This window comes from Equus przewalskii, chromosome 6, assembly GCF_037783145.1.
Source record: "Equus przewalskii isolate Varuska chromosome 6, EquPr2, whole genome shotgun sequence".
Lineage (NCBI taxonomy): Eukaryota > Metazoa > Chordata > Mammalia > Perissodactyla > Equidae > Equus > Equus przewalskii.
In genome coordinates, this window is record NC_091836.1 from 19,274,588 (window position 1) to 19,346,676 (window position 72,089).

The 72,089-nt window shown below is 39.7% G+C and overlaps 1 long non-coding RNA gene and 1 pseudogene across 2 annotated transcripts; one reads left to right on the forward strand and one right to left on the reverse strand.

Moving 5' to 3' along the window:
* Nucleotides 1-133, forward strand: part of LOC103556590 (elongation factor 1-alpha 1 pseudogene) — a 1,350-nt pseudogene extending 1,217 nt beyond the window's left edge.
* Nucleotides 134-17,852: 17,719 nt separating this feature from the next.
* On the reverse strand, nt 17,853-57,347 carry LOC139083845 (uncharacterized). 2 transcript variants are annotated; one of them, XR_011540838.1, is made up of 5 exons: nt 57,307-57,347; nt 41,141-41,256; nt 36,640-36,738; nt 25,535-25,601; nt 17,853-19,184 (listed from the first exon to the last, which is right to left on the reverse strand). It is a non-coding gene; the product is annotated as an uncharacterized lncRNA (long non-coding RNA). The 2 variants fall into 2 exon arrangements; XR_011540837.1 differs by lacking the exon at nt 17,853-19,184 and adding an exon at nt 24,209-24,450.
* Nucleotides 57,348-72,089: the final 14,742 nt, after the last annotated feature.

The window sequence follows — 72,089 nt, forward strand, 5'->3', positions numbered from 1 at the left end:
CTATCCTCCTCTGGGTCTTTTTTGCTGTTTGTGACATGAGACAGACGGTTGCTGTGGGTGTCATCAAAGCAGTGGACAAATGGTTGCTGGAGCTGGCAAGGTCACCCAGTGTGCTGGAGAGCTCAGAAGGTAAATGGATATTATCCCTAATACCAGCTCCTCCAGTCTTAATCAGTATTAGAAGAATAGTCTCAGAACTATTTCTCTATTGGCCATTTAAGTTTAACAGTAAAAGAGTCATTAATGATAATGCATCATAAAATCTTCAGAAGGAAAGGCAAAAGTTTTATGCACCACTTGTTTTTTTTCTGTGTGTGGCAGTTTTAAGTTATTCGTTTTTAAAATCAGTACTTTGTAATGGAAACAACTTGACCAAAAATCTGTCACAGAATTTCGACATCCATTAAAACAAAGTTTAATGAGAAAACAGTGTCTTCTTTTGATCAACACTGTAAATTCCTATAGTACTACTTGGGTAAAAAACTTAAGTAAGAGTTGCCCACAATCTATTTCTGGTGTTCCATCTGCTGAAACTTCAAAATTTGATAATTCTGGGCTAACCATTTTTTCTGGGTGGGAATTTTGAGTTTTTTCACTTTGTCTGAGAGGTAGAATCATCTATGTTTTTTAAGGACATAGTGAAACGCTATGGGAGTGGGTCTGTTGGTTGCAACACTTCATAGGTTAGGACAGGCAAACACAGAGTATCTTTGTCAATAGGTAAGCTACTTACATAGAGGCCAAATTCTGCGATATTAAAGTTCATGTGTTGCATGTAAATTTTTTTGTAGTTACATCAATATTAAGTAAATTTGTTGATACAATTTCAAATTTTAATTTCCCAGTTATTGTAATATGTGTTCTCACATTTACAAATACTGAAGTGGTTTAAGTAACTAAAGCGTTAAGCTTAAACAGCATTGACGACTGCCCTGCTTGAGTTCATTGTATCTAGATTCTAGGAAAAATAAAGACACTAGAAGTTGAAGAAAAAAAAAGAATTCCAACCAAGAACTTCTAATTCCCTCTCCGGGACTCTTTCCGTGATGCAGATGACTGTAACGTTCTTCTAAGTCCAGCATGTATCATTTTTTAATGTCATTCATAACCTTTGTTGAGCATATACTTCTTAATCTAGATGACATCCAAGGTCATTCTGCCTCTGAAAATCTAGACAATGCTACTTCTGCCTCCAACACACCTCATGTTGAAAGTCCAATTCCTTCTCCACGATTTCTGCGTATTCCTCAGGGGCTTATGTTCTCATGACCACCTCTTACTTCAGCTGACTTCTTGTTCTCCACTTGGCATCTTGCAACTTTTTCTTTATTGCCACCTGGGTTCTTGAACTACCTTCTCTAGTTTTACACACAGACAACAACAAAAAGTTATCCACACAAAGCCTTTGTGTAAGAGATTCTACAGAAAGTTTAGAGAAATTAAGAAATAGATGCAGTTTGTACTGCTGGCCCATAAGCAATTAGAATTGAGTAATAATCATCCTGTTTATAAAGTCTTTTGGCTGATTTCCCAGGTTGCTCATTCTCTCTGCTTTCCACCCCCTCCCACCACCACCGACATTTTTCTAAATGCAAAGTAATTCTACCTTCCATTTCTTCTGCCCCCGATTTCTGAATCCTATGGTGCGCCTATTTTTTCACACTCAAATCCTCCAAGGTATTTTCTCTTTTTAAAACCATTTATTCACAAGAGGAATTCTACTATCAACTATTAAAAAAAAGGAATTTTTTTTTTACCGCCTACTAACAATACCCACGTTCTGAGGAGTACACAAGAAGAAACTCCGCTCTGAAAGAGTAGCTAATCTAATAGGGGGAAAAAATGCACATAACTCAAATTTCTCTTGGGCCTCAGCACCCTATGAAGACAATGAGATCACACGATATTTAGCAGTTCAATCTCTATGATAGGCTCACCTGCCCCAAGGAGCCCCTGGTCTGATGTCCTGACAGATACGAAGAAGGCTGATACAACTATGAAAACGACATAACTTACAGTTAGAGGGGAAAGATCTCTGAAGGCTGAAGAAGGGAGAGTTACTAGGATGACCACGGGCAATGAATGGCCCACCTGAGCTTTAAGTCAGCTATTTAGGTTTCTGAGCTTGGGTCACCAGGCCCAATCGTAACATCTTCTAAATGTATGTTTGTTGAGTCTATTTTAGTTTCACTAACCCCCCCCCAAAAAAATCTAGGGTTATCTGGGGTTTCCATTTCTGACCAAATGGAAAGTATTAATACTCAGAAAGCAACTGACATGGAAATCCCTTAACTTCATGTTACTGTGTTTCTGTTATAAGCAATGAGAAAAACTAGTAAAGTGAGTGAAAAGGCAGTTTTGCAAAACATGTTTTATATAATGCTGCTACCCCAGGTCCTCAGTCCCTTCCACAATTCCAAAATCCACAGAGCTCTGAAATCCTAAAGGTTTTCATTCATAAAGTTTCTAGCAATGTCGTTTGGTGGTAAAACCTGAACCACTCAGATGTGAGGCTACTTACAGTCTTTATTCATCCCACTTCATGGGAGTAGCCATTTGTTTCCTGTAGAAATAATGCAAATGCTTAACTACAAGGTGCTTTTCCGGCCACACTGGGGGAGGTATGTCGTATATGGAATCTAGAATCGACCTTTCCAAAGTCTGAGGCATTCTGAATTCCAAAACACATTTGGCCCCAAGGGTTTCAGATAAAGCGTTGTGTACCCATCTTGGCATTTGCTAGAGGAAACTGAGGGCAAAGTGAGGGGAAGTAATAACAAATGAGGGAAACTGGTATGCTGCCAGGGGCCCTATTTTCAGAAGGTCTGATCGGAACATGCAGTCTGTCAAAGAGAGAGAATACATACTAGATACAGGACTGTGTGGTACACATGTAGAGTCATGGAGAAGTTGTGGCGAGTGAGAACATCTGGGAAACCCTCCTGAGTCCTCCAGCTGAAGCCAGGCTCATCTACTGAGGACCCTGCCCAGCCACTCATCACCACATACGAAGCAGGCTGATGAGGGCAGGACAACAAGATCATAAACATTCTGATGGAAGCTCTTCCGCTTTTCTTTTAAGAAATCTGATCGTTTGAGTTATTGTTTTTTCAATGTTCACTGAATTTTCAGAATGAGGATTATTTTAAAAATAAAAAAGACAGGAGATAAATAAAGATACCCAAGCAGTTCTCAAACTTGGTAGCAGATCAGAAATACTTGAGAGGCTTTTTAAACTACAGATCCCTCAGCCCATCCCAGACCCACTGAATAAGGAGCTCCTGATGTGCTACCAAGGCGCGTGGAGTTTTCAAAGTGCCCCCAGGTAACTTCGATGTGTAGACAAGGTTGAGAACTACCGCCTTAGAAATTAATTTTCTTTTTAATTTTTAAAGACAGAGAAAGAAAAAGACATTTTCCCTACTTCTACTTGAGGAATGAAAGTGCCTAAGATCCAGAAAAGCCCAAATAGGGTGGTGAGTACACTTTACAGTTCTTGTTTTAATCACATGTGCTAACCACACAAGGGAAGTTTCATTTCTGCAAAAGCTATCGGTTTCTCTTTCATACTTATTGTTTGTAATCCCAGACACATAAAACAATTCGACCAATGATTTCATCTTCCCCATTCCTGAGGTCGTAGATGTACCCTCCATTTATGTACCATCAAGAATTAAGGGAATGTCTGCCATATGCCTGAAGGAAAGCCAGCTTCCCAGAAATTCTCTGGTGTGTTGGATGGAATGTATCCACATCGGTGTCTTGACAGGGAGCCAAATTCTTTCCTCTTTCTTCTGGTGGCATAGCCACACAATAAATTTCACATTCCTTATTCCTCAAGCCATTTGGTTTTCTCTTTTTTCTCAACCACCTCAAAATGAGGAAAAGGTTGCAAGTTAGTCTCTCTCTTATCTTCTTGAGATACGGCTCCACAAATGCTCTCCCTTGGACTGTATCATGTTTATCAGCACGAGTGTTTGGTTTCTTTGTGATAGCTGACAATTCCTCCTCTTCCCCTGCTACTTGGAGAAATGATCTGCCAGACAGCATTCACAATCTTCAGACGTCGTCCAGTCAAACACATCTTCCCAGCTCTCATTTTTCTTTCTCCATTTGGACTTTTCTCCCTTGTCCTCCTCCAGGTCCCCTTCTCAGAGATGCTGCCTTGATGCCGGATTTAAACTGAGTTCCCTATTACTGCTTCTCAGAACACCACATGCTTTTGTTTCATAGCGCTCATCACAATTTAATTAGATGTTTATCTCTGTGCTTATTTATTTTACGTCTGTTTTCCTACTAGATGATAGGATATTTGAGGTCAGGAACCAAAGTCTCTTTTTTTTGTTGTTTAGTTTGGTTTGGTCTTTGTTATTAGTTTTTGTTTGGAGTTTTTGTTGGGTTTGGGGGTTTTTTTGGTATTGGGGTGGGTCCTTTCCTTTTTTTTTATTACGATGCACCAAATTGGTATCTAATGCTAACACATAGTGGATGACAAATAAATATTAATTCACTCAATAAATTAAATACCCCGAAGACTCAAGTAAGCTGAGGCCATCTCATATATTCACCAGAAAGTCACTGGAGACTTTATGAAAGGGTGTCAGTAAAATCATCCCTTTTACAACAACATAGATGGACCTTGAGGGTATGATGTTAAGTGAAATAAGCCAGACAGAGAAAGGCAAATACTGTATGGTTTCACTCATATGTGGAAGATAAAAAATTCATGCATAAAGAGAACATACTAGTGGTTACCAGAGCGGAAGGGGATTGGGGGGTGAGCCAAAGGGGTAAAGGGGCACATATGTATGGTGGTGGACAAAAGTTAGACTACTGGTGGTGAGCACAATGAAGTCTATTCAGAAATTGGTAAATAATAATTACACCTGAAGCTACACAATGTTATAAACCATTACGATCTCAACAAAATTAGTGGGGGGGAAAAGGTATTAGTAAAAGCAAAGAAGGGGCCAGTCCTGTGGCCTAGTGGTTAAGTTTGGCATGCTCCACTTTAGTGGCCTGTGTTTGGTTCCCAGGCGTAGACCTATACAACTCATCAGCGGTCGTGTTGTGGTGGCAAGCCACATATAAAATAGGGGAATATTGGCACAGATGTCAGCTCAGGGCAAATCTTCCTCAGCAAACAAAAAGAAGAAAAAAACCCAGAGATAAGTAGAAACCAGAAAGCAGCAGACTAAAGAAGGGCTGGGAGCCCAGGGAAAGGAGGAGGAGTACACTCACCTTTGCATAGCTGGACTTGCAATTATCATGGTAAAACAAAAGTGTTCAAACTGCAACTCTCTGATCAATGAGTCACACCTAATGTGAACATTTATTTCAGAGTTGCACATACCATATTTATATAATTGTGATTCAGAATGAATGCCTTGATGATGCTTTATGTGCTGTGGCAAATGCTTAATTGCAGCTTATTTTGTCGGCATTTATTTAAATGTCAGTAAAACTCTTTCCCACAGATATTAAATTTTATAATTAATCATTCATGAAGCCTTCTCTAATCAACTTTTCCTTAAGTATTTCAAATTCTTGTCAGGCCCATTCATTTCCCTTATGATGGTATGAGAATTGGTTTTAGGTGATAAATTGACTATTTTCTCCTAGAGTACATTTTTCTTTAGAGTTTGAAAACATTCATCTACCTTAATCTGAGTTATCATGCAGTGGGGCCTAAGCCATAGGAAACACAGTATAACGAGTAGCATCTGTCAACCCGAATGGCAAGTCATGTCAAGCATTCTCAAGTTCCTTGCATTTTTATGACCAGTAAAACAAATTGATCCATACCTCAGTGTGTCAGTCAACCAATACTTGTGCGAGTGCCAACCACAAGTCATATCTAGGAATAAAATGATATATAACACCATGATATATAATATGATATAATATATAACACTATATCTGCCCTCATGGAATTTATAGTCCAAGTGGAGAGACAGACATAAAGCAAATAGGAGCAATAAAGAGTTACAGCAGCTATGATGGAGACAAGTATAATATATAGAGGAAAAGGTTGGAGTTTGGGGTCATAGGGCGGTCAGGACATCTTCTTGGCTTGAGCTGTATCTCAAAAACTGAGTAAGTAAGGGGATGGGCGTGGGGGGAGTAATGGGAAGAAAGGGTGCTCCAGACATGATAAAGAAATGGATCATGAAACAACCATGACGCCTTGGACATGCTAGTCATTGGGCATCTTGCAGGTCATTAGGCACGGAGTGGGGCTCAGTGAGGAATGAGATTGGAGAAGCAAGCAGAGACCAGATCGCGGAGGGCCTTGTGTGCCGTGCTGAGCAGTTTGGATGACATTCTCTTGGCAATGTAGAGCCTCTGGGGTGCTTTAAGTAGGGAGTGGCTCGGTGAGATAAATACTTTAGAGAGTTCACTCTGGCAGTTGTTCAGAGATTGGATTAAAAAGTTTTGGGCCTGGAGACATTTTATTCATTCATTCAAACATTTTTTTAAGTACCTTTTACTTTAAAAATACTCTCCTGAGAGCCAGATACTCTCCTCAGCTCTAGGAATACAACAATGAACCAAAGAGACAAGATCTCACAGAGCATTCTAGCAGAGGCATGTAGACAATAACCAGCCAAGAGAACAGATAAACAAGAAAAATAGAAAGTAGTGTTAAACACTGTGCAAAAATGGAAATAGACTGACACAAGAGAGAGTGTCCAATTGCTACTTTAAATTGTGTGGCTAAGAAAGACCTCTCTGAGCAGAATCTGAACGACAAGAAAAAAGTCACTCTGTGATTGGAAGTAGAGCATTCCAGGCAAAGGGAACAGCTGGTGCAAAATCCCTAAAATGGGAAAAGCTTAGACAGTTCAAGAAACGGAAAGAAGGCCAGTGTGCCCAGCGAGTAGCCGCAAGGGGCTGAAGGGTGAGTGATTAGGGTTAATAGGTAGACCCAGACGAGAATTCAAAGGCCGTGTGACCCGGGACAATGTGTTTGGATTTTATTTTAAGGGCCATAGGACATCACTTCATGGTTACGTAGGCAAGTGGTATGATCAGGTGTATATATCTATTTTTTTTCTTAAAGATTGGCACCTGAGCTAACAACTGTGGCCAATCTTTTTTTTTCTGCTTTATCTCCCCAAACCCCCTGTACATAGTTGTATATCTTAGTTGTGGGTCCTTCTAGTTGTGGCATATGAGATGCCGCCTCAACGTGGCCTGACGAGTGGTGCCATGTCCGCGCCCAGGATCCAAACCCTGGGCTGCCGCAGCAGAGCACACAAACTTAACCACTCGGCCATGGGGCTGGCCCCGCCAGGTGTATATTTTTAAATGATCATTGGCTGCCTTGTGGAAAGTGGACAGGAGTAGAAGTAAAGAGAAGTCAGAAAGCTATTGTAGTTGTCCTCGTGGGAGAGATCAGGGTGGACTCAGGTGATGGCGGTGGGGACAGACTGAAGCAGATGGAATTGGTATATGTTTGTATGTGGAGTTGAAAAGGACTTAGTGGTGGGTCAAATTCCGGGAACAAGAGAAAAAGTGGAATCAAAGAACCCTGTGGAACGTTTGCCATGTGCGATGGGTGCATGGTGGGAGTGTTTATTGGACCACATGGAATTTGAGATAACTATTGCATCCGGGTAGAGATAACACATTGTCAAATGGGTATACATGTCTGGAGTTCCAAGGAGAGATCAGAACTGAAGATAATAAAGATTTGGAAGTCACCCCCATGTCGTGTTTCTAAAGCTCTGGGACAGGGTGGGACAGCAGGGACATGGTGTAACTGGAGGAGACGAGGGTACCTACGAACCAGCTCTGGGTGCTGAGATGGAGCTGTCAATACAGTAGTCCCCTATTATCCACAGAGGATACATTCCAAGACCCCCAGTGGATGCTGAAACCATGGATAGGACAAAATCCTATACATATATTATATTTTTTCCTATATATGCATATTTGAGATGCAACAGCAAAACTAGCTGAAATTTCTTTTTCCTTCTTCACAATTTCGTGGATAGAAGATTTGTTCTTATGATAGATCTTAGCAACCTCAGCATACTTTTTCTCTTTCCTTATTAAGTCAAGAACTTTCACCTTTTCACTTAAAGGAAGCACTTTTCACAGCTTCTCTTTGGCATATCCGAATTGCAAGCATCACTACTCTTGTGCTCTGGGATCACTTGAACACGAGTACTGCAACGTCATGACAGTCGACCTGATAACTGAGGGGGCTACTAAGTGACTAACGGCCGGTAGCGTATACAGTGTGGACACACTGGACAAAGGGATGATTCACGTCCCAGCAGCATAGAGCGGGACAGCACAAGATTTCATCACCTTACTCAAAATGTCACACAATTATAACTTATGAATTGTTTATTTCTGGAATTTTCCATTTAGTATTTTTGGAACATAATTGACTGTGGGTAACTGAAACCAAAGAAAGCAAAACTGTGGATAAGGGGGGGTCTACTGTGTGGTTAAAAAAAGATACTGTGGCATCACAGAAGCCAGGAAAAGAATGAACGGCCTTAGAATATGATTATAAGTAAGAAGTAAGATACCGTTATTATAGGCAGAGCTTCTTGCACAGGAACCTGGCTTGTCCAGGTCTCTCATTAATTCCTGAAAACTTAGTGCTATCAGAGTGTCTGGTAGAGAGTAGTAATAAAATAAATCTGGCTGGGCCTAAAGCTCAGGCCATAGGCCTGGGGTGGAGGTTTATATAGACATGGGAAACTTTCAAATTGAAGTCATGGAGTGGGTAAGTGAGATGATCCAAGCTTGCTGTAGCGTGGGATAGAAGCCAAGGGCAGACAGAACCCAGAAAATAACAACATGTAAAGAATGTTTCGCAACGGAACATTTAGCAATGGAAATGGAGAAGAAACATTCAGAGAGGCAGGAGTGAGCCAGGAGAGTGTTATTATGGGGAAGCAGTGTGAAATGCTATGAAGAAACAGAGTCCACTAGCAGACCTCGGAGAACAGTACAGTAATATAAACTAAGAGAATCCTGGTTGTAGTGTGTGAAGATGAGGTAAAAAAAAAGTGAATAGATTAAGTTTGGACTATTCTTTCCAGAAATGGAGAGTTATTGTTTAATGAGTATAGAATTTCAGTTTTGCAAGACGAAAAGAGTTCTGGAGACTGGTTGCTCAACAATGTGAATGTGCTTAACACTGCTGAGCTGGACACCTAAAAATGGTGAAGATGGTAAGTCTTAGGTTATGGGTATTTTACCACCATTAAAAGTTTTTTAAATGCAGGTGAACAGCAAAGGTAGAACATCAAGAGATTGACGAAAGAGACCCTCTTGTTCTGAAGCTGAAGAAAAGGAGAGGAAGCAGATGCCAATAGGGTAGGTTTGTAGACATCAGCACAGAAAACAGAGGCAAGGGAGTATAGTAACCTCTCTTTTCCCTGAAAGCATAAGGTGAGGGCATCCCTGTGAACAGGACCGCAGGCAGGAGTCACTGGAATCTCAGTTATCCATGATGTTCGAGAAGGAGCACAGTGAGATGGTTTCACAGGGGAGCCAAACCTTGTTTTTGCTCTCTCCTCTCCTAGACACTTTTTTCCCCATGCATAATGTGTTATTCTAGTCAGTTAATGAGAATAATGAGTCTCATTTCACAGATCAATACAAAAGCTTACATTTGAAAATATTCAGACATATCAAACTCAGCATCCAAATAGTTCTTTTGTTCTGGTTGTACAGGATCAATAAGATCATGACTTGCATAGACAAGTAGTTTTGAAAATTTATTTATTTGTTAACAGTTCACCTGGCAATCTCAGGATGATTTTAAACAAATCTAGAGACATAAAAGAAGAATAGAAGTAATTTTTATTTTAAATGTAAATCACTTAAAATATCTAAGAGTTGCTTGCATTAATTTTATAATGTCAGAAAAGACGGACTCATCATATTAAAAAAAACGCCACAAACACCTACAGTGAAATATCCTGGCACAATGTTACTCTGTGTTGCCCACCTGATTATTAATGCCAGTGAGAGCAGGAATAGAACAGATGTGCCTAAACCTTGTCTGGCATTTAATTTTATTAAATATTACCTGGTGGTAATATTTTATTTGCTGTCAAATTTTATGTGTATCTATATATATAGGCTTGAATTTTTAAAAGAGCAGTATATAGCTACAACTTTTTTTATCAAGGAAATGTTTACAAGCAATTTTTTTGTTTTATTTATAAATATTTCAGTATGTATTTCTAAAAGCTAGGAACTCATTTTTTTGAACATAGCAGTACCATTATCACACCTAAAAAATTAATAATTTCTTAATTTCATCCAATGTCCGCTCAGCACTTAAACTTCTCAAAATATTTTCCGGTAGTTTGAATGAGGACCCAAATAAGCTCCATTATGTTGCAATTGGTTGACGTGTCCTCTGAGTCTCCTTCAATCTATAAGTTCCCTTTTCATCTTTTGTTTTTTCCCCAGCCTCTTCCTTTTAAATTGAATTTGAACAATGGGTCAGAAACTATGCTAGCTGCCCGATGGATATTATCCTCTGTATTTATCACTAGAACTCCTTACAGGTAAATGCTATAATTACCTAGATACAAGATCAAGAAATGAAGGCTTAGAAAAGTGAATACACTAGCAGTGGCACAACTGAGTTTAAGTCTTCAGATCTGCCTGACTCCAAAGCTGTGTTCTTTCTGTTGACTATGGCCTCCCAAGTCACCAAGTCATCTGGGCCTCCAAAACCCAAGGGCACCTCTGTTGAATTTTGAAACGCTATCCAAGCAAATTTGAGCCCAGGCATCCCAGACATGTGGGTTTCTATAATGAATGCAGGAGAGAGCGTCAAACCCTCTAACAAGTTAGATATTTCCAAATTTTCAGGACCTTTATAATTCCCACAAAGTCAACAGCAATTACTGAAACAGCAGCTGAGAGACCATCCCCCAGCCTTCCACTTCTGGTATTAGTTTTTAACCTTTCAGGGGTGAGAAGGAAATGAAGAGATTGTTGTGGGCGATCACAGAGGGCCACAAGGAGACAGAGATCCAAATGGCATCTGTCATATTTGCCTCCTCGTCCTCAAGTTCCGCAGAGCTGATCACTACTGAATGATACCTCTAAACATAACAGAAGTCAGGCAGATTCCATTTTTCCCCAAAAAATGAGTGCTTTAAAAACCTTATAATGAAACAAAACAAGTTTAAAGCAGTTGCAGTCTCTCACACAGACAATATTTTGATCAGGGTTTGCATTCTTGATCAAACAATCATCTCAAAAGAAAAATGAAGACACATTCAACAACATGTCAAAAAAGCAAAAATACAACTAACAAATTTGCAATTACTTAAAATAATATTCCAAGTGAAATAAATGAGCGTTAATTTACTCCATATATTGATGCTTAAAGCAGTCCCAGTTTATTATAGTTGCATGTAGAGCTTATAAAAATATAATCTTACTGAATCTTCATATTTGCCATCATTACACTTGTATTCAGTCTCCCAGACTTGGGTCTATCATTTTCATGTTACTTTTTCAGATACATGGTGAATGCCAATTTTACGCTAAGTAAAAGTTTATTTTATTCCTGTATTCATTCAAAATACATTTAATAAGCCAATCTTAGGTGGCAGGTCCAGTGTGAGACACTAGATACTAGAGATCTAGTGATTAATCAGACAAGGTTACTGCCATCAAGTGGCTCAGCCCTATAGAGTGCTGACAGGAAAAGCAACAAAGACAATACAATGCTATGAGTTCTGGGTGTAAAAAATGCTACAGAGATGCCTGCAAAGGAACATCTAACGCTGCCCAGAGTCTAGAAAGGCCTCACAGAGGAGACCGTATATGAATTGATGGCTGAAGGATGTGATGGTGGTGGTGGTGGTGGTAGCAGCTATCACTACTGAGCACTAGCTAAGGACCTGTAACTGTGCCATGTTTACATATTATCTCACTAAATCCTTACGACGGTCCATAAAGATCAGTTTTATCCACATTTTACAAAGGAAATAACTGAGATCCAGGAAGTTAAGAATTTTACCTAATGTCACACAAGAGGTAGGTGGAATCAAAACCACCTACCAAAATTTCTGGGTAAACCAAAACTTTTGGTTCCAACAATAGCTTCTTATACTAACACTCTCAGCCTCCACGCCCAGGAGTTTGTCAGGTGGACAGTTGGAAGAGGGACATCCCAGGCGGGGGTGGGGGGTGGCAGTTTTACAAAAGTTTTGAAATGAGGCACAGCAGGACACATTCACATAAAGTAGAGCCTGGTGGAGTGTAGAAAATGATTATCATCTCTGCAAAAAGCTTTTCGTGTTATAGATAGATACACTAAACTAGACCTTACACCTTTGCAACCTGACTCAAATGGACAGTCATAGAAAAGAAGAGGCCCCCAAACACTAAACATACAAAAAAGGTAATTCTGGCAAAAGTGTTGGGGGTGGGATTGGAGTGGATGATCAATAGAGCTCATTTACAGTGAAGCTGAAAATTAACGTTATTACCTTTCTATCTTCTAAACTGCAAGCTACTTTCAGGCGGAAATTGATGACCAGGTTACACGGTTTATAATTACTTCATGTATTCATTCATCTGACAAATATTTCTTGGTTGCCTCTCTGTGGCGGACACTGTGCTGGGCACTGAGAGAAGGAGGTGAAGAAGGTGTGACGCCTCCCTGAACAAGGGCATCATCTGGAGGAGGAGATTGACAGCTCCCCATGTAGCGCCAATATGGCGTGCACAGCAAGCAGACAGCAAGTACAAGGTAAAGCGCGTATGACCGTGTCCTCACTTCCTGCAAATGATCCCCCAATGGGCACAAGGGTGTCACCTCCAGCAGCTACTTCGGCACAATGTGCAAAATGCACCATAGTTTGAACTTAGAAGCTACTAAATTAAAAGTTAGATTCATAAGGAAGTTGAGTCATCAGAATAACAGCGGACAAGAGGGAGTAAGAGATGATTTTTCAGAATCAAATATCCTTTCTCTTTCATTAAGCCTCAGACAAGTGTACTGTGGGGGCTATTGTGCCACAACTGGAATATTTATGTCGACTGGGAATCTACCTTTGATATTACAGCTAATACTGAAACAAATTTGTTCGCTTTGGAAAAGATAAAAGGAAAAAGAGAATTAAACCCTGTAATTCTTAGTGTTCAAAAGTTTCCACTTTTTACTTTTCTTAAGCTAAAAGCTACCTGGCAGGGCCTTGATTTCTAAGTGTAATAACAAGAGGATTTAAACAATTAACAATATAATAATTAGTTAAAGTAAATTAATGGATAATCTGACAGAAAAATTAGAAAATGGGTAAACATCAAGGGCACTAAATGCGAACGACTGTCGTGAAGACAGGGAGCTCTGGCGGCAGGCTCTGCAGTGGTGCTTTACACGGAAGACAGGACCGTGGTCTCTCCTAACGAAACGCCGTGTGCATATGTGCAAATCGGGGCAAGATAAATGCATACGAAGGTGGGCGACGCTGCCCATGTGCTGTGAGAAATGGAACCAAATATTCTCCAGGTCTTCAAATTCAATGATGACCCCCCCTCCTAGCCTCCTCTCCCTGTCTGGAGCCCTGGTAAGTGGCATTCTCAGAGTTCATTCTGTGAAGTCCCAGTACACAGTGGTTCTGCATCCATGTGAACACAAGACTAAGAGTGGAGATTCTTCTCTATGGTGGTTTATAAGGACACATAACTCTTAGAAGGACTTGCCCAGGATGACCAAGTATAAAAGTAGCCCAAAAGAAAGCAAGAGTGTGTTTGGGGGTGGGGGGTGGGGCCAGCAGGCTAGCCGGCCAGCCGGCCAGTGGCGCAGCGTTAAGTGCACACGTTCCGCTTCTCGGTGGCCTGGGGTTCGCCGGTTCCGATCCCGGTTAGAACATGGCACCGCCTGGCAAAAGCCATGCTGTGGTAGGCATCCCACATATAAAGTAGGGGAAGATAGGCATGGATGTTAGCTCAGGGCCAGTCTTCCTCAGAAAAAAGAGGAGGATTGGCAGTAGTTAGCTCAGCACTAACCTTCCTCAAAAAAAAAAAAAAAAAGTAAGAGTGGTGAATCACAATAGAATCAGAATTAGAATCAGAATAAATCTCTGTGGGTTAGAGCTCCTGGGTTGGATTCCCATTTGTAATTAAACAGCCTTCACCTATTCAAATGCATCACTCCAGGAATGTTCCCTTCTCTGTCCTACCCTATCAGTTTTTCCTTGTCTATTGGTTGGATTGTTTCTAGCACATATAAACATAGTTTTATCTTTATCACCTTAGGAAAATGTCCTCTCTGGACTCCACTTCCCCCTCCATCTACTGCCCGTTTCTCTGTTCCGCTCGCAGCAAAGCTTCTTGAAAGATTTGACCATTCACTACTCACTATTTCCTCCTCGAATGCTCCATTACCACATTCTAATTAGGTGTTTGCCACCAGCACGCCCCAAAACTGCTTTTCCAAGGTCGTTAATGATCTCCACATTGCTGAATCCAATGATCAATGCTCAGTTCTCATCCCACTTGATGATCAGCAATATTTGATACAATTGATCACATTCAACTTCTTGGAAACACTTTCTTTACTTGGAATTCATGGCAACACGTTGGCTGCTTCCTTTACTGTTTTATCCTCTTCTCTAAGGCCAGCGGTTGGTTTTTGGATCTCTCCTGTTTCTCCACACTCTCTCTTGAGATCTCACAGCTTTAAATACCATCTATGTGTTAACGACCCCCAGATTTATACTTCCACATTGGACCTCTTGGCTCACCCATCCAACCATCTACTGAGCAACTCCACTTGGATGTCTAAAAAGTATCTTAAAATTAATATACCCAAAACTGAACTCCTGATCCTCATGACACCCTCAGATTTGGATCACCCATAATCTTCCCCATATCAGTCAATAGCATCTACCCTTCCACTTGGTTAAGCCAAAAATCTCAGAATTAGTGTTTAATTCCCTCAAAGTCAGAGTGTTTTTTTCTTTTCCAAGGTTTAGAGGGACCCTAGTAAAATGCCATAAATCCCTTTGAGGAAGGACCCAACGCCACAAGTACCATAAACCTTCTTCCCAGTCTCCCCAGAGGGAATGTGGTCGTTCACCAGGGTGACTGTGCGCTACGGAAATGGAAATACCCGACATCTTCTGGGATTACTGAAGACTGGCTCTGAGGTGACACTCGTTCCTGAGAACCCAAAATGCCACTGTGGTCTACCAGCCCAAATGGGGACCTATGAAAGTCGAGTGATAAATGTAATTTTTGGCCTAAGCCTTTCATGGGTCCAGTGGTTTCAGAGACCCGTCTGTGATTATTTCTCTAGTGCCTTAAGGTTTAATTGGAATAGACATTCTCAGCAACTAGCAGAATTCCCACATGAAAGGCAGAATGATGATGGTTAAGATCATAAACTCTGGAGCTAGCTTGCATGGGTTCAAATCCTATCTATACGACTAGCTGTGTGACCTTGGGCAAATTTCTTTACTTCTTTGTGCTTCAGTTTCCTAATCTTAAAGATGAGATAATAATAATATCCTTTAAGGGTGGTATGAGGATTAAACAAGTTAGTATATGTCAAATGCTTACAACAATACTTGCACGTAGTAAATGCTACGTAAATGTTGCTTAAATAAATAAAATCTTTAATCCCTTCCCTTATCTCACACTATCCATTAAATCAGTCAGAAAGTCCTTTTGGCTTTAACTTAAAACCATATCTAAGATTTGATGACTTTACACTATACCACCCCTAACTGTTATCATCACAGAGCCAGCCGCCACCACCTCTTGCCCAGGTTACTGCGGTACCCTCTTAACTGATCAGACCCTCCGTTACCTCTCTAACCTGATCTCTTAATACTCTCCTCCTTATTCACTCCAGCCACACAGCCACTTGCTGCTCCTCAAATACTACAGACTTGCTCTCGCCTCAGTGCCTTTGCACTGGCTGTTCTCTCTGCCTAGGATGCTCTTGCCCAAGATAACCTCATGTCTCAACACTCTGATATTTTGCTGAAATGTCACCTTCCTAACAAAGCCCAGTCTTATCATTCCTATTTAAACCACAATTGTGCCCTCATACATAATCCAAATACATACCTACATACTCCTTATCCTGCTCTATTTTAATAGCACTCATCACCTTCTAAAAGGTGTATTACTATATTTACTAGATCCCACAGAAGATCATGAAAAGGTCCCAAAGGGTTAAAGATTCAGTAGATGGAAGGGACCTGGATCCCTGAGTCACTGCTTGGAACAGAGCTGTTCGGGAGAACCTCCTGACCAGCGACATATGCACTGAACTTGCCATGAGCAAGGATTGACTGCCTACCAGGTGGTACATCACCAGTTCAAAGGAGCACAGATTACTGCCTCCACCTGGCTTTGCCATCACTCAAGAGCATCCTCAGCTGCTCGTCTAATATCCCAAGGGTGAACAGAGCCATGCACAGCAAAAAGAAAATAACAACAGCACCTGCAGGCCCCAGAAACCGGGGGGGGGGGGGGGGCGGGGGGGAGGGGGATACGAGCAGAATGCCCCAAACTGGCAGCTCCTTGTAAACTAGAACCACTCGAGAAGAAAGATGACAGCTTTAATTTTTTGAATGAGATAAAAATATAATAATAACGATAGCACTCAAAGAAATTCAGTCCCAATATGAAAAAAAAAAAAAAAGCCCCTGGAATTCAAAGAGTTTTCTCTTGTTTTTTTTAACTTTACCACTTCCACAAATGAATTGAAGAAGCTGTTATGCTCTGTTGAGGATTGAATTTTGGCCTGTATGATCAAGCAAAAGATAGCTCGACAGAGAAAGTAAAAACACAAAGAGATGAAAGTCTTGATAAAAATTGTTAAAAAGGGGCTTGAAGGACAGATGCAGAGACCTAACATGTGAATAATAAGAATTCCAAGACAGGGAAAGGGAACAGATGTAGGAAGGCATTCATTAAGGAAACAATAGAAGACATTTTCTCTGATTGAAGAAAGATTCAAGTTCGCAGATTTAAAGTGTTTGTTGAGTTCTAGGCAGAATGGATGGGAGAAAATTAACAAAACAAAACAAAACACTTGGGCACATCCTACAGAGTTCTTAAATTCAAGCATAAAAAAAATTTACAGGCTAATAGACATAAAAGCTATGTTACGTATAAAGGAAAGAGCCAACACGAATTGAACTGATGGACTAGACAGAAAAGGACAGAAGGATGACACCCACAGAACGCTCGGGAAGAGGATTCCAGCCCCAAATCCTACCCCTGCTGAGAGAGCTGCCTGTAGAGATGAGAGAAGGGCGTGGGCAAATATGCGAGGACCCAGGGCTTCTGTCACCCACATATTCTAAGGAAACATTTTGGGAAGGACAGTAAGACAACAAAACCTGAGTCAAAACAGAATCCCCAGTAGGGCACACAGAGATGCGGAAACAGCATGACATGAGTCTCTGCCTCTCCACGTGTGTGTGTGTGTGTGTGTGTGTGTGTGTGTGTGAGAGAGAGAGAGTGTGTAATTTTCCACTTAGATATACATATATTTAAGTCTAAATTGGAAATAATAGAATGGCTGTGAATTTGTAATATAAGTGCTAAATAATGATCATACAAATAGAAGAAACATCCTAAAGGGAAAACCTAAAAATGTCTAAAAGTAAAATATCTCGTAAATCCTTGGGAGGGGAGGAAGGAGAGAGCAGAGAAGGGAAATAAAAGTTTCCTTAATGTTTCATCTGACATAAGAGCAGGGAAATTAAAGCATTAAAAGGTGGAAGAGGACAGTGAGAATATAAAACATCTTGATGGACAGATAGACTTGGCACCTTGTTTTCATAACAATAGCAGAGAAAGAAGTGGTTCGATAGAAGTGAGTGGAATGGGAGAGTAATTCCTAGAAGAGTGGGAAAATGTGATAGAACCTCTCAATTTAATAAAGAAAATGGAGAGAATTAATAGTACCTTAATCAACCCACCAGCATTAAGGAGGAAAAAGAAAAAACAAAGCAACATAAATGATATGTGTGATGTAAGATGAAAGAAAGAAAATCAAACATATCTGATAGTCAATTAATTGTGAACGGACTGGATTCATCTTTCAAAGACAAAGATTGTCAGATTGGACTTGAAAAGCAGGTGTATCTTATTTTCAAAACACACTTAATGTGATTTTTTAAATGTTGAAAAGAAAGAAAGAGGCAAACAGATATCGGGAAAATACATTTTTTAAAAAGGAAATAAAGGAAAGGAGGAAAAGCAGCAATACAATTATAATTAGCAAAGAGCATTTAAGATTAAAAGCACTAATCAGAACAAGAGGAAGGTTATAAACCACAAAGGAACCATTTATGAAAAGGATGTAAGTCATAAATCCATAGGTACCAAATATACGAAACAAACACCATTAGAAATCTTTTTAAAAAATAAGACATAAACCTTGATTTTAGAGTGGGTTATTATAACTGCTTTTGTGATATAACTTTTATATTTTTCTTTATGCCTATGTTCAGCATAATTGGCCATATTTACATTTTGATATAGACCCTTAGGAGTGGTTAATCTTAGGAGAAGGGCACCTGTAGGTATTAAGTTTAATTATAAAGATTCCAACCGGGTCTGCTCGTCTCGAAAGTTGGTGATCTCCTCACCACACTGCTGACTTCCTCGGGCCAAGCTGAACCCAGCAAGAGGATCACAGAGCCCACCGAGGCAGACAGTGGCGGGAGGGCACCTGGGGACCTCTCTGAGGGAACTTCAGTCACTGCTGACAAAGCAGGGCCTCAGGCTGGTCTTCCAACACGGACCTCCGGTAGAGCCCACTGGTTCCTGAGGAAAGGGCTTTCGACCCTCAGACTGCAGGCCCCGCCCCTAAAGCTTTCGACCAGTGGGATAAAGAGGTGTGGACGTCCTGAGGGGAGACCTAGAGGGACTCTCGGTCCCCTCTGCAGGCCACTCCCTGCATTCAGTCCTGGAACTTGGCAAACATTCATCTCTCTTCAGTTTCAACAACAAATGTTTTTTGAGCGCAAAATATATACAAGACCTGTTCTGGGCTTCTCTTTTCAGGGCATTTTCTTCCAAGAGTTCCCTCAGGTCTCGTGAGTGAGCCAAAGTTCTAAGACGCAAGTTTGGCTTCCAAAAGGCTTCACATTCAGAGACTGTCTGGCAATAGTTCACGGGCAGTGCTGATCCGTGACTTAGTTTCCGTCAGGCTGAGGCAAAAATTAGAGATAAACGCAATAGAGTGAGTTTTTACCGAAGCTAAATCTATTCCATTCAGAAGGTTGTTCTTTATCCTGATATTGTGTCCTTCCTCTTTTTAGCTTTAAAGTGACTTTTCTCTTATGAAATGGTAGTAGATGACAGAGTTTGGTTTTTTTTTTTTAATGTCCTTATTTGGAAAATAAAAGGTTGACAACCCTGTGACTCCCAGATAAATTAATGTATGTATCCATAAAAGATGTCTTACTCTGTGAATTCAAGTGTGTGGCGACCACCGTTCCTAGGGTTTTCTTTCTGTAGCTCTAAGGACGATTCATGCTAAAAGGATATAATATGATGTTTCTGCACTCACTTCTCACTCTTTGCAAATGCACCTTGCCCAGCAGTGGACATGGTCCCATCATTCAAGGAGCCAGATTTACTCTGAAGGGAGGAGGGCTACGTGTTATAGTCCTGCCCTGGGAGGCCGCAAGAACGCGCTGCATTTGAAAGTGTTGCTGAGCCTGAAGATTCCTAGCCCTTTTTAAATCCGGGATAGAGTCTGTCTCCCCATTGTCAAGTGATGTCATAAGCCTGAATACGTGGTCCCCCACATATTCTAATGGAGAAGCTCATCGTAATCCAATGTCATTTTAAAAGAAAAATTCTCAGATACACACGAAGCAGTCATCACAAATATGACAAAGTTGCCCTGAATCTGTCTTCAAAATTCAAAAGAAAAAAGAATGAAAATTGGAGGTTATAATTTTACCAGTATCAAACCAAAGATAGAAAAATATGGTCTTCGTTTACATCATGTTTTCATCCTCCAAAATTTCAGATTGATTTCTGATGTTATCTCCATCATTTAGTGATTAAAAATTTTAGGGAGTTAACTTTAAACCCAAGTTGAGTTTCGAAGTTTGGCTCACTTGACATGGCATTTCCCTTCTTTCCATCACAGGAGACAGTATGGTGTAGGGAGCCTTGGTCTGCCTGACAGCAAAAGACATGTCAGTCCATTTAAAAAAAATCTTAATTAGGCTTCAAATTTTAACTGCAAATGGACTTACACAGGACAGCTTTTTGTCTGTTTGTATTATTTAAAAAGAAAAAAAACTGGGAAGAAGAGTTTAAATTTGTTTCTCAAGTTTGTGAAGAATCACACAAATGAATCTGGGGTGAAAAGGGTCTTGTGCCAAATGTTTTGCCTACTCAGAATGCCAAATATCCACAAATAAGAAGCACAAGTGGTCTCAGCTTTAATTTCACACCGCTATCTCTTTAACCAAACAGCGTCCTTAGCACTGTGCCTCAATGCTGAATCACGCCTGACTCAGAGGTTTATAAATACTTCGACTTGAATCACTCGGAGTTTTCTTCGTGGTCCCCTACTTCCCTCTCTAAGTTTCAATTAGACCTGACCCTGCAAAGGGAGTGATATCTGACAAGTTTACTTCCCACATTAGTGGGGCTGCTAAGTCTCTATGACGTACATGATACATTTATGAGAAGGACATTCTAAAAATAAGCATAATGTATTCTCATTCAATTCACTAAATAACTGATGTAACTTGAAGACAGTAAGCTATGCTCATCGGTTTTCTCTAACAGCTTACTAAATGTCAGAAAGAAATGGAAATGTTCTAAATTAAGACACCCCTCTTAATTCCTGACAAGAGAAATTAGAATGCATATATTTTTATAGGAAAAAGTGCTTTAAAAAGAGCATGTAAATATATGACATTCAAAATCTAAAGCTCATTTGGGAGAAATGGTTGAAAGGTAACACTCAGAAAGATAGCTAAGGTCCCAGGCTGAAAGCAGCTGACATGTGACTGCTGGTTTGTGAAATCACTTCAGGAAGTGATTTACTTAAGGAACAAGGGCCGAGGACTTATAGACATAATGCGCAAGTCAACATTGTGAGCGTCAGCTCATCATCTATGCTAACAAGAATTTACAGCAGCAAAGATAATCCAAAAATCTTTTATGTTTGCTCTTGTATTATAACATACTATTATTTGCAGTGGATTTATCTTCCCAATTATATTTAAGACTTGTTTGCCTTTTTGGGTATTTATTACCTGGTGGATGGCACAAGATACCCAAAAGCACCCTCAAGGGCACAGGGAAGCCAGCGAGATAAAATTTTCCCAGAGATAATCTACAAAATAAGTTGTGTCTACAAGTGAGTGGGAGGTGTGGCCTGGAACACTGACAGCAGAAGTGAGGCCAATCATAACACTTGATGGCTCTGCAGGCCCTCAGCCACCCTACAGGGAGCCCAGGATAAGCATGGCTGTGAGCACACCTACTTACTGCAATCACTCTCCTTTACCTCAGGCACACACCCCACTCTCCAGAGCTGTTGTGCTTGGAGCACTGCAGATAACAGGCCTCAAAAAAAGGAGCACCCCTTCTGCCAGGCAAAGGTGAGAAAGGCCCACCTGAGTCCTGTGTGAGAGTGTCCTGGGCTTCTTTGGGGCCAGAAGAATCCTGAAACTATGTATCATCCATATATGCCTTGAGACATGATTTAGATATTTGCTTGTTTTTTACGGAAGCCCTTCAACTACCCTAAAAATTGAGTGTATTGTAGAACACACCTTTGGCCAATGGTGGCAGAGTCCACATACAACTCTGCCTCATGGTGTCTGGGAAAAACCTTTCACCTGTTGGCTGTCCTGTTCAGTGTTGCTGTATAGCTCCTTGTGCTTTTGAATATGTTGGTGGTGTTGTCGTGTATTCTGGACATTCAATGGGCTCTACAATTCAAAATTCAGATATTATCTTTGCAGAAAATCTTACTCAACATTTTTATGGTATCCAAAGAGGTGACACTGTGATAACAAAAAGCCCAAGTGATCCAGAATCAAATATTTGTAAAAGAGTAGTTTATATGGAGACAAAAATCCTCACCAATTGTCCACCAGATTTCTTTAAAAGCTAAGGTATCATGTTTGGTTAGACGGTGGTAATCTACAGATTTCTACAGATTCCAGGTGCTATGGACGTATACAGACTAATAAGAGGAGGCATCTTCTTTAAGATTCAGCTTCTGAGTGATACTGGATTTCTACATGACAGCCCTAATGGCCACAGATTTTCTGATGATTAGCGAGCATTTATTCTTTTCACTTGATTATTGTCTCCTGTTCAAGTAAATTTATTATTGCCACCGAAACCATGCACTTACCAATAAAATATTTACTATTCACAAAAATAAAGGAGCACCCCCAAATTTGAGGGGCAAGTCCAAAGAAAGCTAATATGAATCAATTGAAAAACTAATGAGCTAAGCCACATGCTGAGAGTGACCCCCCAAGAAAGACTTTGCAAAGGCATCTTTCTGATTCTCAAGAAGGAGATGAACAGCAATTTATGCAAAATTCTCTATAATTGTTTAAATTCAAGGGATGGTTACAGTGGAATAACTAGTTTCAAATCCTCCTCTGAGAAACAGACAAAATCTTAAAAGTTAAACTACCGGAAACAATTCCTCAGTGGTCAAAGGAAGGCATGTTGTCAACGACCAGAAAGTCATCTGATCACTAAAGTAAAGGTCAAACAGGATCTGAAGATTTCACCAAAAGCCGACTTAGGTTTCCCACCCTGAAAGTGGTGCAGCGTTGCAAGAAGTAAGTAAAGCAAATCTTGAGAAATTTCAGCAGCGATCCCTGATAATGAGGGATGAGGGTGAGGGGTGAGGGTGGACAACGGAGGGGACAGAGCCACAGATTCAGAGGCTACGGGGGCAAGGCAGAAAAAAGAAACCCCTGGGCACAGGAGAAAACCTTGTAGCAACTCAGCTTGCTGCCTGCTCAGTTCCTCAATCTCAGCACAGATTCATTCTGACACGGAAAAGCACTTTCCTTCCTAAAATAGGGAAGGAGACAGGACGCTCAACACCACTCTGAAAGGGCAAGAAAGACCACGAGAAAGATGAAGACCTCTCCTCACGGAGGCACTTTTATTGGAGCTAACTGCAGCGTGTATTGAAGAGAGGCCACCAGTGAAACTCTACCAGCTCCAAATTTTTCCTCATGCCAAATTTTCCCTACCTGGCCACTTCCTCCTGAGGTATTAAAATGCATTCCCAAATTAGAGATAATTTGGGACATTATAGAGGAACAGCCTTCCACAATGACAAGTCACTCTCCCAATTCGATCAGTAAAAGCCCCTGGGAAGATCCCAGAGAAAGCTATACCCATCCTGTGTACTTGGAATAGAGTACCAGGCTGAACGAAAAACTGACAGTAAAAACTCTGGCCTTTGGTGCCATAATTTCAGCATACTTCAGCATAATTTCAGGAAACACAACTTCCGTGACTAACATATAGATTCCCTCCCTTCCTGACCCACTTGTGACCCCAGTTTCCTCCCTGCCCTATCCTGGCTGCTGAATGATCAAACTGATAACATTATCCAACAACATCCAGCACTCCGGGTTATGTATGAGAAAAATTCTTTTTGAAAAAACAGACTGAAGTCAGACATTTTGTCTGCAACGTTAAACGCCAGAAGAAAAGGGAATCACATTAATTTTGTGAGTGTGTGATGAAGATTGGCCCTGAGCTAACATCTGTAGCCAATCTTCTTCTTTTTGCTTGAGGAAGAGTGTCCCTGAGCTAACATCTGTGCCAGTCTTCCTCTATTTTGTATGTGGGATGCCACCACAGCATAGCTTGATAAGCAGTGTCAGTGCCCAGGATCCAAACTAAACCCGCAAACCCTGGGTCACCAAAGCAGGGCATGTGAACTCTAACCACTATATCACCAGACCAGCCCTAGGAATCACATTAATTTTTAAGGGAAATAGCCATGACTCATGAGTTCTATAACTCAGTAAAGTGCAGATAACAGAAAAATCTTATCAAATATACAAATCGTCAGAAACTATCCAACCCATGTACTCAGAAAAATGCCTTGAGGATATGTACCAGTGGTAAAGAGGAGATGCAAATAAAGAAGTCACAGATGGAGACGCTGTGGTATGAAAGGCCTGGATACATGAATTAAAACACAACCAAATCTAAAAAACTTGGCAAATAAGTTTATAAAACAAGATACAAATGTAATTCTTGAAAGAAAAGATAATACATTTTGAAAGAATAATATTTTAACAATTCAGCAATTATCTGGAAAAACTCTCCAAGTATACCAACAAAAACCTGGGAAATGGAAAAAAAATGTTCTCTCTGACAGATTCTTCATCTTAATATGTGGCGATCGTTAGATCCTATTTCATATTAATAACTTGAGAAAGTTTGCACCTAAGAATTTAAAAGAAATCATTAGTGAAACTAAATATTGGCTTTAATCTACAAAATTACTGAAAGAAAATTAAGAAGAAAAACCACAGACGCTAACAAGATAGAGAATAAATGAAACAGAGAGAAGGCAGAAAACATAAAATGAGATGAGAGAAGTAATAAATGTTATAAAAATAAACATAAAGGGAATAATCTCATCTATTAAAAGGGAAGACTTTTAATTGGGTCAAAAAACAAAATCCACTATATGTTGTCTATAAGAGATATACTCAAAATAAAGTGACTCAGAAAAATTAAAATAAAAGGTGGAATGAAGGCATGGTATGCCAATAGTCACTGCAAAAAAACATGGGTTACAATACAAACATCAAAGTAGAAATCAAGGAAAAAAGCACTAAATATAATAAAGGGTCACTTCTGTTAAGAAGTGAAAATTCACAATGCATATTATCTATCATAAATGTGTCAAATAACACGCCATAATATATATAGTTTAAAAGCTTAAAAATAAATTATTATAGATGTGAATAAATTAACATAATTATTGCATTCCTAAAAGATTAGGTAGATAAAAATAATAAAGAATAAAATCATTTTAATATCTTTATAAATTTAATATCAGATTTACAGGGTATACCTCCTTTTCAAGCTGCCATGGAATATTTGTAAAATCTAATCATATATTAGGTAGCAACACAGGTCTCAATAATTTCAAACTGTTGAAACGATACAGACCACATCTGACAACAATGCAAAAAAAATTAGAAATAATCATTAAAAAAAACAAAAAGAATCTTCAATTAATTGGAAATTTTTAAAAGAAGGAAGGAAAGGAGGGAGAGAGGGAGTCAGGGAGGGAGAGAGAGAAGGACAGTATGAGGGAAAAAGAAAGAACACTTGTTTAAGTAACTCTTGGGTCAAAGAGAAAATAAAAACTACAATTGCAGAGTATTTGGATATTAATTATAATGGAATATTATATATGAAAACTTATTAGATACAATTCTAAGTCAATTCTCACTTGTTCAATTTGTCTCATTTTGTTCTCACTAAGTCAATAACCTTGCTTGTTTTCCTTCCTTACCAGGCCCGTTCTCGTCTCATCATTTTTCCTTTTTTATTCATCTTGAATGTCTTGCTGACTTTCTTCTCTTTGAAGGAACATGCCAAGAAAAGAAAAAGATAGAAAAATGTGCAGCTAAAATGAGATTCAAATTGCAGGAGGAATTTTTTAGCATAGAAGGAATTGATCATGTCAATCATTGCAGAAGGCTTCTTCATGAGCCTCCAGGTTGGTGATGAAATAATATGAAGTTCATGGTCTGAATAGTTACAGCTCTGAAATTACCCTGAACAAGCCTCAGTGCATACAGAAGCTCCTCATTTCCTAATGCATAACTGACTTTGGAGGCAGCCAAGGATTGTTTCAAGCAATATAATAACATGTAATAACTCTTATGGAACATTCACTATGTGAAGCACTTTTTATGTATTAATTCATTCAATCTTCACAACAAACTGATAACACAATACATTGCCCCAATGTTAGCTTCTTTCCAAGTGTTGAATTAATTTATTGCTTAAATATTTTATTCTCTGCCCTCCCCACTTCCAGTTTATAAAAGTGAGTAGTCTTTTTCTAATCTGGTAACCAAATAATCACCCAGAGAAGCATGTCGGAAAATCAGAAGGCCCTTTATTGTTCCAGAACATGTGTGCCCTCTATTTTTCTAATATATCTACCACGTGTCCCTCAGAGGACCATCCCAGCTCGCTATTAGCTCCTGTCATCTAAAACTATTAGAAAGAATCAAGTTCATTAAAATTGTCTTCTTTGAACTTGAAGAATTCAGTGTCTCCCTTCCAGCTGATGTTCAATGATATTTCTCCCATTTGTGATGACAGAGAATGAACTAGGGTCTTCATATATGTCCAAATAGTAGAACTTTTCCTTTTTAACTCTACGCTCACAGGGAGCAAAACCAAATAAATAGAGTCAGTTTATTATTGATGGATTTAAAAGTAGCATCCAGCTCTGGATCCACAGTTGCAGCTAACCGAGGAGCAGCTGCAATAATATTTCGAAATGAATCTTGTTTTAATATTTTACAGAAAATTATTAAAATTAAAAATTAGATCAGTATAGTTTAGCAATCAAAAATCTTCCTATGAAGCCTCTACAAATTCAGCCTGAGAGGTCATTGCAAATTCTCCTAGCCCCCCAAAGATAATTAGTTTCTTTTGAATAATGCTTAAAGGAAAATAGTCTTTCAGCTTTATGAGTAAGTTAATCTTCTGGGAATGTTTTTCCCCAAACGGGAAATTCCTCTGAAACTGTCATAGTGCAAAACTACAAAAAGAAAGGGAAAAAAATCCTAGGCAAATGAACAAATAAGAAATCAAAATTGATTGGTTCATTCAACTACACTATCCCTTATCATGTCTGGGAAGAGCTACCGTGCGTTAATTTTTTATCAGCTAGAAATGAAGGGGCAATGCTCCTAACAGAAGTTGGAAATGCACATATTTAAGTGCTCAACAAGCCAAGCACTAGCACATCTTGTCGGACACTGGAGTGGATCCAATAAGAAAGACCCTCCAATACTGCTGAAGGGACGTTTAGAGACAGAAATAGGCATATCTTGGGGCAACAGTCATTTTATCATCCTTCATACTCCAGTGTCCATTTAATATCAGTAATAAGATTCGTTGGTTAGTACATTAATTCAACATGCATCCTTCATGATTACTTCTATTTATTATTCTTGTTACTAGTAACCGTTATGTTATATTACTGGTTATTATTATTATTATTCCTATTTACTGGTTATTCTTATTATTCCTATTATTATTAGGAAAAGAGTAATTTTCCACTCTCAGAAGGATTGCATCCAAACTAGAAACTATCTTCAGGTTGCTGCCAAGCTTTCTTTCCTACAGTAGGAAGACTGAGGGGTACGCAGCATTGTCACTATGCTGGGGGCAAAATCAAACTGAAACAGCATCTAAGTGAAACAAAACATAAAAGACACAATATCTTGTGCTTAAGAAGAGAGAGAGTAACCCTGGATTCAATGTACACCATGAAATCATAACCCTAGAACCTAAAAATTTGTCACAAACCAGTGGATCTGGCCTACCTGCCCTCTGAGATGAACTCTGGAAATAAGACTCAGAGCCCATAAGTATGGCGGGAGGATTGACCGCAAGATAGGCAGTGCTCATCAACTGGAGTTGTGTCTAGTTGGTTTTCTTCTACATCAGATATGTGGTATCTCTGTGGGGCCCATGATAATAGGCTTTTTCCAGAAAATTTTGTAAACATCATAATTGAAATGATTAAATTTATGTGTTGGCTTGGGAGAGTAAGAATACTATGAAAGAAATAATGAAGTGTTAAGATTTTCTTAATAAAAACATTTTGATTGGAACTTCCACTTTCGGCCGTGAGATAGTAACAGGCTCTGGAATTACCCTCTGACCATAATGAGAAAAGTGAACGAAAAAATAACAGTTTCAGATATTGAACAACAGAGAGCACAGCACTGTGTTCTCCTAAAGAGGGGAAACAAATGAGGTGAGCCCTACATTTACCTCAGCTTTGAGCCTGGAGAGAATTTCTAGAGGACAGAGCAGGGAGGGGGAACCCAAGCAGGATCTAGAAATATTGTTGAATTGAGGAGACACTTTGAAGTTTCGGGAGAGTGAGATGGCTGGAATTTATAGGGCAGAGCACTAGAGAAGAGAGAGGTACATAGAGAAAAAGCAACAGAAATCTGCCTAGGGGTCCGCTTGAATTGTGGACTGAACACTTATCTCCACATGCATAGGATGAAACGCCACAAAGCCAGGAAAAATTAACTTCTGGGGAAACAGTAATTACCAGGTAGCTATAAAGCAGGATAAGTCCAAGTTTTACAAGGACTGGGGTTCTTTCAAGTTCCCAATAGCCAGAGTGAAGAGATGCTGACGAATACACTTGACATTCAGTTGAGATCTCAGAGAGAGCACATCTTGCAGTGAGACAAAATTAACCATAAAAAAAAAGGCTACACTCGACTTTTACCATTGAAGAGTTTAAAAGCAAGCCTTGATGTAAACTTGCATGTAACTTAATTGCATGCTAGGACAAAGTCCAACACTGTTTAAAGAAATATCACAAAATCCAGCACACAACAATGTAAAATTCACTGTGTTCATCATCCAAAAAAATTACTAGAATAAACATAGGAAGATACAGGAAAATGTGATTCACAATGAGGAGAAAATAAGTCAATAGAAATATACTAAGAAATAATAGAGATGCTGGAAATAGCAGGCCAGAATATTAAAACAGCTATTATAAATATTTTTAATATGCTTAAGGATCTAAAGGAAAGCTTGAACGTATGAGGAGACAAATGGAAGATATGAAAAAGAACCCAATGGAACTCCTAGGGATGAAAAATAAAATACCTAAAATGAAATTTCCGCTGGATGGGATTTTTATTTTTTTAAAGATTGGCACCTGAGCTAACATCTGTTGCCAATCTTCTTTTTTTTTTCCTTCTTCTTCTTCTTTTTCTTCTCTCCAAACCCCCCCCCCCCCCCCCCGCTCCAGTACATAGTTGTATATTCCAGTTGTGAGTGCCTCTGGTTGTGCTATGTGGGACACCACCTCAGCATAGTTTGATGAGCAGTGCCATGTCTGCACACAGGATCCAAACCAGTGAAACCCTGGGCCGCTGAAGCGGAGCATGCAAACTTAACCACTTGGCCACGGGGCAAGCCCTGGGATGGAATTAACATCAAATTAGATACTGCAGAAGGAAAGATTAGTGAACTTGATGATGTAGCAAAAATCTATCCAAAATGAAACAAAGAAAAAAGACTGAGGGGGAAAAAAAGCAAACCTAAGGGAAAATATCAAGCAGTCTAATATATATATATGTATTTGAAGAAATAATGGCCAAAAATTTTCCAAATTTGTTGAAAACTATGAATGTATATATACCAGCATTTCAACCAATAAACAGCAAGCAAGATCAACACACACAAAAGAAAACACCAAGGCACAACATAATCAAACGGATGAAAACCAACATCTGCAAAGGTGTTCTATAGCAGAGATTAGATTTGCTTCCATTCTAAGGTAATAAAATTAAAGTCCTCTCTTCTCCTGAGAGACATTTAAGCATTATAAAAATAATACTTCCTCTGAGTCAGTAGGCAGATTTGTTTCCTGACCAGAAGAATAAGGATAATGTCTCTCTCCACAGGGGAGAATGGACAGGTTTGTTAGCAGTCCCTTTATGATGTTAGAGGTTTCCAGCTGTGACACAGATCCACTGTATGCATAATCATTCACCTGGGGCCTCCTCCACATCACCCCCATAGGTCTTGGGGGACAAGGAGAATCAATGCAAATGCAAAGCTCATGCTGTGCTATGAGTAATAAACTCTGAATCCATTTGGGTTCATGTCTCCTCACTGGCCAAGTCCATGGGGAGCAGTCAGCCAGAGCAGCACCTGCAGTAGACACTGTTGCTTATGAACTGCTTGACATAGGCAACGCTAGAAAAGACAAATCTAACCTCTAGTGATCGAAAGTAGATCAATACTTGCTTGGGACTGGGGTGGGGAGGATTGACGGGGAAGGAGCATGAGGGAACACTTTGAGGTGGTTGACCATTGTGTCGAAGTTCATCCTACTATAAACTTAAAACATGTGGCTTGTGTTGTATGCAAAGTATACTGTAATAAAATTTATTTTAAAAATACGTTGGCCTCATCATATGACTAGTATATGTCTGAGAGGATAAGTAAGTGGTAATTCACAAGTCAAAGGCAATATGGCATCACGGAAAGAGCGTTCAACAAAAATTAGTTTGTCACCCTGAATAAGTCAAATAACTTCTCTCTGTCCAAATTATTTAGAAAGGTGAAGTAAAAGCTATATACATCCCAAGTTTTGACTGCACTAAAAAACTGAGATTTGACATACCTACACTGAGCTCTTTGAAAATCAATTTTATTTTAAAACATATAGTTGTATATACTTTTTAATCATCAGTTTGTTTTCAATAAAGGCGTTTCTGCTATAAAGTACTTGAAAATCCTTCCTTATAAAATCTTAAAAGAAAATTAAATTTGGGACAAACCACTCAAAATCTGTGCAATAGTCTAATCTGAGCAACAAAAAAAAACAATAATAATCCCAACAAAAAATATTAGTCCCATTAAAAAGATAATACGTTCCTAATAAACAAAGAAATGCTATTATAAATATGAGAATCTCACCAAAAGGTGAAGTTTTTATGATAAAAGAGGTGAAGAATTGAGGTTTCCAATTAATAGAGAGACAAGAGCAAATACTGAAAGATCAAAAAAACCATGCAATAAGTACTCCTAAGACAGAGCATATGTCCAAACTGGGGGAGGAATGACAGGATGAGCGGGCAGCACGCACGCTACTGTATTCTCCCACACTTTGCTGTGCTCAGCTCTGGGAGTGGATTTTGCCTTCCGCTGCATTTTTGGTTGCAGTTAATACACTGCGAAACATCGACATCATCAAAGAATGTAACTTTCACTTCATACGGACACTATTCTCCAATTTACCAATCATGTGTGAGCCAATTTGACTCAGAGAAATACGTGTCAGAGAAGCAGAATAGACTGTACTTTTGTTTAATCTTTGAGCACAAAAGTCAATTCCTCAGGAAAACTTTCCCTGACCTCTTGTCCCAGACCAGGGCAGACTCCGCCAGGCACACGTTCTCAGAGCTGGCTGTACTTTTCCTTTATAATATGTACCACACTTTATATCCTTGTGAAATTATTTTCTTACTGTTTGACTCCACCATGAACTGTAAGATGTATTTTCACTCACTACTGTACCCTCAGTTATATGCCCGGGCCCAAGAAATATTGATTGACCAAAAGAATTACTTAATTAACTAAATTAATAATTAATTATTATGCCATTAAAGTAAAACTCAGCTATGGCATTTATAAAATTAAAATTTACAATACTATTCTTTTTCCCTATGCCCTTGGTTTTTTTAATTTTTAAAATAAGAAACAAAAAGCTTGGATTATGTATGGATCTACTCTGTTGGTGACAATGACGAAACACAGTGGGAGAAGAGAAGACATGGGAAGAAAGATAATAAGCTTGATGAATAAAAAATCATTCACATTGCGGTTACCAGATCTCTATTATAAAAGATTACAAGTTAGCCTGCTTAGATCAATATAATACCGCCCCCCAACTTCACCTGTCTAATCTATCTCCAGGAATGAATTAAGAATGTCATTGGAAATAACATTATTACAATTATTTGTTTCCATAAAATTCATTCAGTGATTTACCATCTACTTTATTTCCCATTGTAAATGGCGCTACAGGGTAATTTGTCTCACATTGATTAGGCAATAGCACATATACAGCTAAAAAAGGGATCAATATAATAAATGCTGCTTTATTTTTTTCCCCCTCAGAATGCTATGCCATTAACCTTTCCTCAAAATTCTACAGATTATTGAGTTTGAAATTATCATAGAAGCCACTGAGGAACAAACTAAGGCCCAGAGAAATGAAATATTTTCTTGCTCAAGGTCATACAGTGAATTTTTGGAAGATGTGGGATTAGAATTCAGATTGTCTAAGTCCCACTTCAGTAGTACTGAATGAGTTTTAGCTGATCCTGAATCTTCTCTCTTTCTAGGGATTTCTACATGTCTTCTTTCTTTTTCTTCCTTTTAGAATAAAGTTTTGCTTTAATCTGCTGTAAATCATTAGAGCCTGATAGGAAAATCCAATGCTTTTACTCTGCCGTATTGCAATTTCCCAGATTATTCCACCTGTGTGTGAAAGGTGAAAACAGGAAACTCATACACACATGCACACAACAAACAATAGGAATTACAGCCAGGAGGAAAAAACAGTTGATTTGCACATGCAATTTAAAGTAATAATAAATCTAAGGCAAAGCCATGTTTCTATATCCCAAATCTTCTGTCATTCTTAGAGATATGTTGACCTTGTCAACTAGGGATCAATTTTATTGCCTTCAGATGTGGCTTAAGGCTTGGGAGCTCGTCCAAAGTATTTTGCCAAGTGATTGGCAAATTACATCCCAGGAACCACTAAGAGTTCAGGTGGGCTTCAATGTAAGTTTCCAAATTAAAAGTCTCAGAGTAACGTAAACTCAGAACCGCACAATTGAAGGGCTCCTTTCAAAAGCAAGATAGTTGGAGCCTCAGTCCCAGGGTAACTTAGAACCTTTCTTTCAGAGATTTATACTCCACAGGGTCCTCACAATAGGATGATAGAAGCAAAGAATGCATTTTAAGATGAGCACTTACTGAGGAGGCAGGATGTCTGGGGGTTACAAGCACAAAACTGAAAATACAAACTCTACCTGTGTTCAAATCCAACTTTATTTCTCATTAGCCTGTCCCCTAAGGCATGTCATTGAATTTCAAATGCCATGGCTACGAAGTGGGAGTATTGACAGTATTTAAATCAAGTACTTCACTTATGTCATAGAGTAGGTATAAGGATTAAATTAGTTGATACTTTAAAGCATTTAGAGAAATAACTGGGACCTCTCATTACTGTATCAGTGTTTGTTCAATAAATAAAATGATTTCCCTGACAGCACTGAGGGAACTTCTTTTAAGGAAGTTCTTTCTCCATAGTTCCTAAAAGTGCAGCCTGTGGTCCTGTTTACTCCCACTGGTGTGATGGTTTGGAAAGAGTGGTCCTTTTTCCATCTCGACATACAAATAAATAGAAGCTTGACATCTAAGGCTGAGAGGCTGCCGCATTGCAGTTAGCCTCCAGGGTCAAAGCTAATCTCTTAAGGAAAAATAAAATAGTAAAATAAAATATCTTAAAAAAAATAAAATAAAAACCAGAAACGATGAAGTCTGCACACAAGACATGAGCTAGGTCCTTGATCGTAGCACTGAGTGGTAATCAGGGCATTAGTTAGTGTCTCCCAAGTCCCTCAGATGTACTTTTAATAAAAGGTAGATTGTAATCGTTGCCTCACGGACAACCAAGCTAATTCAGAGAAGGTAACCTGAATGCTTCTATAAAATAGGTCAATGGCGATGGGCAAGTAGTCGACATTCAATGAACAAATAAATAATAACAAATATACACTGTGCAACATTTTATGCTTATATACTTATATACAATATATACAGTGTCAAGCAGTTTTCTAGTTGCTTTACAATAATTCTATGAGGTTATTACTGATTTTATCTCCACTTTAATGATGAGGAGTATCAGGCACAGAGAGGTTTAAAGTTTTTTCTAAGGTCTCATATGAGCAAATGTTGGAGCTGGGATTCAAACCTACACTCTGGAGTCCACCCACTGAGTAATTATGCCAAGAATGAGTTTAGGACACAATTCAGACAGACAGTATGACAGCCATGGGAGTATGCAGCTCAGATCTCCATTCAGTTGCGAGGAGTTCAATAACTGCTGGCTCCAGCTATTTCGGGACCCACAGATTTTTTTTCTTTTTAAGATTTTATTTTTTTCCTTTTTCTCCCCAAAGCCCCCAGGTACATAGTTGCATATTCTTAGTTGTGGGTCCTTCTAGTTGCGGCATGTGGGACGCCACCTCAGTGTAGCTTGATGAGCGGTGCCATGCCCGCGCCCAGGTTTCGAACTGACAAAACACTGGGCCGCCTGCAGCGGAGCACGAGAACTTAACCACTCGGCCACGGGGCCAGCCCCAATACACAGATTTTGAACGAAGGCTACACTCCTCCTGGGCAGTCCTCCACCAAAGACCACGAGAAGAGGATACTAGGGCCTGGCTGCTTTTGCTTAAAGCAAGACTCCTCTAATAGGCAGTCTTTGCTCTGGCGCTCCCTGTTGGGTTGGCAGAAACTGTCAGATCTGCACAGTGGCCTGTGGCTCTCCCTGCTCAAGTTTGCTTCCTCTCCCTTTTTGCTTTCACAGGTATTACCCGCAATAAACTTCTTGCACTACTAATTCTGTCTCAGCATCTACTTCCCAGAGAAAAGATCTGGTATTCCCAGTCAAATATTGGCTGAAATCTCACCAGTAGGAAAGGGGTATGAAAATTTTAGTAACAAAAATCTGAACTGAAGGAGGGGCCAGCCCAGTGGTGTACTGGTTAAGTTTGCATATTCTGCTTCAGCACCCCCTGGTTCGTGGGTTCAGATCCCGGATGTGGACCTAGCACTGCTTGCCAAGCCATGCTGTGGTGGCCTCCCACATGAAGTAGAGGAAGATTGGCACAGATATTAGCTCAGAGACAATCTTTCTCACACGTACACACACACACAAACTGAACTGAAGGTGATGAGCACAGACCCAACACGTCAAAATTGTCTGGCTAGATGTGTGTCAAGCACAAGCAGGATGTTGAACTGTTTGTACTCTCACTGTAACGCAAAAGCATTGGCCGCAAGTTGCTTTGCCACTTCACTGGCACAGCTTTCATCTTCACTCAAGTACTGATTTTAATCTTATGCTAAGGTACCAGCTTTCCATTTGTCATTTCAACACCAGTAAGAGAATGAAATCTGACTTAATTGCAGAATACTGACATTTTGGCAGATGCAAATGCTTCCTACTCCCCCAGTTTTACATGGAAGAGAATCCAATGTCTTGTGCCTCACAAAATTCCACAACTGAGGTGACTTCTTCCCACTTAAGAGGCAGACATTTTGCCATTTCAAAAGGCCACTAAACTTTTATGTCAAGTCCAAATTAGGTCCTTTATTGATTAATTTCCTAGTAAAAATTATAGAATCATATTTTAGCAAAGAGAGGAAGATGGGAACACATTCAGATTTCTCTACCACAAATTCAGCCTCCTGGAAATAAAGATAGATAGCACATTATGGTAAAAAATTAAAAGGCAGGAGATTACTTATAATTTTTTTAATTGTATAAATAAAGGATCCTTTGGGAAGAGATGTTGTAGAAGTACTTATATGGTATATAGGCATACTGCCACGTACGATGGTAGTATTAGTTAGGGTTCTTCAGTTGTAAGCAATAGATAGCAACTCTAGCTAACTTAAGCCAAAGGGATGTCTTAGGAGGATGTGAGATTCTCAGAAAGAATGGAAGGCTAGAAAGCAGAAACTGAAACAATGGAACTACATACAAAGAACAGTATGACCAAGGAGCCTTGCTGGGGTGGGATGGAAATCCAGCTCCTTTCATCGTCATCGTCCTTCTGTTCAAGATTTAAATTCCAGGCAGAGAAGAGCAGACCGACCTAGCCTGTGTCATTACCTAGTCCTTGAGGAGGAGTAAACAGGACCCCAGATTACAATCACAGCAGATAATATCCTTTGGGGAAGAGATAATTCCTAAAAAGGAAATAATGTTTCTTTTTAAAAAAAAAGAAAGAAAGAGAGAGAGAAAGAAAGGAAAAGGGAGGGATAGAAGGAAGGGAGGGAGGAAGGAAGGAAGGAAGCAAGCAAGCAAGCAAGCTGAACAGCCAAATAACTTTAACTGTTTAATAGCTTATGTCACTCTTCTCAATTAGTACTAGTGCACACATTCAGTAAAATTGTGATGACTTCTATCTCTTGAAGCTAATCAGCCTTCAGTGGAAGGCATACAACACAAATAAGGAGAAGACTCTTCGTAGTATTGGATCAGTTCTTTGAGAGCGAAGTAGATAAATCAGAGTATCTTTTGAGGAGGGGACCAAGATGGTGAGAGAACCATCCTGATAAAACCATATGATAAAAATCATATGAAGAACTGTTGAAGGAATTAGGAATATTTAATCAGGAGAAAAAGGTCTCAGGAGGAATAGGTTAGCTGCCATCACATATTTGTCATGTGTTGATGATCTTAGAGTCACTATCTTCCCAAGGATTAGATTTGGAAACAATGGAGTTCAAAACCAAGCAGTGGATTCAGAATAAACGAGGGGAGATTGGGTCAACCTTCACCGGAAGTCAAATGCTAAAAGAATTCCTATTGTAAAGAAACAGAACAAGGGAAAAGTTAGAGCTGGGGTTAGGAAATTATATAAAAAGAGAATTGAGCTTGATATAATAATAGTAACAAAAATACTGGGGTTTTTTAGCACATACTATCTACTAGGCACTATGTTCTACTCCTTAAATATCACTACATCTCAAACTTTCAAACCCTAGGATCCTTAATGACAGAAGGAATAGAATGCTTACCTTCAGATCCCAGGCGGTAAGACAAAAAGAATCCACGCCAGTGGTAAGATTGTTGGGGCTTCTCACGTTTTCCATTAAAAGCCCACAGGACTTTTTATTCTGCTTCATAAAACATCAGAGTTTAAATTTAAAAACTAATATTTTTTTATTACCAACAACTTAATTTCAAACACTGTCCTGTATGTATCTTGTGGCTTGTTTGGCGGCCTCTTAGAGTATCATGCATAACTCTGTGGGTACACATACGATAGTTTCTGAAGGACAGTCAAATATTTAGAAAGAAGACGTTTTTAAAAAATATTTAGAACTGTCTGAAAATGGAATGGACTATCTAAGGAAACTTGTACATAGACAGGGTGACCTCTGGGCCATCAAGGGTGAGTTCAAAGCTCATGAACAAAAGTAGAGCCCTTCAGAACCCTCACACACAGCTGGTGGGAATGCAAACTGGTGCAGCCACTATGGAAAACACTATGGAGATTCCTCAAAAAACTAAAAATAGAACTACCATATGACCCAGCTATCCCGCTACTGGGTATCTACCCAAACAATTTGAAATCAACAATGCAAAATAACATGTGCACTCCTATGTTCGCTGCAGCACTATTCACAATAGCTAAGACATGGAAACAATCTAAGTGCCCATCGACTGATGATTGGATAAAGAAAATGTGGTATATATATACAATGGAATACTACTCAGCCATAAAAAAGACAAATTCATCCCATTTGCAATAACGGGAAAGGAGCTGGAGGGAATTATGCTAAGCAAAATAAGCCAGACTGAGAAAGACAAACACCAGATGATTTCACTCATATGTGGAATATGAACAAACACATGGACAAAGAAAACAGTTCGGTGGTTACCAGGGGAAGAGGGGTGGGGGATGGGCACAGGGGGTGAAGGGGAGCACTTATGTGGTGACAGTCAAGAAATAATGTGCAACTGAAATCTCACAATGATGTAAACTATTATGAAATCAATAAAAAAATTAAATAAATAAACTACAGCCCTTCAATCCACTCCTTCAATTCATCCATCAGAGGCACTTCCACCTCCTAGCCTTCAGAATTATCCCAACACCTGAAGCTCCAAGCACAGTGACCAGCATAGGGGAAAAAGCAGCGAAAGGTCCAAGACCCACAGACCCTTTAAAGAGGCTACAAAGTAGACAACCCAACACATAGGAGGAAATAACTATTTTGCTACTGAATTGCATATGTCCCATGTCCCAGTTCTCCTATTCTTATGGTGATGTACTTTTACTAGTGAGCCAGCGCAAATAGAGAATTTATGAAATTATTCAGAGAGTTTAGACCCGGAGGGAATCTTAAGATCAAGTGAGTCTAGTCTTCCTTATTTTACAGTTGAGAAAGCTGAATATCTATGAAGTGGAGTGGCTTGCCCAAGGTTGCACAGGTTTAGGCGCAGAGCTGGGCCTTTTTATTCCCAATTGGATGCTCTTTTTGTAATGACAGGATGTGTTATGACGGAAGGAGAAGCTTTAAAACGGTACACTCAGGCACAGCCAATTTCCTAGCTTGTGACCTTGGGCAAGTTGCTTATCCATTCTGAGCCCCAGTTTTCTCATCTATACAACAGGAATAATACCCACTTCAGAGGATTTGAAGAGGGAATGTTCACAAAGCAGTTAGCACAGGGCCCAGCGTATGGAGGTTGCCTCCAAAAATACTTCTGTTCCCCAATTTCTAGCCTTTCTCATTTGGTTGTTTCCCAAGTCCTCCTGCTGACACTGCTCCCATGGTTTGAATAAGAAGAATGGACTTTCCTCTCCTTTTTCCAAATCTCGCAATTAAGAGGAAGACACAGAGAGACAGAGAAATGGGGCCAACGCAGTGAAATACTAACAGTTGGGAAATCTAAGCGAGGGGGATCTCAGAGTTCTTTGTACTTGACTTGCAAATTTGAAATCATTTCAAAATAAATTATTTCTTAACAGAAAGGTAAAACCCATACCACCACATGTTGTTTTTCTTCCATTCGAAAGTCCTGTTTTATAACAACTGGACTAAGGTTTTTAACATCAAATGAATCTTAAAATACATCTTGTTAAGTGTGCCTTTCCAATCCCTCTGTTGTAGAGGAAGTTAGGTTTGTGATTCCTCTTTCATTTGTTGAACACATGGAACAAAGAGGAACTGTGCGCGGGCCTAGGGCACAGGCTGGAGCTCAAAAGTGCCTTGGTTTGAATGATAAATGTATGGTCACCCCACATTAACCACCAATTAAGAAGAGGTCATATGCTTAATTGGAAAAGTCCCAACATAGGGGAAAGTAATTGAGAGTCTTTTGTGTCCAAAATAGTACAAATAGATTCCAACTGAGAAGAAAGTCAAATTTGTTTTCCTTTCACAGTGATTTATGGTGTTTTTTCTTTTTTTTTTTTAATGATTTGGAAGCTATCTCCACCAACAACTGAATCAGATACATATCCTTCATCTGATAAAGCACCAAGATCCTGGTCAACAATAGGTTTGGTAAGCAGAGATTGGTCCCTACATACATTATTTTTAACTTTATGAAAAGCTTTCCATGTTTTGACATTTAAATAATCTGTGGGCAGTCTCTACAAGGGAAAAGGGAAACACTAATGATATTATCCTAGCAAGGATCTTCTCAGATCAAAATTAACATATAAAGTAGGAATGCTAGGATAGACCCAAGGCAACTTCCCCTCCCTCAAACTTCAGCATATAATTCATTCATTCACTCACTCACTTATTTAGTAAGTATTTATTGAGTTCTTCTAATTACCAGTTATGCTGGAAGCTGGGGTTGTATAATGAATAAACTAGATGAGGCCCCTGCTCTCACTGAGTTTAATAACCTGATGGGGAAGGCAGTCATGAACAAGTGGTTATCATAAACACAGTAAGTTCTCTGGCAGGGTGCTGTGGGGGAACACACAAGAGGGGTACTCAGCTCAGTTTAGTGGGACAAGGGCGCTTCCCAGAGGAAGTTATCTCTAGGCTGAGACCTGACGTTCAAGTCAGAATTGACCAGGCCAGTTAAGCAGAATGTTTCCCAGGCAAAAGGAACAGGTGTAATTATCTGGAAGTTAGAAATTCTAAGCAGCTGGAGTGTCGAGTGCAGGAAGTTTGGGATAAGGAAGAAAAATAAGACGCAATGCAAACCAAACTACACACACTTGCTATCCTCCAAGAGCTTACGTGGAGGGGAGGGTTCCTTTGCAACGTGGCTCATACGCAGCTTCCTTTGGGTTTTTTCTGTGCTTTCTGACATACAGTCTTTCCTCTTGAGATAAGACTGCCTGGGTAAAGTTGACTTTGAGCAAAGCTGTTTTGTAGGTGTAGCTTTTCTTTGGTGCCTTTCTCCCTCCACTATTGAAGTCCATTTCTTTAGTTCTGATATAATAGAAATAATTAACATTCGTGGAATACTCTGTATGTGCCCAGCACTCTCTCAAGTACCTTACAAATGTTACTTAACTAACTCTCAAAGATAACCCCAAGAGATTGGGGCCGGCCTGGTGGCACAGCAGTTAAGTTTGCATGTTCCGCTTTGGCGGCCAGAGGTTCAGTGGTTCGGATCCCAGGTGCCGACCTACGCACTGCTTATCAAGCCATGCTGTAGCAGGCGTCCCACATATAAAGTAGAGGAAGATGGGCAGGGACGTTAGCTCAGGGCCAGTCTTCCTCAGCAAAAAGAGGAGGATTGGCAGCAGATGTTAGCTCAGGGCTAATCTTCCTCAAAAATAATAATAAGAAGAAGAAGAACACTAAGAGGTATTATTAATATCCTTATTTTACAAACAAAGAAACTTGGGCTTACATACTTTAGCTGGCTAACTTTTCCAAGGTCACGGTACTAATAAATGGCAGCGTTGATGTTAGAATCCAGTTCTGTACGAGTCCAAAGCTCACCTTCCTAATCATCCTGGTACCCAACCTCAAGATACCTAGTTAGTATCCCATTCCCTGCAGAGCCTTCCTCTCAGGTATCTATCAGCTAGTAAATTAAATGAGGTCATTATGGGCCTGGCACATAGGAGATATGCAAAATGCTGGTGGTTAACTGAAGTATTAACTGATAGAGTTAGTTACATTAACTGTGATTTTTAAATGGAGAATTCTTTAAGACTGCAAATACCTTCAAGGCCCAGAACAGTGAAACTATTCTGATGGAAAGATGATTGGCATTGATATATGCAATGGTAACCATGGCACTCCCTTCAATCACACCTTGGAAACGACTACAGTAGTCTCCCCTTATTGGTGGGGGATGCGTTCCAAGACCCCTAGTGGATGCCTGAAACCATGAATAGCACTGAACCCTATATATACTGTGGTTTTTCCTATACATACATACCTATGATAAAGTTTAATTTATAAATTAGGCACAGTAAGAGATTAACAACAATAACTAATAATAAAGTAGAACTATAACAATATACTGTAATAAAAGTTATGTGAATGTGGTCTCTCTTTCTCTCAAAATATCTTATTGTACTGTACTCACCCTTCTTCTTGTGATGACGTGAGATCATACGATGCATATGTCATGAGATGAAGCGAGGTGAATGATGTAGATATTGTGACAAAGCATTATTTTCAGACCTGGTTGATCACAAGTAACTGAAACCAAGGAGAGTGAAACCTCAGATAAGGGGGACAACCATCTTCCTTCTTGTTGCTACACTTCCTTTTGAGTGATGATTTTGAGGTCTTAACAGAAACCGACACCACCACCACTTTCTTCCCTTATGAATCAGGGTGTTAAACAGGAGGGCAAAATTAGGCCCTTTCCCAAACTGCAGCTATGATAGCAGCTAGAGAAGTAGGAATTTCCAACCCCAGTCAGAAGGGAAATTTGGAACACTGTCATGCCATAAGTGTTCTGCCTTCTCTGTAATCCGTGGAGTTTGTCTATTGTTTTAGATAAACAACTTGACTAGCTGTGTGATCTTGGGAAATAATACTTCACGTTTGGAGCCAAATTTTCTTCTTCTATTAGAAAAAATAGGCTCAACAAAAATGATCTCTAGAGATCATTCCAGGTCAATAACTCTAAGAAACCAGCTGTAACTAAGACTTTTCTTAGAAGTGTCAGTATATGCATCCAGATATAGTATAAAGTTGAAAGGAACCTGAAGGATCATCTAATCTAACCCTGCAAGGCTGCCTCACTTATCTTTACTTTCCTTATGCCTAGCATAAGAAATACTCAAATGTTTGCTCTTATTGAGCCACACCTAATCTGGTGCACAAATCCTCTCCAACGTTATCTCTGATACGTGGCCATTGGCCAATGCATAGACTGCATACCTCAAAGGCCAAGATCACTACTTCTGGAGACAGCCCATTTCTTTTTCAGGCATGTATAACTGCTGTTCACTTGTCTTTATGCTGAGCCAAAATACACTCTCTGTAATTGTACTCATCAGAGAAAAACACTTTAGGCCACATGAGAAGTGGGTAGGCAAAGGACAAGGCTACATGGGATTTAACAAGCCATAGAGTGACAGAGCCCTTAAAGGTCTTCTTTGAGCTTCCTTCTCATCACATATGTAAAAATAGTCTATGTGAGGAAAGAAGACAAAAATACTGACCTTGTGAACAGAAGAAAATGGAGTGAAAGTAAAGTAGGCCTCCCTGTGAACAGGAACAGTGTTCATGCTTTTTTATAAATAAAGGATAAGTGGGGCCAAGGTCCCAACTATAAATGACCCAAGGGTTCTTCTAATAATGAAAGAGAGAATGTGAAAAACTCAAATGAATCACTGTCTTGATTCAGGCTACAAGGCAGACACGACAGTGAAAAATGTGTCCTGGGATTAAGGGTCGTGCCTGTTAAGACAAGTGTGGAGTCATTTCAAACACAGCTTCCCTGTGCTCTGATGAAAAGCCTCACGGGTCATTCTCTACAGGGAGCTTCCCATTCACTGCCTCCTGCTCTGGGAACAGGAGCAGAGGCCATGTCTGAAAAGATAAGCTGTAAGTAAAGTACAATATAGAGTGGCCACCTGCCAAGGGTCAAGGGTTGGGGTTTAGGGGCATTATCTTATTGATCTCTTTTGTCCTGTGAGGGCATGAAATATTTCTGGTTGTACACAAAGAATGCAGTTTTGTGGAAGGAAGAAAGCAATGCTTCATCTCTGATTGGCAGCAAACTTGAGCAAGTCCCTTAACCTCTTTGTAGGGTAGTGTGCTTGTCTCTGACCAAAAGGTGGAGGGATGCAACACAGGCCTTCTATTGGAGTCTTGCATTTATTCATATTATTTTCTCTATCATGGATGCTCTGTTCCCCAAATTCTGAGAAGGGAAAAATGTAACCTTTCCTACCAAAGTCATTTCCCCAGCAAATGGCCATGGCAATGGGCAACATTGTTGAGTGCCTGGAACCCCACATTTGCTGCAGTCCCCCTCTGGGGTCTTTCATTGTTCTCAGCTGAAACCTGGCCCAGAACTACAGAGGGAGGGAGTTGGTTTCAGAGATTATGAGTCACTCATGAGACCTGTTACCAACTTCCCCTCCCAGGTACTTTTGGGGCTTCCTAAACAAATCCAAAACCATGACCAATTTTCTCCACATTTTAGGTTGACTTCACTGGACCTGATATGAGCTCTGAAAAAGAGTTCCCAGGGGCCTTAAAACCAAAGAATAGATCAGTGTACCACGGGGTCTAAAAGTGGCCACTGAATAAGCCACTTAGCTTGTTGGCGTCAGAGGATGGGCAGATAGTTTGTAGCCAACCATCCTAAATCTCAGATCTAATTCTTTTTTGAAGTCTCTAAATAGATTTTTTTCTTTATTTCTGATATATTTGGACCTCTTGATTTTTTAAAAAAGTAGCATAAATTAAAGAGTTTGTAGCAATCCACTGATCCTGGCCTTTTGCTTTGTTTTGTTATGATATTTTGCTGTGATAAGAACACTTAGCATGAGATCTACCCTCCTAACAAATTTGTAACTGTTCAATACGGTATTGTTGACTACAGGTACAATGCTGTACAGCAGATCTCTAGAACTTACCCATCTTGCTTAACTGAAACTTCATGCCCAATTATTAACAACTCCCCTTTCCCCCCTCCCCTCAGTCTCTGGCAACTGTCATTCCACTCTTTGATTCTACGACTTTGACTACTTTAGGTACCTCATATAATTGGGATCATGTAGTATTTGTGTTTCTATGACTGGCTTATTTCACTTAGCATAATCTCCTCAAGATTTTCCTTTTTTTTTTGGAATTTCCTTCTTTTTTAAGACTGAATAGTATTCCACAGCCTTATTCCATGATACGTACCACATTTTCTTTATCTATTCATTTGTTGATGGACGTTTAGGCTGTTTTCACATCTTGGCCATTGTGAATAGTGCTGTAATGAACACAGGAGGGCTAATATCTCTTCGAGATCCTGATTTTAATTCTTTTGGATAAATACCCGTAAGTGGGATTGCTGGATCATATGGTAGTTCTATTTATAATTTTTTGAGGAACTTCCATACTGTTTTCCATAGTGGCTGCACCATTTTGCATTCCTATCAATAGTGTGCAAAACTTCTAATTTCTCCACAACCTTGCCAACACTTGTTATCTTTTGTTTTTTGTTAATAGCTGTCCAGACAGACATGAGGTGATATCTCATTGTGGTTTTGACTTGAATTTCCCTGACAATTAGTGACCTTGAACATTTTTCATATACCTGTGGTCATTTGTATGTCTTCTTTGGAGAAATGTCTATTCAAGTCTTTAGCCCATTTTTTAATCAGATTATTTCAAATCTAATATTTTCTATGACACCTTTCTTAATTTCACTTGTGCCAGCAAGGACCGAAAGTAATACTTGAGTGAAACAAAGCAACTAATTGGTTTGTGGCCAATGACCCTATCTTCTCCCCATCCTTCTTGATGTGATTCACTCAGGAAATATCAAAAGGACTGGCCATTCCCACCAGCCCAGATGGCCCGTGGGTGGACCATGGATGGATGATCCATGGGACTCTGGTGCCTTCTGGATTGATAACTCTAGGCAGAATGGATACATAGCTGTTCATCTGTCACTAAAAATTGGCTGAGCTATTGGTAATAGTAGCAAAGCATTTTAGTTTTTATAAATCTATTTTGACCGTGGTCAAATCTTCCCAACTATTTTAGGCCTTAGGATTGCATTCAGAGCCAGAGGGAATGGACAAACTATGTTCATAGGCTGCTTTCCAACTTTATACCCTACAATTTTGTGAATGTGACTATGGTAAGTATAAAAAAAAATTGTCTTCCTGCAATACAGAAGGCTTCAGAAATGAATCATTTCTTTCCTTTCTTCATTGTTATTCACATTAGTTTTTGTATATCATGTGATACAGAGTTCAGTCTCATTACTAGAAGAAATATCAATGAAAACTCACTGATTGCTCTAAGGGTATACATGTCAGTAAGCATGTATTAATTATAGTAACTAAAAACAATTCATTCCTTGTGACTTTCATGAATTATATTAATTATGTATTGTTTAATTTTTCTGATTTTCCAAATAAATTCAGGCATGTACTATACCACTAAAGTTAATTAATAATGCATTATCTAATTCCATTAAAGTCACTGTTATTCATCATTCCTGGTCAAGTATTCCAAAGGCCCTAAAGTATTACAAAGTTTACCCTAAAAAGAGTTATTTTTTTCCATTTTTGTGTATAATTTTCACACTAATCCACACATCAACTGTTTTTTCTAGTTACTTTTACATTCATTCTCTCTTCTCTGATCCATGTTTCATGTTGTGCTTTTCTGTTCCTTTTCCAATAATCTTATCTTTTCTTTGTTTCTATAGTTTCAACTCCCTTCCATTCATCAGCATTTTCATGTTCTTCCTCACTTACATCTGCTGTGATAGTTTTTGTGTTCCCCGGCTTCAATGCACAGCTTCCCTTCCATTTTCCTCCCTCCCTCATAGTTCTCCATTATCTGTGAGCGTCTTTGTCCATTGTGCTGCTGGTCAGACGCTGCACAGGCTTTGAGCAGGCCATGAGGAGTCGGCATTCTGGCCACAGCTAACGATCTAACAGCTCTGTAAGCTGCAGGCAATTGTCACATTCAAGGAGGAAAGAGAAGCACAGAGAAAACACTCAGCCACAACATTTTCAGTAATGACAGTGTTCTAGAAATGTAATAGGGACTAACTGGTGTTCAAATTGGCTTACCTCATTCAACAAACAGATCTTGTGGTCAGGCTCCCAGAGTGGGTGCTGAAGGCCGTTTCCCTTCCACTTAAGTTTGGGTTTTGTTTATGTTGTGTTGTTTTGTTTCTGTTTGTTTCTTTATCAAGAAAGCAATTTCACTTCTTTGTGCTTTGCTTTGCCTGCCTGCCTCGCCAAGGGATTATCTGGTGCTTATTTAATCTCCCACAGTGGAGACAATGGTTTATCCCTGCCTGGTGGCACCACCTGGAGGGAGTGTGCCAGGAGACATGGGGGTCACAAACACAGCAGCACCAGCATGACCTCCTGGGCCTTTCCCAAGCAGCCTTATCCTATCAGTCAACATGGATTTCTGAGCACTTGATAGTTCTCTGTTAAATTTTGAAGATACATGGATTTATTAAATGTGTTCACTGCCCTCCAAGAGGCAGCAATTTAGGTGGGGCAAGGAGATTAATGCAAACCAAAGAGATAAAGTAACCAAGCAAGACCACGTGTGACTACATCAGGGAAATAGATTGTAAGACCAGCTGGGGTTGAAAAAGGCAAAATCAGGGTCAACTAGGAAAAACAGGGAAAGCCTCAGGCTTTGAGCTGGGCCTAGGGCGGAGCATTAGATAGAGAGCCCAGAAGGTCAGGAGGATTCTAGGCCACAATTCTGACATCACATGACATGTTGGGATGCCCCAGGTCTTGGTCCTTGGACCTTTTTTCTTCTCCATTTATATTCTTCTCCACGGCTTTAATACTATCTAATCTAATAAGCTAATGATTCTCAATGACTCAAGCCAGGATCTCCCTATTCAAGACTTGTGTTATTTACTTGATATTTACAATTAGTTGTCTAAGAAACTTTTCCAAGTTAACATGACCAAAACAGAATTCTCTTTTACTTTTCCAAGATCCACTCTCCCTCAAACTCTTTCCTATCTAATTAAATGGGACCACCAGTCACCAGTTAATTAGACCAAGAATCTGGGGGTCGTTCTTGATTCTTCTCCTTCCCTTAGGCCATATCCAATTAGTTAAGTTCTGCTGTTCAGTTCAAAAGCATATCACACATCCTACCAGTCCCTACCATCACTGTTGCTGTAACCCTAATCCAAGCTGCCATCCTCTCTTCTAGACTGCATGATAACCTCCCCCAGGTCAGCCTGCCTCCGCCATTATCCACACACAGACCATTTGTCACACAGAGTGATCACAAAGTGATCTTTCTAAGGTGAAAATTAGGGCATTTGCTCTCTGGCTAAAAGTCCTCAAAATGGCTTTCTATTCCAGTGGAATAAAATCCAGCTCCTTACCACGGCCCTGAATGATCTGACCCCGCCTCCTTCTCTGACCTCATCTCTCACCATTCACACTGGTCTTTCAATCCTTTAAACCTCCTAAACTAAGTCTAGCCTCGGCCTTTGCACCAGCTGTTGCCTCCATCTGGAAAGCTCTTTCCCCTAATCTTTGTGGGACTTCCTTCTCTGTTCAGTCTGTTCAATCGAAATGTCTCCTGGACAAAAAAGTTTCCTGACTGCTCTAGCTAAAAAAACTCTCCCTACCCTTCCTCGCTCTCTATCCAATTGCTGTGTTATATTTTCTTCACAGGATGTATCTGCAATTATACTATGTATTTACTTGCTTTTGAGTTATCTGTCACCTCCACTGCGTGTAAGCTCTCTGAATGCAGATGATCTGTCCACTGCACTGTTTCTCCAGTGCTTAGAATGATGCTAGCAAGTTCTCAGTAAATGATTGTTCAGTGAAGGAAGCTGATGTGGAATGTGGCCCTAGATGGGTGAGGGAGAAATTCAATCTGAATGAGGATTCACAAGGTTGGCATGGGGCCGGAACTCAGGGACGAGGTAGAGATTGCGAGACGCATCCTCTGCATGGACGCTGACACTGTCTTCTCAAGCAGGCAATTTGGATTTTGGATTCTGGAGAAGCCCTCATAGAGAAGGAATGAAATCAAAGTGCATACTGATGCGGGGTCGGTGAGCCGAGGAGTCGAAAGAAAGATTTCTTAGACTCTTAAGATCTGGCAGTAGCGCTCTTTTATTTAGAGAATAGTGTGGAAGAGCATGGGGACAGGACCCATGGGCAGTCAGAGCTTCTGCTGCCGCCACTTCTGCTGCCCCCGTTGGCATGGGGACGGAGCCCATGGGCAGGCAGAGCCGCTGCTGCTGCCCCCGCTGGCATGGGGACAGGACCCACGGGCAGTCAGAGCTCCTGCTGCTGCCCCCGCTGGCATGGGGACAGGACCCATGGGCAGGCAGAGCTCCTGCTGCTGCCCCGAGTTGAGGGTTAGGGCTAAATTTAAGGCATAGGTATGTGAGTCATCTCTTTACGAAGACAAAGGAGAGAACATGAAAAAAAGTTAAAATGGTATCAGTGCAGGTGGGGTCTGGTCGTTGGGTGATCCCATGACTTTTAGACAAGAATCAAATTGGATCAAGTAAAGGTCAGAAGCCACCACCCTAAATCAGTTACATGAGATTGCCAGACAGCAACCAACTTAAGTTCTTGCCTTCCACATTAAGAGCTTCTAGAGATAAGACCATTCCCCCTTCTTCCTGGCACGGAGAGGGAGGCATCTTCACAGATAGAGGTTTCCCTTAGAAATGTAAATGTTTCCCAGCAAAGGGGCAAACAAATCCCACTCCTTGGAGCCTGAATCTCATCTGTAGTTTTAAAACTAACCAGCCTAAAAATCCTCATCATAAGCCATTTTAAAATTAAGCAGCCTAAAAATCCTCATCACATACCACTAGCATTTCTCTACATACTGAGAGCACAAGACAGGCTACCACATTGGCAAGTCATTCTTTCCACCAATTTGGCAAGAAGGTGATTAGAGTCTAAAGCAGAAGGACTCCATTCTTTGAGCACCTACTATGCACCAGCTCTCTTCCTAAGCACTTTCACTCATTATCTTATTTTGTCCTCATATGTACACTGTAAATAGGTATTATTATTATTCCCTTTTTATAGATCAGAAAGATCAAGGTTCAAAGGTTATACAATGCTTAAGGTCACAGAGCTGCTAATTGGCAGAGAAAGAATTCAAACACAGAACTGCTTGATGCCAAAGCTAGCAGTCCTCCCAGCCTGCCACACTTCCCAAGGGAGGAAACTGCCCCAATATTGATTCAAGAGCTGGCTCATGAGTATCCGAGTGGAAAAGGAAGGCATTCTGGTCACAGTGCCACCCAGGGGGCCGTGGGCACTTAGGCAGGAGCAGGCTGCTCTTCTTTTGGGCTGTTACTTCAGCAATAAGCAGTGAAGGAGGAGGAGGAGGCTGCGGGGCACTCACATGAGGTCTATAAAATGAGCTTCCCACTCCCCCCGGAACGCAGCTTGAACCAAACAGATGATGTGGCAGAAATGAGGTTTGAGAGAGACAGCTAGGAGCAGCGAATGGAGGAATGGTGTGAATTTCACTATTGCATGTGTCACCCAGGACGCTATGGTCCTGACTCCTCATCCTAGATCTGTCCCCCCTAAACCCTCTTCTGTCAGCGTGTACCTCTCCTTTGTAGCACTTGGTGCAGTTATAATTTCTAATTTTCTGTGGACTCTTACATAGCTAAGGACCTTGTCTATTTATTCATCATGATAAGATCATGTACTGCATCACATCCCATCGAAAGGTACATAATGTCTGGTAGTTCTAAGCACAGTGACGCTAAATTTGCTCACTGGGTTGAGGTAGTGACAGTCAGATCTCTCCATTGTGAGGTACATTTCTCCTTGTGTGATTAAAAAAAGTAATTAATTAATTATTTTTTTAAATCTGTAGAGTGACATTTTGGCAGCAGTCGTTTGTAACCTAGGCTGCTCATTAGAAATCGCCTGGGAGCTTCTGAATATCTTGATGCCCGGAACCTACTCCAGAACAGTTCCATCAGAATCCCTAGTGGTTGGCTATAGGCATCAATCGTTTTCAAAGCCCCTCAGTGATTCCAGTGAGGAGCTGACCTTGAGAACCACTGATCTAATGCTTTAGCAACCACCGATGATCTTTGCCTGATCCTTGCCTCAATTTTTTCATAAGTGGTTGAAAATTGATGATTTCCTAGTTCTATAATTCCTTCTCCCTGTATTAAAAAAGAGCTTTCCGGGACCGGCCCCATGGCGAGTGATTAAGTTCACATGCTCAGCTTCGGTGGCCCAGGGTTTCACCAGTTCGAATCCTGGGCACGGACATGGCACCGCTCATCAGGCCACGCTGAGGCAGCATCCCACATGCCACAACTAGAACGACCCACAACTAAAAATGCACAACTATGTACCGGGGGGTTTTGGGGAGAAAAAGGAAAAATTTAAAAAAATAAGAGCCTTCCCTCGTCAATGGGATTACTCGGCTATTGTGGAATACAATTCTACTGAAAAGGCAGGATAAATGCTTAATTCGTTTTCTCATATACCTTCTTACTTTGGGAAACTCATTTGGTTACATAACTCAGATGTCAAAAAGTCTAAAGTGAGTAAAGCCCACTGGGATTCTGAACTCTGTAACTCTCACTCAAAGAGTCCTCTTCTATATAATCTTTGGCATCCCTGTTGTGTGATTCTCTGCTGCTACTTTTCTATTTGGTCTCTACGTTAATTTCCTATGGCCACTGTAACAAACTAACACAAACTGGGAGACTTTAAACAACAGAAATTTATTTTCTCACAGTTCTGGAGTCCAGAAGTCTGAAATCAGTTTCAATGGGTTGAACTCAGGGGGTCAGAAGGGCCCTGCTGACTCCAGGTTGTAAGGGAAAATCCATTCCTGGCCTCTTCCAGCTTCTGTGGCTGCCAGCATTCCTTGGCTTATGTCCGCATCATTCCTATCTCTGCCTCTGTGGTCACATTGCCTCTTTCTCTTCTGCATGTGTAACAAATCTCCCTCTGCCTCCCTCTTATAAGGATACACATGTTTTCACTTAGAGAAAATCCAGGATAATCCAGGATAATTTCCTCATCTCAAGACACTTAATCATACCTACAAAGACCTTTGCTTTTGGTCATATAAGGTAGCATTCACAGGTTCCCAGGATTAGGAAGTGCATATCTTTTGAGGGTCCATTTTTCAACCTACCACACTCTCAGGAGAAGATAGGCCATATGGGGAGTCAGTCAAGGTGTGGCTATCCTAGTCATCATTCTTTCTCTCCTTCCTCCTAAATCTTATTAATACTGCCTCTTCTCCTATGTCCTCCAGAGATCAATCAAGCAATCTCTCTCTCTCTCCCTCCGTATATACGTACAGACTCAAAGGTGCACGCTGGTCCTCAGTGCTGCTCTGTCCACCCAGCAGTCACCTAGGAGAATAATGTTCAGAATGCCCATCTCCCTGTAGGTATGAGCAACTCAGTTTCCTCAGCCTCTCCCCTTCTATCTCTCTGTCACTTCATTTCTCTTTACGGGCCAAGAGGCCTAAAAATGATCTTTTTTCCTACACATTGTTCCTGTCCACAGACTTCTGTCTCGCTTTGACTTTATACATGCTATCTTCTATTTCTCATCTTACGATAGTTAAGCCTTTTCCTTTTCCTTTCTGCCTGGGAAAGATTTGCTCCAGAGCTAATCTCTGAATGTGTCTCCTTCATAGCTTCCAGCAGGCCTTGATAAAGATAGGCGACACTGGATTTCAACAGGAACAAGAATGTGATTCCCAGATAATATCCTGCTGCCTTCTAGACCTGCACTATTTTCTGCGGGACAATTTAACCTTGCCCGTCAGGAACTTGGCTAGGCTCATCAGATCTCAATTCATTCCACACTCTTTTCCCCTACTTGAGTTCTCAAATGGCTCTATTTAACATCAATATTTCTTTCTGTGTTCATGGCAGGTGGTAATTCATCTGTAAATGTTCATTTGGCCTTGAATGTCTTTCACAGTATTCTGATACTATCAGAGGAAGGCACAGTGCAGTACAGAGGCACACACCAACATGCCAGAAAACGATTACATCCTTATGTTGGGCATCTTTTCCAAGAAGCTTCACACCGGGTTCTTAAAAAATCCTTTGCTTTCCAGTTTCCTAGGGAGGTAGATGAGTGTCCTCGCATTTTATGAGGGAACTTGTAAATATCAAGTTGGGACTTGATATTTAACTGTAGTAATCAAGGTATTAAATTATAGGAACATTATTTTTTTACTTCTATTCTTTTATAATAACTAAAACCCTTCCTGTCAGGTCAAATGAAGCTTATTTTTCATTAACACCTTACCAAGTCAATATCACTACCGTGTAATTCTCTGCCGCTGGACCTCAATTATTTAGAAAACTTGGAAAATGGAATATGTAGATAATTTAATTTTCTGGTGACTCAAAAGAAAAGTCATTTTTATTCCCAATTTTTATTATTAAATATCTTTCTAAAATGTGAGTCCATGTTCCAGTCTTAGTGAGCACAGAATAGTAGTCATGATTTACTCTATTTCTACATGTTTAGGACCTTACAATATTGTGGGGTGAATATTCTTAAGAGTAATTATAACTAGAGCAAAAGTTCTTAATCTGGGTTCATGATTGAGCTTCACAGTTTATGGACTGTCTGAAATTTTATGCAAAATATTGCACATTTTTCTGTAGGGAAATTGGCCATAATTTTCATCAAATTTTCAAAGCAGCTATAATGAAAATAGACTACTTCTTTAGAATATGCAATGTCTGTAGACCATGATACTATCTATGTAACGTTTTTAAAACTGCAAAAAAGAAAAACTTACCTAGTTCTTGTTCACGGATCCACATAAATGTAGTAAAAGTATAAATCCTGCTTTGGGTTGATAAACACCAAATTCAGAACAGTGCTCACCTCCGTGTCGTAGTCTGCTTGGGTTGCTATAACAAAATGCCATAAACTGGGTGGCTTAAACAACACAAATTTTTCTTCTCGCAGCTCTGGGAGCTGGGAGTCCAAGGCTGAGGTTCTGGCTGGTGAAGTTCCTCTTCCCGGCTTGCAGACAGTCACCTCCTCAGCATCCTCACATGGCAGAGAAAGAGCTCTGATGTCTCTTCCTCTTTTTTTAAGATATCAGCCCCATTGGATCAGGCCCCCACCCTAATGACCTCATTTAGCCTTATTACCTCCTTATAGGCCCTATTTCCAAATACAGTCACATTGGGAGTCAGTGTTTCAACATATGACTATTGGTGGGATATAATTCAGTCCATAGCTCCTTGGGAAGGGGAGATGAAAAGGGAATAGGACTAGAGGCTCCATGGAGAGTTTTGACTCTGTAAACAGTGTTTTTCTTAAAACGATGTTTTTTTAAATGAAGTTAAGTGTGGCAAAATGTTGAGATCCAACTAACAGGATAGGGGATAAGTGAGTTTTTGTCATATAAATTCTCTATGCTTAAAATATTTTTTAAAAAGAGGAAACAAGCAAACAAAAACTTATTTAGATTTTTCTAGAATGTGAGCTCTACGTGGGCAGAAATTTCCTTCATTTTGTTCCCTGCTGTATCCCCGTAAGTATAGAACGTGCCTGGTCCAGAACTGGCATTCAATAAATGTCTGTTGAATTGAATCAATTGTATCTTTACCAAGGCTAAAATATTCAACAACCTTAAAAACCTTTAGTAATGTCCTGTTCATTTTCTAGAATTGCTTTTCATTGGTAAGTATTATAAATCCCATTAACATACAGGAATTAAAGTCATAAGTGTCAGAGTGATCATAGTAGTGAACCTGGGTGAGACACAGTATCTTACTTATCATACAATTGATGAGTCAGAAGAAGCTTGGGGTTAAATCTGACTTTTTTAATGATTCCTGCCAATTACATTCACTTCTAAGGGAATATAACTTCCCTACAGTCCTGCTAAGGACGAGTAGCCACGTTTCCTAACATAGAACATCATCACTCGCTGACTATAATGATTACATCAGGATGAGGCTACCTCATCTATTGTCTGGCCAACCATCTATGACTAGCTGAACTGTTTCAAAAAGATGAGCTGGGCCAATCAGATTCCTTTCAGGTAGAAGGAACTGAATGGAAACTGACAGACTAAGCAATTGACAGCAGAGGCAGAAACTAAAAATTAAGAACTGTCAGAAAGTAGAGAAAAGTGGAGCAATATTCATAGTGGACCAGGTAAAAGGTCAAAGTTACGTAAAAATGGGAACTCAGAGGATGCAGAGGAAGGCAAATGGTAGAGACAGGAGAATAGAACAGACCTACAGAAATAGAGATGTTGAGAGAAACGAAACCTGAGGAGACTTCCAAAAAGCCAAAAGCAGCCCAACTAAAAATCATCTGGTCAACCTCCTTACTTTATACGTGAGAAAACTGATGAGTCTGGTAATTCGCCCAAGGTCAACAGTGATGGGGAAAGGACACTTCAGTGTTTTTACCTTCATTCAGTGCTTTTCTAACTCTTATAATGTAGTAATCCAGTGGCAGAGGGGAATCAACAACTCCCAGTTTCTGAGGGTACAAGCTGCAGTGGGTTACTTCACGTGAAAAACTCCCGTTTTAGATTTATTTAAAAATTAGAGCCAATGTTGCAGTCTATTCCATAGTGTCTCAGTTTTAATATACAATAATATTTAAATGCAAGATATATATGAAAGTGCATCATATTTGATCCTGTGGTTCTATGCTCTGCCCAGCACACTGCCTATCCCCCCAATTTGAGAAGACTTCTCCACTTCAGTACAGATTCTCTTCCTTCCAGAGCACATCTGGCAGTTTCAGATGAAATTCTTTGCAGGATGAGCTCTCTTTCTTTGAGGATATCATAGAGATTCATTTGGACCAGATCAGGGAGACGGACTTTGGGTGGATTCTTGCACCCTTATGTATCGCATGCACCTAGGAGTCCCTAAAGTCTCCAGAATTCTGGGATCAACCTTCCCTTTCACAGCTGGTTTCAGCAGCTTTGTCCATCATTCCACATGCTGTGAGAAGGCCAGTGTCCTCCCCATGGTTTCCTGGGAGTGCGTATGTTCTCATTGACACCATTTGCCTCGCTGGGTTGTTCCCACTGTATTCTCAATCTGCCTGAGTTGAGCGCTAAGTGCACCCCCAAACAACACAGCTGTGTTGCTGCAAGGTCCAAAAAACTACTTACACATGCGTATGAGACACCTTCATTCTTCAATGTTCCTGGATCCCCTCTGGATCTTCTTCATATCTTATCCCTGCTGCTCGCACTTGCTCCTGGAGCGCTCGCCCCTTCACTGGGAAGCTGCCTATGCAAATCCCTCTCACTTTCTTAGCCAGAGCAGTTCAGATATCTGGACAGGGCCTGATGCGTCCACAGAGCAGAGTGAGCAAGGAAGGAGTAGCAGCAGAGAAGGTGGGAAAGGGAAAGGGGACCAGATCCTGATGGTGTAGAAGCTTCTAGCAGATGATGTAGACTCTGGCTTTTACTCTGAGTGAAATGGAGCCATTTTTGGGTTTTGAGCCAGAGAAGTGACATGGCCTGACTTTGGTTTTTAAAGTCTTCTGCCTGAACACGCCAGGAGGGTGTCCATGTGGAGGGGCAACCTGGCACAGGATGTCAGAGCCCAAGCAGGAGAGAGAGGTATTCCAGGCAGGGGCAGCCTGGGGAGGGGAGGCAGAGCCACAAGCAAGAGAGAAGGATGTCTGTGTCGGGGAGGGGTTTCCACACACACACCAAGAATCAGTATTCCTTGTAAAAATGCCTGATTCCAAGGAAAGTATAAGATAAGCCTGGAACATCTTGTGCCAAAAAACAAGAAAAATGTTCAAAGAATGATGAGGACTTGGCAAAAGGATATAGACACCAGCCTGAAAGTACTCCCCCTCACCAAATTAGGACAATCTGAGCATCAAAATAAATTACGGGGGCCAACCTGGTGCTGCAGGGGTTAAGTTCACATGCTCAGCTTCAGCACCCGGGGGGTTCAGCAGCCAGGGGACCTACACGTTGCTTATCAAGCCATAATCAAGCCATGCTGTGGCAGGGGTACCACATATAAAATAGAGGAAGAAGGGCACAGATGTTAGCTCAGGGCTAATCTTCCTCAAAATAAATAAATAATAAAATAAAAATAAACTATGATAGTAATATGTAAAGTAGGAATAAAATAGTAAAATGAAGGAAATTATGTAAAATTAAAATAAGTTAAAGATTAAATAAAATAGGAAATTCTGAGTCCATACACATATAAAAAATACATAGATAAATTGTATGATGAGGAATGGGGATATTTATACAGTTTCCAAGTAGCTTTATGCAAAATGCTTAATTACAAAAGGGAAAATAGTAAATTTACAATGGAGAAGACTAGCCAACACCAAGTGATCAAATTGATACTCATCAGTAATAGAACAAGTTGAAGTTGTGCAGCACCAGATAAGCTACAAAGAGAAAAACACAGCTCACTTCTGTAATATTCCCGCCAAAACAGCATCATCTTAATCCATTTTATGAGGAAACATAAGACAGATTTATCTTGGGAACTGTTTTACAAAAGAACTGGTCTGTGTTTTTCAAAAACATCAACATCTTGAAAGTCAAGGAAAGATTAAGGAACTGTTGCAAATTGAAGATGTCTAAAGAGACATGACATCTAAGTGCGATGCAGATATAGAACCAAATCCTTTGGCTATAAAACGCATTATTGGGACAAAATTGGTGAAACTTGAATGTGGTCTGAGGATTAAGTAATAGAGGTGTATCATTGTTAATTTCCTGATTTTCATGGCCATGTTGTTGTCACATAGGATAACGTTCTTGTTTAAGGAAGTACATGCTAAGGTGGTCAGGGGGAGGGGAGTGATGAGGCATTAGGTCAGCAGTTGATGCTTAAACGGCTCAGGAAAAATATGTTCCTTACACTGAACTTGCAACCTTTCTGTAACTTTGTGATAGTTTCAAAGTAAAACAACATTAATAAACGTAAAAGAATACTCAAGGCTGCAGCGTTGAGACCTTTAGAAGGCTATTACAGCTGTCCAGGTGAGAGATGATGGCAGTTTAAAACAGAAGGTGGCTCTCAGAGGGGTGAGTAGGGGTCAGGTCGGGATATAAAGCATATTGAAGATTCTGTATGATCTCCTGCTACATTAGATAAGGAATATGAGAGAGAGAGGTGCATTTAAGGATTGCAGTGTTTTGGGCCTGAGAACTGGAAAGATGGAGTTAACCTCAGCTGAGACAGAGAAGGCTACAAGGAAAGTGGATTTGAGGCAGGGAATGGAAGGGAAGATCAGGAGTTCAGTTTTGAACGTGCTGAGTTTGATACAACTCTTGGACATCCAAGTGGAGATGTCAAGTAGGCGTTTGAAATACGAATCTGCAGTTTAGGAGAGAAGGGTTTGGGGTGAGATATAAATTGGGAGCAGTCAACATATAGATGTTATTTAACTCTTGGAACCAGATGAGGTCACCAAGGGTATAACTATTGTCTGTCTGTAGGGCTCACTTCCATGAGCAGTCCGGGATAGGTTGCAGAGAGACCAAGAAAAGACCTGGAGACAGTGAACGAGACATAAGGGTTGATTGGGTCTTACTTACGGAGAATGTCCAGTGGCGGCCAGCTGGATGGAGTTACCACTAGCATGAGCAGAGAGAGGGTTGCTTATATAGGCAGGAGAACAAAGGCTACGTGCTTGCCAAGAGAGACTGTCCTTGCATGGCCAGCGCTCCGAGGATCAGTAGGTCATGTGAAACGGCTCTGTGTTCCCTCAAGACGTGATGTTCTTTGAGAGAAACAGTTACAAAACCAGATGGTTGGCGTCTTGCCCAGAAGGGGGTCAGAAGGACACACGGTTGTTATCGGGCACATAGGCTAGTGCTGGACAAACGCGACCTTACAGCTATAGACAGAGGAAAGAAGAGGACCATATCCAAGGATCCAAATTTATGCACATAATCCCCCAAACATTTATTACTTTAAAAAGACAATGCAGCAGCTTTATTCAAAATTGCCAAAACATGGAAGAAATCAAGATGTCCTTCAGTAGGTGAGTTGATAATAAACTGTGGTATGTCCAGACAATGGAATATTATTTTGTACTCAAACAAGGGAATTATCAAGCCATGAAAAGACATGGAGGAAACTTAAATGCATATTGCTAAGTAAAAGAAGCCAATCTGAAAAGGCTACATACTGTATGATTCCAACTATATGACATTCTGGAAAACACAAAACTATGGAGACAGTTAAAAAGAGCAGGGGTTGCCAGGAGTAGAGGGGATGAGGGGGAGAAGGGATAAATAAGTGGAGCATAGGTGACTTTTAGGGCAGTGAAACTACTCTGTGTAATACTATAATGGTGGATACATGTCATTATGTATTTGCCCTAATCCATAGAATGTACAAGACCAAGAGTGAACCCTAATGTAAGCTATGGACTTTGGACTTATGATGTGTCAATATAGGTTCATCAGTTGGAACAAATGTATTACTCTCATGGGAGATGTTGATAATGAGTGAGGCTGTATGTGTCTGGGGTCAGTGGGTATATGGGAACTCCCTACTTTCTGCTCAATTTTGCTGTAAAACTAATAGTACTCTAAAAAAATAAAATCTTTCAAAAAATGAATATTGGGGCCAGCCTGGTGGCGCAGCAGTTAAGTGCGCATGTTCTGCTTCTGCAGCCTGGGGTTCGCGGGTTCGGATCCCGGGTGCGCACATGGCACGGTTTGGCAAGCCATTTTGTGGTAGGCATCCCACATATGAAGTATAGGAAGATGGGCACAGATGTTAGTTCAGGGCCAGTCTTCTTCAGCAAAAAGAGGAAGATTGGCAGCAGATGTTAGCTCAGGGTTAATCTTCCTAAGGAAAAAAAAAGAAGAAGAATATTATAAAAGAGAAGTATTCTCTTTTATTTACCAAGTAAAAATTTTAGTTCTGATAAACTAAACAATATTCTACCAAGAATACTTATCTCCTAAAGATATCCAGAGAAAAAGAGAGGGAAATTAGTTATGCTGAATATAGCACTTTCTTCAAAATTAAATCCTCCATCTTTTTAAAATGTCATTTGTTTAAAATAAGATAACCAATGTCTTGTATTGGCCTGAACTGTCCTGGATTTTACCTTCTGGTCCCAAATGGCTCCCTGTCTTGGATTCTAACCCAGCTCATGTCTTATGGACCCTACCAAAAGCTATGTAATTCTAGGACACAAATGTCAATCTCATCTTATGATTGGGAATCTGAAGTCAGAAACAGAGAAGAAGTAAGGGAATATTTTTACACATTTTCACACAGTAGACAACAGGAGACATAGTAGAATATAGTAGACATGTAATCAATATTTGTTAAGAAAACATAGTAGACATACTTGAAATTAATTCAAAGATTTAAAGAAGGAATGTGTTTATTAATTTGTAAAGTGATTGAAATGCTCAGCTTATACTCAATGCTTCTTTTCTTATTAAGTTTTGCTCTTGGAGGTTGTACTCCTCTTAACCTACTTAATCTCTTGCCTAAGAGGACATCTTGCCTTGGATATTTATTGAAAATTTAAACATCTTAAACATCCTTAAACCTATTCTGCTTCCCCATTTCTGCATCACTGTCAATAACGTCATCATTCTGTTCGTAAGTCATGGTGTGTGTGGAGCCTCATGTGCCCTAACAGTGTAGCAAAGAGTTTAACTCCGAGTTAAACTCAACAGACCCTTGAGCTATAGACGACAAAGTCATGACCTTAACCAACAAAGACTTTGCTCCCCAAACAGTTCAACCTACGGCATAATTCACAGGAAGTCCCAAGCCATTAGTTAAAATGCAGAATTTCAGAGCCTTTGAGGGAGATGATAACATCACATTCACTTTCAAAAAGAAATCTTGATAATTACTCCTGACTTCAGCCTGTCCTCTGTCCCTTTACTCTCTCAGCATCTCCACTCAGGCCAGAGTTTGTCCATCACCTGCCTGCCTACCTCATGCTCGTTTTCAGCTGTCACAATTTCCACACCATGTTTTGCCCACTCAGTCTTTCTGCACTGGCAAAGAAGAAGACAAATTAGAATCCAAGGCAAAATGCACTGAACAGAATAAGGAGACATTTCATACTGGTAAAAGGTGAAATCCAAACTATGAAACTCTTGGAAGAAAACAAAGGAGAAATCTTCATGACATATTTGCAAATCATATCTGAAAAAGAATTAATATCTAGAATATATAAAGAACTCCTACAACTCAAAAACAAACAACTTGATTAAAAAATGGTCAAAGGACTTGAATAGACATTTCTCATAAAAAGTTGTACAAATGACAATAAACACATGAGAAGATGTTCAACAATACTAATCATTAGGGAAGTGGAAATCGAAGCCACAGTGAGATACCACTTTATACCAATTAGGATGGCTAGTATTTAAAACACACACACACATACAGAAAATCACAAGTTTTGGCAAGGATTTTGAGATATTGGAACCTGTGCATTGCTGGATTGCTGGTGTGAATATAAAATGGTGTAGCTGCAATGGAAAACAGTATGATGGTTCCTCAAAAAGTTAAACATAGAGTTACCGTATGATCCAGTAATTTCACATCAGAGGGTATGCCCAAAAGAATTGAAAACAGAAATTTTAAGAGATATTTTACACCCTTGTTCACAGCAGTATTATTTACAATAGGTAAAAGGTGGAAGCAACCCGAGTGTCCATTGACAAATGAATGGATAAACAAAATGTGGCATATACATTCAGTCGAGTATTATTCAGTCTTAAAAAGGAATGAAATTCTGGCATGATACAAAGTGGATGAAGCTTGAGGATATTTATGCTGTGTGCAATAAGCTGATCACAAAAGGGCAAATACTGTCTGATTCCACTTATATAGGCACCTAGAGTAGTCAAATCCATAGAGACAGAAAGTAGAATGACGGTTGCCAGGGGCTGAGTAAGGTGCAGGATGAGGAGTTAGTGTTTAAAGGGTCCAGAGATTCTGTTTGGGATGATAAAAAAGTTCTGGAGATGGATGGCAGTGATGATTGTACAACAGTGTGAGTGCACTTAATGCCACACAACAGGACCCTTAAAAATGATTAACATGGTAGATTTTATGTTATGTGTATTTAACCACAATTTTAAAGAGGTATACTCCAACTTGAAGACACAATGAAAAACTCACCGGTCATAAATTTTTATTATTCCCAAACGCAAATTAAAATATATAAAACAAAGTTATCAAAAGTACAAGGAGGCAAAGTCCTAGACCACATAATAAAGCAAGAAAAAAAGATAAAAGGCGTTAGTATTGGGAAGGAAGAGCGGAGCTGTTGTTTTTTACAGACAGCATGGTTATGTACACAGAAAACCCCACTGAATCTAAAAAAAAAAAAAAAAAAAAAAAACCTAGAATTAATAAGTAAACTTAGCAGGATTGGACCATATAGAAAGTCAATGTTGTCCTATCTGCCACAGGCCAACAATTCGAAAATACAACCTTTGTAAAATACCACTTAAAATAGCATCAAATCTCTAGAAATACATCTAACAACAAATAAGGAAAATCTTTAACTGAAAATTGCAAAACACTGCTAAGGAAAATTAACGGAATTCTAAATAAATGTTTATAGATTCAAAGAAAATATTACTAAGATGTCCATTATTTCCAACTTAATTTATAGATTTAATACCATCTCTATGCAAATTCCAGCCAGGATTTTTTAGAAATTGACAAAATCATTCTAAAATTTATATTGAAATGCAAAGGAAGTAAAATAGTCAAAACAATCTTGAGAAATTACTTCCTGATTTAACGACTATAAAGCTACAATAAGTCAAGACAGTGTAGCATGGGTATAAGGATAGGCAATTAAATCAGTGGAACAGAATAGAGACTTGACAAATATTGTATGTTGCACATATATAAGCATATCTGTTAGAGTTGGACAAATACTGTATGATTCCACTTATATGAAGTAACTAGAGTAGTCAAATTCATAAAGAAAGAAAGTAGAAAGACGGTTGCCAGGGGCTGGGTAGGGAGTAGAATGAGGAGTTAGTGTTTAATGGGTCCAGAGATTCTGTTTGGTATGACGAAAAAGTTCTGGAGATGAATGGTGGTGATGGTTGCACAACATATGTAACATAGACATATGTGCTCAACTGATTTTTTACCAAGGCACCAGGTCAATTTGATAAGTTAAAGAAGCTTTTTAAACAAATGCTTCTGGAATAGTAGTATATTGTTATGGTGAAAAAGTGAATCTTGATCTCATCTCACTCCATACACAAAGATTAATTGGAGATGAATCATACACCTACCTATAAAAACCAAAACTATAAAGCTTCTTGAAGAAAACATAGGAAAATATCTTTGTGACCTTAGGAATAAGCCAACATTACGTGAAGGGGACAGAAAAAGTGTTAAGAAAATATTAATAAATTGGATTTCATCTTTCTACTTTTCAAAAGACACCACTAAAAAAATAAGTAAGCCACAGATGAGGGAAAAAATATATTCACAACATCAATATATTACATAATATATTTGTAGCCAAAATATAAAAATATCCCCTAAAAATCAACAATAAAAAGACAACCAATTAAAAAAGGGGCAAAAGGTTTAAAGTCACTTAATGAAAGAAGATACGTGAATGGCCAATAAGCCCATGCAAAAGTGTCTAGTGTCATCAGAGAAATGCTACTTAAAACCACAATGAGACAGCATTTCATCCACACAAGAATGGCTTAATCAAAGACTGGCTACATCAAATATTGATGAGGATGAGGAACAACCAGAACTCCCCTACATTGTTGGTGGATGTGTAAAATGGTACTTTGGAGAACTCTTTGGCAGTTACTTACAAAGGTAAACAGATATTTACCTATGAACCAGTAATTCCACTCCTAGGTACTTACCAAAGAGAAGTGAAACATATGTTCAACAACAACAAAAGAACTTTTAGAGGAATACTTATGGAAACCTTTTTTATAATAGCCAAATACTGGAAACAATCCCAAATGTCTATCAATAAGAGAATGGGCAAACAAATTGTAGTTTCTTTATACAATGGAATATTACTCAGAAATAAATTGTAGCAACTACTGACACAAGCAACAACAGGTATGAATCTCACAGATATTACGTTGAACAAAAGAAGCGAGACACAGCAGAATACATACTGTGTTTCCGTTTAAGTAAAGCCCGAGAACAGGCAAAGCTACTCAATGGGAATCAAAATCAGAAAGCAGTTGCCTCTGGGAAGGAGAGGAATGGACTGGAAGGGGATGTGAGGGGATTTTCTGAGGTCATGGTAATATTCTATATCTCATTTTGGGCAGTAGTTAAATGGGCCAATGCAATTGTCAAAACTTGTGGAAATGAACACTTAAGTTAAAAAGTCCAGAAACAGACATATATATCAATAGGATTCAGTATATTCTATAAAGGCGGCATTATAATCAGTTAGGAAAGGATATGCTCATTGAACAAACAGTATTAGAACAAATATCTATCTGGAAAAAGTAAAATAAAACCAGACCTTCACTTCAAATTATACGCAAAAAATAATAGCAAATGTAATAGAGTGCTAAAGTTGAAAAATGAGTTTAAATATTAGAATAAAACCCAAAAAATCAGTTTTGTGATCTTAAAATTGAAAAGGCCTTCTTAAATTATAAAACTCCGGAATTCAAAATGAGAAAGATCAATTGATTTAATTAAATAAAAGTAAAAACTTTTTAATGATGAAATTTACCATAAATAAACTTAAAAGACAATACTGGTAGAAAACAATAGAATATAAAATAAATAGAGAATTCATATTCAAGCTACACACAAATCAAAAGTTATAAAAATAAAGTTGGCAGAAAAAATATAAACGGCCAATAAAAATCTTATGAAAAGTTGTCTGACTTCACCAGTAATCAAAGAAATACATATTAACATGATATATTTCTATCATCAGATTAATTAGAATTTGAAAGATTTATAATATCTAGTATAAGCAAGGATGCAGGAAAATAGACGCTGTTAGTAGATAAACTGGTAAACTCTTTCTGGAAGGGCATTTGGCAGTACTTAATACAATTTTAAATGCATGTATTTCCAGTTCAGCTATTCTATGTCTGGGAATTTATTTTACAGAAATTTTGTCTATGCGTACAAATAAATATGCATTAGGATCTTCATTTAGTACTGTCCAAAACATTTAAAAATAGAGTTATGTATTAATAAAGGAATTAATAAGCAAATGGTTAAATAAATCATGAAACAATTACATGGAGTACTTATGCAACTACCCAGAACGAGGCACACCAAATTTTCTGACATGCCAAAATCTCACATGTATGGTGCAATTTGCAAAGCAATGCATATGGAATGGGCCCACTTACCCATTTTAAATATATATGTATATGTTGTGTAAATGTTGTAAAAAAGTCTGGCAGGATACAATTGAAAAATTTAATAGAGGTTACTTCTGGGAAGGGTAGTGGGAGTAGGTGAGGACAGACAGCGTCGAACATTTTGTTCTGTATATTTTCTATTGTTTGAAGCTTTTATTAGGTTACATCTCTTTAATTAGATCGAACTATTTGAAATTGCTGCTACTTGATCACTTTGAGCTACAAAAATGGAAACTTCGTAAGATTCAGTTTAATAGAGTAAGACTTTTTTGTGTATTGCCTTTGTGATTTAAATAAATGGATAAGAAAAGAAGAGAAAAACAGAAAATATATACATTCTCTTGGGACTGAGGTAAGCGACCCGCATCCGCCAGGACTCTCTGAGGATTCCTGTGCAGAGGAGCAGCACTCAGTCATTTCACTTAAAATGGCTGCCCATGCCCCGTGTGCTCTTTTCTGCTCTTTGTCCAGGAGTTTTATGACCTTCTCAGCTTTGGAGAAAGAGGTTCTCCTGTCTTCTCCCTGACCCTGAGACCCTGGCTGTTGAGTGTGACAGTGGCCTCAGAGCAATGCATTCCTCTTTGGACCCATCTGGACGTTTTTGCATGTTAGAAAGAAAGATTCCACAGTTTACAAGAAGCGCTGAGAAATGTGATAGTCACTATTTCAACACCTCCATTAGTAATTTTCTAAAATAATCCTGAGTTTCACGGCAAATTACCGTAAAAACAATGACCTAGGCACCTTTTTTTTGCCATTACTGAAAACCCCATTAGCAATCTTATTTGAATAGACTAAGCCTTTTCCTGTAACCACTGCAAACAATTGTAAATCAATTCTCTTTTTTCTTAACTGAATATACAGTTGTTAAAAACTTTTATTTTTTTATTAAATCATGCTTTTCTTATGATTTTTGCACTCATGTACCAAGAATATTTAATCTTAGTTAAAAAAAAGAATCTCTTCTAGTCTACTCAAAGATGACAGGTATAATAACTCACTTTTTAAAATTTTACTGAAGTAAATTTGAATAAGGTCTGTAGGTTAGATAGCAGTGTTAGATTGATGTTAATTTCCTGATTTTAAGAATCGCTCTGTAGTGAAATAAGAGCATGTTCCTGTTTTTAGGAAATACACACTGAAGTATTTAGAGGGAATGGGTCATTGTATCTCAACTTACTCTAAAACATTATCAGAAAAAAAATATATGCACACACAGAGAGAGAAAACCATAAAATAAATAATAAAGTAAGTGTGGTCTGATGTTAACATCCGGTAAATAGGGGTGAAGGGTAAACAGGAATTTTTGCACTGTTTTGCAACTTTTTTAAGTCTGAAATTATTTTAGAATAGAATTTTTTTAATCCATATTTCCCCCCAAAGTGATCCGTTGATTCAATAATCATAACAGTACTGCGGCCCCTAAGTGCCTCCCTGTGCTGGGCACGGAGGAAGGCCTCTACAAAGACAGTGTCCAATTCCAGGCCCTGGAACGTGATAGTGTTATCCACGCTCCCGAGCATGTGAGGGCCTCCACCAGTAGTTCAGCAATGCTTTCCTGTGCCAACACCCTCCACCCCCTCAGCACACTAATTCATTCCTTTGTGCATTATGTAATTATTTCCTTTCTCTTCTATGCATTCTGAATCTCAATGTCTCAACTGACTCCCCTCAGGCCATGTATACATAGTGAATTTATTCCCATCCTATCTAATACTCCCTTAACTCAATGTCCTTCTCTGTCTTCCACCCTCTTGTCTTCCTTTCACAATCAGGCTTTTGAAAAGAATAACCTCTATCGCCAACCCTCACTTCCTATTCACACCAGTAAAGACAGAGAATCTATATCCTACTATGTGGTCAACTTTTGCCAACTTTTTTGTATAAGCTTCCAGTAAACAGAGGAAAATTGAATTAAGAAAAAGATAGAGAGGGGCCAGCCCTGTGGCCGAGTGGTTAAGTTCGCTCGCTCCGCTTCAGCAGCCCAGGGTTTTGCTAGTTCAGATCCTGGGCGCAGACATGGTCACTGATCATCAAGCCAGGCTGAGGTGGCGTCTCACATGCCACAACTAAAAGGACCCACAACTAAAAATATACAACTATGTACCAGGGGACTTTGGGGAGAAAAAGGAAAAATAAAATCTTTTAAAAAAAAAGAGAAAGAAAAAGATAGAGAGGGGCCGGCCCAGTGTCATAGCAGTTAAGTTCGCATGCTCCACTTTGGCGGCCTGGGGTTCACAGGTTCAGATCCCAGGCACAGACCTAGCACTGTTCATCAAGCCATGCTGTGGCTGGCATCCCATATACAAAATAGAGGAATATGGGCACAGATGCTGGCTCAGGGCCAATGTTCCTCACCCCCTCCTAACCCCCGCAAACGAAAAGAGATAGTGCCTGCAAGAAGGAAAGGACAGACTTTCTTCCTGGTAGGCAAAAACATTCAATGAGCAAAATAAATAGCTACTGGATATCTATGTACAAAGCACTCTGTTGGATATTAGCTACTGGACGTGTAAGAGGAGATTCTTTTCACCATCTATTTCTGGCTGTAAACATAAATCTCATCATCAGAAACAAAATAAATGCTAAAGACAAAGATTCCTAAAGCAGGAGAATGATATCAAACAATCCTCCAGTTTTTTAGGTCAGAGAAGATACTGGCAACCAAGGATTAGGAATAAAAACTCCTGCCAGATGAATCTGAGCTCTAATTCTTTTATCATCTAAGGAGAGTCAAGTAACATCCCCCATTTAAAGAAAGCTTAAAACACAGGACAGACAATTTGGGGCTTTGCTTGCTCCTTTGGACTCAAAGTTTCCTGTGGGACTCCCAGTGGACCCCAATCTTGGGTTGAATGAGCCCCTCCCAGTTGCACCCTACCTCCAGAAGGGGTCGTAATTAGTTTCCTCACTATTTTCTGATGCCAAGGCTCCACTCCCTGCATCCAGACACTCATCACTTTGCAAAGACAACTTGGAGCTGCAGGAACAGGAGGCAACACTCAGCATTGTGGAGTGAAAGGATGAATGAATGAACTGTATCTCTAGTGTCCAGTATATAGCTGAAATGTTATGAATATTTCTTGAATGAGTAAATAAACTCAACCCAATAGATAAAAATCAGGACAGAATTGCTGGCCTTGCGGTTGTAATCCTAACCTTTCCCCACTGCCCTCCCTAGCCAACGACCTCCCCCCTCCCCAGGCTCCCTCCATTCTTTGGAAACATTTGAGGGATATCAGCTGAGGCTGAAGACCATAAATTATGTTTCCATCTAGGATCAGTTCAAAGCCAAATACAGGTAAAACCAAAGAACTTGGATAGCCAACTCAGAGGTGTTGTTGGGTGGCTGAGTGGCTGTGCCATGAGATGGTACAGCACAGTTTTTCTTAGTTTTTAGTTTCTAATTCATTTATCCATTCATTCAACACATAGTCATTGAAAAATTATCAGTGTCCTAGTCATTGGGAGTAGAGTGATGGACAAGCCAACAAGGTCCCTGCTCTTACAGAGTTTAGCCCTTCATTCATTCAAATAACATGAATGAGGGGCTGCGGTGTGCAGGCCCTTCACTGAACACTGGATGTACATTCCTGCCTCCATAAAACTTACATTCTAGTGGAGGAAAAACAGGACATAATGAAATAAAGAAATAACTTATGTGTAGCATATTGAAAGGTGATAAATCCTGGGAAGAAGGGGAGGACACTGAAACAGGGAAAGTGGATAAGGAGTATGGATAGGGAATGCAATTTTAAGTAAGGTCATCAAGGTAGACCTCACTGAGAAAGTGATATTGAAGCCAAGTCCTGTAGGAAGGAAGGGAGCAGGATGTCTGAAGGAAGAGTATTCCATGCAGAAGAAAACAAATGCAAAGACGCCGAGTTGGGAACCCTCTCGGCACGTCAAAGAAACAGCAAGGAGCCCAGTATGGCTGAAGCAGAACCAATGAGGAGAAAAAGAGAGATGAGGAGGTAGGAGAGGGAATTATGTTGGGCCTCCTTGGTCATTTTTAAAATTTCACCCTTTCCTCTGATTGAGATAGGAACCCATCAGATGATTTCTTTTTTTTTTTAAAGATCTTATTTTTCCTTTTTCTCCCCAAAGCCCCCCAGTACATAGCTATATATTCTTAGTTGTGGGTCCTTCTAGTTGTGGCATGTGGGATGCTGCCTCAGCGTGGCTTGATGAAAGGTGCCATGTCCGCGCCCAGGATTCGCACCGGCAAAATGGGCCGCTGAAGCGGAGCATGCAAACTTAACTACTTGGCCACGGGGCCAGCCCCCATCAGATGGTTTCTAACAAAGGAATAACATATGTGACTCAGGTTTTAACAGGATTGCTTTGGCTGCTAAGCTAAGGACGGCAGGAAAATTGTGTGGTAGCTGTGGGGCTTTTGTATGCTGATGGGTATGCTCTAATGGAAAGAAGAAAAAATTATGCTACAACGAAAAGAAGTCATAATGGTTGGAGAAATGTCCTTGAGTAGGCAAGAGGGGAATGACTCTGGTACTCAAGTGTAGAAGCTAAAAACACAGACGGTTCACCAATAGTTACAGGGGGAAGGCAGTTTATGGGCATAGGTTAACCTAAGAGCATAAATGTGGTGGTGGAGGCTTTGTTATTTCTCTCACGTTTGCCTCAATTTTTCAATGAAATAGAAAGTAAGACCATCAACCGAGAGTAAAGATGGAGCAGCAGATACTGCAAATTTAAAGAGAAAAGAATTATCCCTGCATGAATGTATCCTTAAATAATCCCTTGAAAGACTCATAAAACAATACACATAATACTAAAATTTGGGCTATAGATGTGGTTCCAGAAAAAAAAAAAAGACCAGAAAATATTTTTACACATACAGCATATGTAAAGCCGTCTGAGTACAACAACATGTACAAATGAAGTGACATGATTTGGCACATTTCCACGAAGCAGTAAGAACTATAAGTCAATTCTCAAAATTCTAGTGAGATTTGAATCAGGCATATACCTCTTTATTACCGGAAGTCATTTAAATTTAGGTCATTGCATTAGGAGTTAAATACTGAAGTGTAAAACACGTGTCCAGAACTAAGCAAGTGAGAAACGCTGGTTTTATAATAGCTATCTTTATTTGTTTTGTCTTTTTTGTTTTCTTTAACTAGTTGCAGGATGGCTTCTGATCTCTTAGCATTGCCTAGTGGCTGTCCGATTTTTTCCAGTTTTAACAGCCACTCCCCACCTCCCTTTGACATTCCCAAACTCCCAGCTAAACCCTTTAACCCAGACAATTAAGGAGATCCAACTTCCACAATCCCTTCCATGGACAATAAATTTCCTATTCTAGCTGCACATGCTTGCACATTTGGAATGGTATGTTTTTGTCACACTGTGCTCTGTAATGTCCTTCTGTAATGTCCTTCTAGAATCCACGGTCTCTACAAATCAGTAGGTGGGAACCCCAGCCCCTCACCCTGTGGAGCATCACTACCCAACAGGAGAGAGAGGAAGGTACCAGGTTTCTTTCAGAGAAGAGTCACAACCTTCTCACAACTCTCCTAAGAACGAGCCACAGGAAAGACCAACAAAACCTTCAAAATATAAACTCCTTCTGCTTGCAATAACTAACATAATTAATCTGTTTTCAAACTTGTTATAAAAACATTCTATTCTTGAGTAGGTGTCCCACCTCCTGTATTTGAAGTTTCAAGGAGAAATGAGCTCTGTCAGGAATTATCCTGAACGGGGTGTGGGTTTTGTTTTGTTTTAGTTTGGTTTTTTTCGTAAGTAGATGAAAATACATATATACTAGATTCAGCTGCTCTTTTGCTTTGAATCTGGATCATTTGAAGACTAGAATCTTATTAAGCAGCCTGGGAGTGCTGGGAGACCCAAAGCCCCAGAAGAATGTGTAACCTGCCTCACTCCTTGACTAAATATGGGTCATTCTTCCACGAAAGGAGGGACTAAGGCAAGATGCCTACACTCTTCTGCTCAGCTCCCTAAAAGAAAGCAGGATGCCATTTTGGTTAGACTTGAGTTTCTAAAAACAACTGAATAAATTATCAGGGCCTCGGCCAACCTAAGGGAAATTTCACCAATTTTTCTACTTACTTTGCCTGAAGAATGTGTTTAAGCGAGAATCTCTCTCTCCCTCTCTGAACTATCTATCCATCCATTAGTGTTCTATCAATGTATTTCCTATTTTTGCAAAACTTCTTTTTGGGCTTAGAGCCTGAGCCTTCTTTTACCAATATGTAACTCCCATCTTCTCTACTGCCATGGTTCCCACGAATTCTTCTCAGCCGGCCAGCTCGGGACATAGGGACTCTTGCGTGCCTGCTGAGCTTCCACTGGTCCCTGCAGCCTTCCCCTCAATGAAGTGCTCAGTCACGCTCTGCCTTGTGTACCTGAGCACTGATGAGCCAAGTCTAGCCAGCTCTGATCCCCATTCTCAGCCAGCAATGAAAGATTCATCCAGCCTTGAGCTTCATGAGGCTCATGGGCGTCTCCTTCCAAGCTCAGGAGGTCCCCAGGATCATTCCTACAAGTGACAAAGAGAAATCTAGGAGCGAAATCCTAGAGTGTGATAAGATGCCTTTGTGTATTTTAATATAGTATGCCATTGCTTAATCCAGATTCTAGAAAACAAATTCTCTCATTTCCAAGAACTGAAGCCTTTTTAATTTTCTAAGAGAAGAACATGACAGAGAAAAGAGAGAGTCTACATAATTTAAAGCCTTGTTAAAGGGACTGTCACTCACCTTCCAGGATCATACCTTAACCACCCGTTTATCCCCAGCTGACTCTGGTTCAATAAGATGAACATGATGGGTGTGAGTGTTTGTTCTCCTGCCAGGACGCACACGGATTTTTCCAGTGCCCGGCCTCCAGTAGATGTGATAATCATCTCTGAAGACAGCAAAGTCAGGATTGGCATCAGGCTTGCCAACGTCTTTCCTGAAGACGGTTTGTACTGAAAGGATTCTTTCCATGTGGCTGGGCCAATTCTCTACTGAGTTATTTTAACCTAAATGAAAAATCCCCTGTCGAATCTATAAATTTCACCAAATATTGCTGAATGACAATCTCCGATAACGAGTCTAGTATAAATTTTACTTATTTCTCAATTCTCTTTCATTTGGGAAGATAGAAGGGAAAATTACTGAAATATACGGCAGGTGAAATTTGAAGTGCTACTTTTTGGAATGCAGTCTGGCAATATCTATAAAAATTAAAATTATATGTACTCTTCAACTCATCAATCCCATTTCTAGGAACTACCCTTTGGAAATACAAGTGCCAATATAGAAAGACGCATGTAAGAGCCACAAAGTAAAAACAAAGTGGAAGTCCATCAGTGAGGACTGAATAAATCATAATAATAAATCAAATATAAATAAATCAAACTAATAAAAGTGAGGATGCCTGAATAAATTGTGATATGCCCATAGGCTGCCACACAGCCACTAAAGGAATAACTAGAGCAGTCCCAGATGGTCTGGAAGGACCTCCATAAGGTACTGTTGAAGGAGAGAAGCCAGAAACACACACACACAAATTTGTATAATGTAATTTGTTCCTATTTAAAAAAATACAAAGAAAATCTGTAGTGGTGGAGACATAAAGAGGTAGATATAATAGATCTACATAGAATTATATAAATGTTGATAAAAATCCAAAAAGACATTCACCAGGTATTAACTTGGGTCACTTAGAATGGTCAGGATCAGAAGCGGGATGCTAAGGCCTAGACTGGGTAGGATGATAAGTGTCCATGATAAAAACAGAATACATGATATGATGCTGTTCATGTAAACACACATATATAGAGATTTACTTGTATTTTTATTTTTATATACCTCCTAAAAAGAAGACATGAAGACAATGAACAAAGATTAATGATACTTATCTCAGGGTAATAGAATTTTGGATGAACTTGAATTTTCTTTTTGTACTTATTTGTTGCTTGAATTCTTTAAGAGCATGTGCTACTTATATTC